The 60948-nt window shown below is 47.2% G+C and overlaps 2 protein-coding genes across 8 annotated transcripts; one reads left to right on the top strand and one right to left on the bottom strand.

Moving 5' to 3' along the window:
* Positions 1-15251: 15251 nt before the first annotated feature.
* Positions 15252-29259, bottom strand: TPRA1 (transmembrane protein adipocyte associated 1). 7 transcript variants are annotated; one of them, XM_039843603.1, is made up of 12 exons: positions 28580-28920; positions 22308-22410; positions 21865-22005; positions 21526-21658; positions 18897-19082; positions 18731-18803; positions 18540-18619; positions 17866-17976; positions 17671-17731; positions 17406-17508; positions 17249-17329; positions 15252-15928 (listed from the first exon to the last, which is right to left on the bottom strand). In XM_039843603.1, exons 3-12 carry the CDS (start codon positions 21987-21989, stop codon positions 15685-15687), a joined length of 1197 nt encoding a protein of 398 aa, XP_039699537.1. In that variant the 5' UTR covers positions 21990-22005; positions 22308-22410; positions 28580-28920; the 3' UTR covers positions 15252-15684. The 7 variants fall into 7 exon arrangements, with proteins under 7 accessions (XP_039699537.1, XP_039699534.1, XP_039699535.1 ...); XM_039843600.1 differs by lacking the exon at positions 22308-22410 and adding an exon at positions 26504-26598; XM_039843601.1 differs by lacking the exons at positions 22308-22410; positions 28580-28920 and adding an exon at positions 29094-29259.
* Positions 29260-43780: 14521 nt separating this feature from the next.
* MCM2 (minichromosome maintenance complex component 2) lies at positions 43781-59550 on the top strand. Its single transcript, XM_039843607.1, has 16 exons — positions 43781-43911; positions 44799-45025; positions 48305-48480; positions 48592-48852; positions 49593-49812; positions 50089-50296; positions 51990-52124; positions 52435-52626; positions 53292-53385; positions 54530-54780; positions 54896-55022; positions 55620-55732; positions 56667-56912; positions 57696-57878; positions 58098-58253; positions 58712-59550. Exons 1-16 carry the CDS (start codon positions 43906-43908, stop codon positions 58820-58822), a joined length of 2706 nt encoding a protein of 901 aa, XP_039699541.1. The 5' UTR covers positions 43781-43905; the 3' UTR covers positions 58823-59550.
* Positions 59551-60948: the final 1398 nt, after the last annotated feature.

Consider the following 60948-nt stretch of genomic DNA (forward strand, 5'->3'; position numbering starts at 1 on the left):
CCTGTGGGCCCTTCTAGAGATATTTTATGTTTATATATGCACAGAACTGTTTTTGTACCGATGATCACACACTATAAACACTGCTCTGCTTTTTTCCCACTTTCTATATTTTGGAGAATATTTCTAACCAGAAGTTATATAGAGCTCTCTCTCTTTGTTACAGGAGCATTGTCACGCCATTAAATGACTGTCCTTTGGTTTCTTACATCAATCCCCTATTGCTGGACATCAGGGTTGTTTCTAACCTTAAGCTTTATAAGCAACATTGCAATCTCAGTCTGCATACAAACTTCATTTTCCCACATAGGAGGGAATATGTGTGTAGAATTCATACATCTTTTCAAAATCAAGTTAATTTCCTGCAAAGCAACACACATGTCCTACAAAAATAGGAAGAGCACCACAATCCTATGACTCAGAAACAAATTCAATTACACCCAGCCCCTATTCCATACTGATTCTAACTTCTATTTTGCCCAAATGGGTTTTTAGCATTCAGACTATTTCAAGTTGCTTTTTTTTTTCACTCAGCAATAAATGAAGCCCATCTTCTCACAAAAGTAAATAGCTTTATGTTTTGTTTTGAGGGCTGACTAGTTCGTCATTGTGTTCTACTACAGAGATTTAACCACTCCCTTACTTTTTGTCATTATAAGCTGCACTGCGGGGAAATTCCTTGAAGACAAGTCTTGGCACACCTTCTGTATTCTGTCCTTAAGGCATCTTCTCAGAAATGGAACTTCTGGGTCAAAGGTCATGTACTTCTGTTTTTGGGCTGCACATTTTTAAACCATTTGAAATGTATCTGTGCATATGTGTTTCTATTGTGTGTCTGTAGGTCTGTGCTCATAGGTTCATGCAGGTACTTGAGCAAATCTGTTGCACAGCTTTGCATAAATGAGTATGAGTGCTTTCTCTCCCCCCCCGCCCCCCATCCATAAAAACCACTCAATGCTGCCTGCTCTCTGCCTACTAGGTGGGGAAATACAGGAATGTCTCCTGTATCTGTACAGTGCTGTGCCCTCTGGATACAGCTGTTGAAGGGTCCGCAGACCTCACCCCCATTCCTGAGCTAAGCCAACTCTCCTCCGCCCAGGATCCTATCAGGGTAGGAAACTCGACCCAGACTGACTTTCTAATATGAGAGAGAAGTCCAAGTCATTGGAATTCTAGGACCTTGTGCCCACATGGATGCAGATGTTGAAAGAAGTCCATTCAGAATTTACAACTGTCTCTTGATTCTGGTTTCATCTGTGCCAGCTATGCTCTTGGGCCAGCCCTTCCGCGTAAAGGCAGAGCCTGCCTGCAACCAGATCCAGGCTTGTAGTTTTTTGCTTTTGACCCTAGCACCTTCTCTTCTTCGTACCTATCCAGAAAAAGTTTGGGATTTCCTCTGATAGGACAAGGTAAGATCACACATTCCCTCCCTGAACCATCACTGCATCCAAGGGACTGTGGTACTCTCGCTGTCCAGCCTGGGCCACAGGCCAGCCCTCCAGAGGTTGGAACCAGACCTCCTGCCCCACTCCACCCAGTTCTGCCAGCTCCCCCTGGAACCCAACCCTGTTCCTTATGTCCCTGTTCACATGTGCTCACCTGGCAGCCAACAATAAAGAGATCAGCAGCCAACTATTCTCACTAGTTGTCTCAGCCCTAGGATAGCCTAAGGTAGCTGCAGTCTCAAAGGAGACTCCCAGAAATCCAAAAGGCTTCCAGGTACACAGGAGAAAAAGAGCTGAGGGGCAGAATCATTATTTCAAGTGAGAGAAGTCAAAGAGAACAAGGCTTGACTTGCTTTTCTTTGCAAAGCAATCAATAATTTGGCAAAATGGGTGACTGGAAAATGTTTGATCATTTTACTGGTACACAGACATCTGTAAGTGTTCCTGCTGCTGTTCCTATTTTCCTGCATGGTCCCTCTTAACCTGAATCTTCAACCTCCTTCGAAGGTCATTTGAGGCTGAGATCTAACCTTCACCACAGGTGATGCTTCCAACCCTAGGTCCTACGAGCATGGATTTCTGTGCTTCGGTGAACTATTCATCCTGTGAAACTTATCCCAGGCTCCCTCTGGCAGCTAGTATCTCTGTCCTCTGGCAGATGTAGGGTAACCCATCTCTGCCTTCTGAGCATCCATCATCTATCAGTGTTCTGGGCTGTGGGCCTGGCCTAGGGCTTCTGATTTCCCTAGCTTCATAGCCCTGCAGTCCATGAAAGAAAAATTTAAAGTGAGGTGGATCACCTAAAGGAACAGAAATGTTTACATTCATTCAATCAGTGCATTTTGAGCATCTGCTGAGAGGCAGGCCTTGTGCTTGATACCCCAAAAGAGATCAAAATAATCAAATATTGCAAATAAATAGTACATTAAAAATGATGGTAAATGAAGGCGAGACAGCATAACACAGCAATTAAGAGCATGGGTATGGAGTCAGACTGGCTGGATTTGAATCCAGTTCCATCACTTACCAGCAGGGTGAGCATGGCCAAGTCACTAAACCTATCTGAGTCTCAGTTTTATCATCTGGAAGGATAATAGCAGCCCCTGCTCTTTTCATCTACTGTGAAGATTAAATAGGCCATTGGAGGTGAAGTACCTCAGAGCGGTACCTGGCCTATGGCAAGAAGTACACACATGTCTGTTCAGCAAACACCTGAGTACAGGTAATAGGGGTGTTTCTTTGGTGGGTCAAGGAAGGCTAGTGTTTGAGCAGAGGCTGGAGGATAAATAGGAATTAACTGTGAGGAGGAGCAGAAACATTCCAAGCAGAAGGAGCCATATGTGAAAAATCCCTGACCAGCTGACATTTCAGGCTCAGCTCACCTGCATGAGAAGAAATGGGAAGGGTGAAAGGGGCAACCTCCAGGAGGTGTGGTGTAAAGGATGACTCTATATAAAGCATGACAAGAATAAGATACAAAGAATTTTTAAAAGGTGTTCAGTATTGGATGTGCATTAAATTTCCAAATAAAGCATTTTAAATATGTAAATGAATCTTGATCTGGCTTCTACAAACATATACAAGGTGTCATGCTTGAGCTGGTTAAATATATGACCTCAACAAGATTTGTTTCATGGACCAGCTCTCTAGGCTCTTCATAGTCAATATGGATGAGACACGCAGGTGGTCTCAAAGGAGAGCTTGAGCTCCACTTTGTGTGGCCTCTGTAGAGTACCCTCTAGTGGCAAGTGGGAAGTCTACAAGGCCATGTCCCAACGCCTGAATTAGTGTTCACGGAGAGGTGCCAAAATAGTGTCCCAATGTAATTCCAAATGAATTTAGTTGAATGATTGTAAAAAATAACTTTGTAACTATAAAATTTTACAACCACACCAATCTAGGACCCTCAATGACTGGTAAGTTAGCACTGGAAAGCTTAGAGTTGGAGGGGCCCAGAGACTGGGGTGCTGGAGGGTAGACAGGGGAGTGTGGCTCCAAGTGAGGCAGATGAGGGAGGCGGGGCCTCTGGTAGCCTTGCTGAGGCCCTAGGGAGCAATTCTAGAAGAGAGCCATGGGAGAGGACAGACTGAGCAACAGAATTAGAACTGATCTGGGAAGATCTCTCTGGCTTTAGTTTGCAAAGAGGATGGAGGCAGAATGGAAATGGCATTCTGGAAGAGACAAGAAATGACATTGGTCTGGAAGAGACAGGATGACAGCAGGGACCAGGCTGCTGGCAGAGGAGAGAGACAAGTAGTAGATTGAGGCTATATTTTGGAAATATAAGATGCAAAGGACTTGGGGCCTAATAGATGTGGGGGAAGTGAGGGAGTGGAAGGTGTTAGGAGGCCCTCCAAGGCCTGTCTTCCAGAGCCGGCGGGCTCCTTTGCGGGTAATAGCAACAGAGCTCTCCTTAGCAAAAAGCCATCTGGAGTTGGGGGAGGGGATGTCATAGGTGAGCATACCTCCCAGGTTTCTAGAGCCAGTCCTGGTTTATTCTTATCGTGTCTGAGTAATTATTCACTGTGCCCCCTTGCATTCTCAAAAGTGTCCCTGTTTTCTTCTGAATTGTAAATTTTAAATAAATAAATAATGAATGAGGAGAAGGAAACGCTCTTCCTTACAGTGGAAGCCAACCTGTAAGTTTGGAAAGAATGAACAATACAATTGGAAAATCATTGTTTGGCAACCAGCTGAACTATAATTGTTTCTGGCAAGAATCAAAAGATACTAACACTAGCAGGTGAAAAGTGAGTGAAGAATAGGGGAGCTTAAAATACCCACCACAAGGCATATTGCTCACAGAGGGAAAAAGAGTGACTCTATGGTGACACCTGGCTGATACTTCCTTCCATCTCAAGTGGTGGGAGTTAATGCTCACAGTAAGACAAGGTGACATCGTGGATCCCAATAGGATGCAGTAAGGAGAGCACAGCATAGCTTCTGTGATGTCTCTCCTGAAAACACATCACCTGTATCTAATCACTGGAAACAGTTACTCTATTAAATAACTGGCATGTAATATTCAAAGGTATCCAAGTCATGAAAGTCAAGGAGAGTGAAGAATGTTCCAGACTGAAGGAGACTCAAGAGACAGGAAAACTCAGGGTAGTGTGTGGTCTTGAACCGGATCCTTTTGCCATAAAGGACATTATCAGGATAATTGGCAAACTGTGAATGAAGCCTGAGGATCAGATGGTGGTGTCTCATCAGTGTGACCTTTTTGATTTGGGGTGGCTACACTGTTTTTGCAGGAGAATGCTTTATTTGAAAAAATACACAAAAAAGTCTACCTGATGCTGAGTAGTATGTTGACCATTACTTTCAGATGATCCAGAGAATGCAAAGTTTTTTGTACTATCTTTGTACTTTCTCTGTATGTCTGAAACCGAGACCAGAGGGTAAGATGACTCATCCAAGGTCACTCATAGAAGCAGGGTCTGACCAGCACCAAGCCCTCTGATTTCTTATCTCTCTCTGCACTCCGCTGACCTTCCCAGCCTGGCAAGGATTTTCTGCTCGGATGCTCCGTTTCCTCAAACTGGGATGGAATCAGATCTATAACACACCTTTAGCAACCCCCAAGGATTTCATGGGGCAGGTTGCAGTTGTTCTGAGATTACTGAAAATTCAAGTAGTGTATCCAAGCAAGATGGTTCCGAGAACACGAGCTGTCTTCTGAGGGCCCAAGCGACAGGGGCGGTCAGCCCAACCAGGGTTTGTTTCCATATGTGATTTGAAATCACTCTTTCATTAGCAACCTAAGAAGTAGACTGGGAGAGAAGAGGAGGGGGAAGGAAAGTGGGGGAGTATAAGGGGGTAGGGAAGGGGAGCCTCCCACCCCTGCTGCTCTCACAGCCCTGATGCATGGAGTCTCCTGCACTCCAGCAATGGGTCTGTCCCTGTCTCTCACTGTCCTATGCTTTTTGGTCTTAGGGCCCCTTTGCATTCTGAAAAATTATTGAGGACTCTAAAGAGATTTTGTGGATGGGAGCTTTGTCTATCAACTTTTACCATATTCTAAATTAAATATTCAAAATATAATTTTAATTAAAATTAAAAGGCATATTCCATTGGCTGTCAGAACTACGATGGCATCATATGTGAGGGCAGGCAATGTTTTATATTATTATGAAAATAGCTTTGACCTCATCACCCACTCAGAGAGTCTCAGAAGCCCCTTGCACCATAGCACAGACCCCAGTGCGAACGCTCTGGTCTATATCATATCCCTGCTCCAGTGATGGCTGTGATCACTTGGAAGGAAACTCTAGCAGCAGCAAATAAAGTTGAAGATGCATAACCTGCAACCCCAGCAGTTCTCTTCCCCAGACACAGGTGAATGAACTCCTCCCCACTCATGAATAAACCAGAAAGTCAGACAGAAGGATGTGCATCAGAAAGTCATCTGCATTCACAGTTTGAAAACAATCTGACTGACAGAATTGACAAGTAAATGATGCTGTTTATATAACAGAATACTGTACAGTAGCTAGAAGTATCAACATAGATAAGTCCCCCAAACAAAAATAAATGAAAAAAGCAAGTTGTGGGGAGAAAAAGGATCGGTATGAACCCACTTGATTAATTTAAAGCCCAAAACACAGTGCTACACATTGTTCACGGGCACACGTCTATTTGCTGAATTGATAAACACAAAATTCAATACAGTGGGATAATGGTTACCTACTGTGGAGGTCAGGAGAGAAAATTAGGAGGGGAGGGTTACATGTGGGGTTTCATCATATCTGTGATGTTAAATTCATAAAGTTGCTTTTAAAATACCTATTTGAATGACTGTGAGAAAATTTGAAACTGACAAGCTGGTGGTATGTTCTACCACCAGTTCATTCATTTACTCTTAATATTTTGGGGGTATGTGTAGTGGAGACTGCCAGCTGCCTAATATCCACTTTCTTTCTCACTGATTTATCGGGGCAGCATGTGTCCAACTCAAAAGAAAAAGAAAAAAAACCCTACATATTCCAGCCTCCCTTGAAGTGTAGTGGCCATAACAATTTTTGGCAAATAAGGTGAAAGTGAGAGTTATTAAATGCAGTTTATGAGAAAGCTCCTCAAACAGAAGGGTAACAACTGATAGCATGGTTTCTTTTCACTCTTCACCCTCATTCCTTTCTCCCTCTTCCTACCTAAAACTAGGTAGGAAAGGACTCTTGGAGCTGTAGCTGCCATTTTGTGACCCCCAAGGCCACCTTGAGGATGGGAACCAAGACTAAGATGGCAGACCATAAAGACAGAGGGAGTTGGGCCTTGATGAGATCATGGAGCCAGCCACCAATCCTGAACTGCTGCCTCCTGAGCTCACTTCATCAAGGAAAAATAATCTCTGTATTTAAGCCATTTGGGTTGGGGTGTGTCCACTCTCAGCAATCACTCCTCAAAGCACACCAGGAGCCCGCCGTTTCTCACCATGGGTGCAGGTGACATGTGCCCTAAGTCCCTTACTTGCTAATCCTGTTCTGCTCTTTGCCTTTCCAGAGTCTACATTTCAAGCTTATTGAGCCTACTCCCTTTTTTTTTCCTTCTCTTCTTGCTAAATAATGAAATTTTAAGATTTCGTCTTGAAAACTCTAACCCTTTCCCGTGCTGGTAAAAGAATTCTCAGCAAGATAAGAAGGAAAATGTTCCCACTCCCCTACAGCTACAAGAACATACAGACACTCTTCAGAATCACAAAGCTGGTTTCAATAAGTGGGAAATTGAGAATGTTTACCAAAAAAGTACATATGGCCTCCTCTTCAGTATGGAGACCGACGTGAAAGTGTAAACTTCTGTTCTATTTTCCGTCCATATAAAAGTGTCCTTAGAAGGGTTATTTGTACAAAGGAGGCTTTGGGCCTGGCTTCTGTGCCCTGTGAAACAGGACCTGCACCCCCCTCAAGGCCATGAGGCCCATGATGGGAGGGTCCTATGTGATCATTTCTTACCCTGAGGATAACATTTAATGTGGTATCTGTTATTTTCTGGGATTTCTGAGTCAAACCATATGAGGCTCACGGCCACTTGCATAAAGGAAAAAAGTTAACAAACTAAGATGTTAGATTCCTTATTTGAATCAAGATTCCAAGAGTCTCATCTCACTGAAATCAACACTGATCCAGCAGTCCTTGCTCAGATGTTTCCCTGCTCAGAATGTCCTCCTACTCCATCTCCGTTCATTTCTCTAACACTGGCTCCACCTTCAAGCCCACCCAGTCTCCATCTTTGAAGAACCCCTGTCTGTGGCAGAGCTGGGTCTCCTCCGTGCCCTCAGCCCCCCAGCATCTCACATAGGTCCCTCTTCACTTAGATTAGCCAGGGCTCCTCTAGTCCCAGTGCACAGGAGCCTGATTCAAACTGGCTTGGACAAAAAATAAACGGCATTAGCTTCTGTTCCTGGAAACCCAGCAGGACTACATTCAGGCACAGATGGATCAAGGCACCAGGGTAATGATTCACACCTGTGCTTTGCTCCCTGTCTTGGCCCTGCTGTACTTTGGGGTGGCTTCGTCCTCAGAGAGGCTCTAACAAGGCAGTAACAGCGGCTCCAGACCGCATTCCACCAGCCCAGCCAACTCTGAAAAAAGAGAAGTCTTGGTCTTGAGGTCCAGAAGCAGCTCGGTGATCCTGATTGGCTTGGTCCAAGTCTCATATGTGTTCCTGAGCCAATCACTGCAGCCCCTCATGGACTAAGCCTGGATCTAGCCATGAGCTGAGGGCAGATGTGGCCCTGTGGATGCAGGAGGGCCAGTATGTGAAAGCTCAAAGTGAGGTGGCACAAAAGAGCACAGCAACATGAAGTTATAATCTGTTTGGTTTCTTGTTTGCTTTCTGTGTCTGGACCACCAAACAGAGCCTGCCACATATTAGATGCTCAGGAAATGTTTTCAGAATGACATGTGTCGGGGAGTACAAGATGCAGCCTGGGAGATGTCAGTTCAATGCTATGCCATTAGAATGTCTCTGATATTTCAAATTCCGATATGTACGATGGCTAGGCAGGAAACAGATGATTGGCGCAGGCCAGGGGACCTGTCAAAACTGGGGAGAAAGATGCCCCGATCTTAGATTATTGCATCTTGTGAAATTTTTTTTTGAGAAGCTGAATATCTAGATGTGAGTGTGTAAAATCTAATATTTAAATTCTGACAACTAACTTTTTTAAAAAAATATAAGCAAGCCCATGGGCTACTTCTGTTTAAGAGGATGACAAGAACCATTATTTTAAATTAGAATGAGAGGGGAAGAGCAAGAGCCTTCTGGAAAGCCACCTTTTGGTGTGGGGGCTGCTTGGATGACTACAAGAGAGTGCAGTCACCCCGCACCACCCCCTCATCAACCCCAATGGCAGACTGCAGCATGAGGGCCCAGCCCAAGACGAGGGCCATCTTCTCAGATGTCTCTCACGTTTTCCACCTGGAATCAGGCCTTTCTTCCCCAGAATGCCCTTCAGCTCTGGCCAGGCAGAACCGATTTTGTGTCTTGGGGCCTCCCAGAGCCCCTTAGGAGAGCTTGACTGGAACAGTCTGAACATTCTTCACAGCAGGCGATTGGGTCTTGATTTGCTGGATGCATTCAGCTGAGTTACCAGCTCCAAACCATATGAGAAATAAAATGCTGGCCACACTCTTACATTTACAATTACATGGGTGTTCCCACCAGCAGCCCCAATGCCCCCCACTTACCAGCCAAGGTCCTTCTTAGAAATGGAGCGCTGCATAGGACGGGCACAGGAGGCTTTGTCAAAGTCTAGGAGGCCTGGTCAGTGCCACATTACAGGTGGGGAAACCGAGGCAGAGAGAGTGAGCAGCGTGCCAAAGTCACGAGTGAGGGAAATACAGAGCTGGGACTGGGAACTGGATTGTCTGCTCCATGCCCACATAGTGTTCATTCTAGACCCTGCTCTGCCAGAAATACCAGGAGGCTCTCTATCCCTTCCCAGGCAATCCTTTGGGAGTTTTTCCTGCACCCCCCAGACTGGCAGTGGCTGTAGGTTTCTCATGTTGGTCCAGTGGCCCAGAGGCACAGCTTGAAGCCCTTTCTATGCAGGAGATATTTCTGTGAGTCTTGGCCATGAGATGAAGTAGTTAAAGGCCTGGGATCAAATCTCACCCTGCCTCGTGTTTGGCCATGGGATCTCTCTATCCCTCAGCTTCCTTATCTGTGAATTAGGCATCTTAACAGCGTGAGACTGTGTAACCCACATGGAAATGTTTAGAATTACTGTAATCACAGACTCCTGGATGACAAAGAACTGTCATTATCCCCTGGGATAACCAACCAAGAGCCTTCAACTCCAACGCAGGGCCCTGACGGATGGCTCTGACTTCCTGTCAGATGTGACATCAGCTCCAATTCACACCCTCCACACCTGCTGCTGCAGGAGGTGGAGTGTGGCAACCTGTGTTTTTCCCTTGGGCCCATCTCCCAGGTCCCCTTCCCATAAAATAATAACTGTACCTCTATGAGCCTCAGAGTCCTCATCTGTAAAATGAGGACCAAGGAATAACATCTGTCTCACAGAGTATTTATCAGGACTGTAGCAGATTTATCTGTGGTGGATAACCCACATGTGTGAATGCAAGTCGCCAGCTCAAAGAAGAGACTGGCCCCCTGAGACCTAGCAATGCTATGAAGCCCAGAAGGGCCTGCCTTGACTTCTCCTGCTGAGGTTAGTGCAGGGACAGAGCCCACATACAAATTCCCAGGACAGAGGGTACTCAGGACCCACATGCTTTAGGTCTCAGTTGATTTTTGCAGTTTTGGAGAGTGTGTCCAGTGTCTGACTCAGTCAGACCACCATTCCACCCCAGACTGCTCACACCGATCTGTTCACTGGCACGTAGATTCAAGCGGGTACTTCTGACACTTCAATTTTCCACAAGCCCACTTCTGATACTGAAGACGCATGTTGCTGGTGGCTACAGCCATCCTTTCCGATGGTTCAGCACCTGCGTCCCTGGGCTAGCTATGCCCCCTTGTGACTGCTTGCCCTGGGGATGCAGAAGAGCAGACTCAGGGAGAAGTGGGAGTTATCTCAAGCAGCCCATCTGCCACAGGCTTGGTGACATGGGCTGGACAGCCTATGTGGCAGGTGCAGGCAACCTAAGCATTGTTGGCGATGGGCCCAAGAAGCTAGTGGCTCTAAGAAGAGCCATTCCCCCATCCCTAGGAGAGAACATGCCTACTCCTCCTGGGCTCAGGGCCTGGGACTGCAAAGTAGAGGCAGCTTGTCAGGGAAGGAACAATGCCTCCTATGTCAGCATTCCAGAAGGAGGGTCAGCACAGGGAACCAGAGACACTCTAATATAGTAGCAATGGATGTCGGTGTTTCCTCAACTTCACAGGCCCCATCTCCAAAAGCAAGCTGATGCCACCACAACATATCAGCTTCTCTCCAAGATCACAGAGGTCCCAACCCCAAAGCAGAAGTGATGTTGCTGGAACCTGGAGGGAGCAGGAAGGCTAGGGTATTTGGGTTACAAGCCTGGCTCTTCTGAGGAAATGAATCCACAAAGGGGTGAGACAACTTTTATGTGAAGCTGACAGAATGATCTATGAGGTCTAAAAATGAGGCCTATGAGATAGAAGATGAGGGGGTGATCCTGTGAACCCAGTGCTGTTCCTCGCTCCCAGCTAAGATCTTGCTTTCCTTATTTGTTGGAAATCCAATTAACTAAGCACCTACTGTATACCAAGTGGCCTATCTCATTTAACTCTTGCATCAGGCAGGATATGCTAGGATATGCTGCAGTAACAAACAACCCCAAATCTTAGCGCTTAAAGGACAAAGATTTACTTCTCATTCTGGCTACATGTTCAATGCAGCTTAGCAGAGGAACTCTTCTCATGGAGGTCCCTAAGGGACAGACTGACAGAGGCTCTGTTTTGACACGGCCCTACCATTACTGTGGCAGGACAGAGTAATGTGCTGGCAATTAAATACTTCTACCTAGAAGTGACACCTTGCACTTCTACTCACATTTCATTAGTCAAAGTATGTCACATAGCTTTATCCCCTTCAAAGGGGGTGAAGTATAATAGCTCTATATGTATATCCAGAAGGAGGGGAAGCAGAATGTATGAGTGTTCCCCAAGGGAACCTTCTTACACAGGTGCTGTGAATCCCAGTCTATAAGCCTGAGGGGTTTCCTAGAAGGCTGCTAATTTCCAGCTGGGCTCTATTCCTCTGAGTAGGCGAAAGATTTAACCTCAGTTATTTTTGAGGGTTTTCTGCCTGGTCCATGGATTTGGCCAAGGTCCCAGGATCTTGCACAGTGTCAGAATGTCAGGGAGAGAAGCTTTAGTGCCATTTGCTATGGACTGAATTGTGTCACCTCAAAATTCACATGTTGTAGCCCTAACCCTCAATACCTCAGAATATGACTGTATTTGGAGATAAAGCCTTTAAGAAATGACTAAGTTAAAATGAAGCCATTAGGGTGAGTTCTAATCCAACCTGACTGGTGCCCCTATAGGAAGAGGAAATTGGGGCACACAGAGAGACACCAGGGGTGGGCATGCACAGAAGAAAGGACACAGTGAGAAGGTGACCGTCTGCAAGCTGAGGAGAGGCCTCAGAAAGAATGAACCCTGCTGACATCTTGATCTTGAACTTTCAGCCTCCAGAACTGTGAGACAATAAATGTCTGTTGTTGAAGTCACCCAGTCTGTAGTACTTTGTTATGGTATCCGAGCAAATTAGTACCCCACTGGTCATGTGTTCATATCTGTTATCACTGAACCTCCAGTGCTCCTGGCCACGGGGACCTGCAGGTCTCAAGAGCTCTGCTTTGTCGATGCCACACAAAGGCTGGGAGACCCTTTATAGCAGCTGAGAAACCTGTGTGCAGAGTCTTCCTCCCTAAATTCATAAGTGTGCCATCTGGAGCCTGGCCTTCACCATACCTGGAGTCCCAGTGCTCAGGGACACACAGACTTCATTCCCAAGGGAATTCTCGCCTGTTTCTTTCCACAAGCCCTTGCTGCTCTCTGTAACCCTAGGCATTTGAAAACAAAGTCAGAAAGTAATCCACCAGCTGTGAGCCTTCCTGGGCAAGGAAGTCCGGGACCAAACTCCTGTGATGTGGAAGGGAAGAGAAGGGTGAAGTTCAAGAAGAAAAAGACAAAAATTGGTTTCTCAAAATATTATCCTCAAGTGAGGGGCATACCATCACCCTCATGTATTTCAGTTAGGATTGGGCTTGCCATAAACAAGATCGTTTCTCTCATGTAAAAGAAGTCTCTTGGTAGCAGCCCAATGCTGGTACGGCAGCAGCATCATCATTAGGGTCAGAGCTTGTTTTGTCTTTCTATTTGACCATTCAGGTATCATCAGGTGACAACCAGTCCTCTGTTACCTTGTGTCATTGATGAGGAAACTGAGGGTCATAGAGAAGACGACTTCCCCAGGGACCACAGCCATGAGCATGAGCACTAGAGAGATAAGACTGGAACTTGGGCCACATATGGTGAACTCCATCACCATATCAAGACTTTCAGAACCCCTCGCATCCTGGCCACTTTTCTACACGATGTCTGTTCCTACCCAGGCACAGCACACAAGATGTGGTCCAAGCAGAACAAACATGAGGAGGGCTCTTCAGAAAGATCAAAAATTTGAACAGTCAGTGAGGCTGTGCTGGTAGAAGTTAAAACTGGTCCAGTCTCTATGAAAGGAGTATTGGTTTAGATTAAGTTCAACTATAAGAGAAAAATCCAAAGTGGTTTAAATGAGATAGATATTTATGTCTCACATACAAAAAGTCATCTGAAGGTAGGAGATCCAGGGCTGTTAGAGATGAGCCACATGTCAGGGACATGGGCTCCTTTTATCTTGTTGCACTGCCCCAAGAGGCTTCCATTCCCAAGACAACCCTATGATTCAATATGGTTGCTACAACTCCAGCCATTGCAACCACAATCTAGTTAAGAGGAAAGAACAGAGCTTACCCTCTCTCTCTGAGGGTGTTGTATGCACACTTACATCCCATTGACTAGAATTTAGTCACATGGCCACATCCACCTGCAAGGAAGGCTATAAAATATCATCTTTATTCCAGGAAGCTCAGTATCCAGCTAAAAATCAGGCATTCTACCACAGGAAAAGGAGAACATATACTAGGGGACAGCTATTATCATCTGCCAGACTATAAGTATAATTAAAATTAATTAAGACTGTGTGTTCCAGCAATTCCACTTGCATGAGTTACCAAAAGCATATTTATAAGAATTTTTATTGCTGCATTGTTTGTTGTTGCAAAATATATTAAAAACAAAAGTACATCCCGAGGGGACTGGTTAGATAAATTGCCATGTATCCATAATGCATGCAGCTGCCAGAATGAATGATCTCCAGATCAATTGTCAACTGGAGAAAACTACGGAGCATTTACAATCCCAAACCAGGGGTAATACACACACACACGCACACATATACTTCCAGAAGGCTATGGAGACCCTGGCTTCACAGTGCTTCTGGGAGCAGGACAAGAAACAATGTCAAAGTCAAAGAGATTCACCTCCTACTGTATACCCCCTTGCAATGCATGACTTTTTTTGGTCATGTAGATTATTTATTTAAAGAAACAAATTTTAAAATCAGAACAAAAAAGCAGGTTTTTAACCTCTTTTCTTCTATTGACACCTCCCTAAGGACTTGGCTGCTTACTCAGTAATCTCACTGTGCCAACCAGGCTGTCGCTGCAACAGCTTAGATTGTGCACACATCAAAGGTTCCCGATAGTGAACCCAGCCCTAGATTTGACCTTCAAACCCCCATCTGGCCCCCAATACTTTCAGGCTTTCCTTTCCTGCCTAACAGGATTCTTCGAAAGCTGTGAGGTCGTAGCAAAGTGTGCCATGTGGAGATTCCCAAGCAGCCCTGGAGTTCCCTCAGCTGGGAGCCCAGCCCACTGGCTGTGCCTTTGCACTTGCCATGCCCATGCCACTGACAGCCCTCTGGGCCCTGGATCCTGGGGAGCCTGGCACGTTGGCCTCACTGTCATGAGCTATGTCAGAGTTGGTGCCTTTGGTGCCATCCTATGAAAAAGGGTGGCAGTGGAGGTGGGCGCAGGCCCGATCCTTAGCACCCCCACTGTCATGGTCTAGACCTTTTCCCCTCTGACAGTGAGGATTATATAACTGGCAACTTCCTTTTTCCTCTGTAAATTGTACACAAAACCAAAATTAGCTACACCGGCAGCAGTATGGACATGTGAACCTCCCTCTTATTTCCATTTTCTCAGTGTTTTACTCTGACTTTCTCCATTTTCAGCTCATCACATCCATTCTAATTACAAATGTCACTCCCTAGCATCCTATCTTCTGAGTGCCTACTGTGTGTCAAGCACTGTTTTAGAGGCCAATGATATGTTATCATTATTGTTCCATTCCCAAATGTCAGCTATTTACACTTACTATACTCCAGTCCTCACAAAAACCCTTGCAACACAGGCTTTCTTATTCCCATTTTACAGATGGTAAAACTAGAGCTGGGGGAGGGGAAGTGGCTAGCTCAAGTCGACAGGGCAGTAGGAGCAGAAAAAGGACAGGACTCGTAAGGCTTACTCCAATCCCACACTCCTCAACAGGGCGAGGAGACAGCCCAGAGAAACCACAGTTTTTTCCACATCTGTCTCCTCCACAACTTCTCTCTACCTCCCAATGGCCAGCAGGGCCTGCGCACTAGCCAGTGTTCCTTGGTTGAGCCCCTAGAGGGACTTGCTAGGACCTTTGAACATCCTAGCCCTTGGGCTCCTAAAAGGAACCAGGCCTCTATTCCTGAAGAACCTCCACAGCAACACCTTCTGCTCTTTTTCCTTTTTATTAAAAAATAAATCAAGAAAATATACACACTTCAGCCCACCTGCCAGAGTGGGCTTTGAGGAGGCCAAAGCACTTGGGCGCGGGGGGGCAGACCAGTCTTGGATACCCAGGCTTTTTCCTTTGGAGAAAGGTGGTGCCCTCAGCCAGCCTAGCCAGGCCTGGCCCTGGGAGATCAAAGTCTGGGCCATGTCACTGAGCAAGGCAAGGACATGCGGAAGGGGAGGTGGCCCCCAGGTAGAGCAAAGGTGGCCAAGGGCAATTGGGGGCCCAGAGAGCAAGACAGGGCCTGCACAGGTCTGCTATACACACAAACTCCCGTGACCTTGTCCTCCTCTGGGAACTCTATATTCCCTGGCCTCTTGTCTGGTCTGCCCTCCACAGGCCCCAGCACACCTTCCAGCCAGGGCAGCCACATTTAGGCATTGAGAGCCTTCCAGCGCTCACTGTCCGTGCTATTGATGCTGCCGGTGTGGCAGGGCATGGAAGCAATATCATCCAGGTAGGCCACCCCGCCAGCTGAGTCGAACTGTGTGCTGGCAGCACCCGCCGCCTCCAGGCCTTCTCGCCGGGCCACAGCGTAGGACTGGGGAAGGTGCATATCTGGTTCTTCAGTCTCGTCCACTTGGCATTTGTAGGAGAAGAGGATCTTGGGCTCCGAGCTGATAGGGAGGACAGAGGGGCAAGGGAGTACCACTGTTTGAGTCTGGAAAGGCCCTCCCTCGCCGGGCAATGAGGCCATAAGACCAGGAGGAAATACGTTAATGGCTGCCTAACACCTGCCCAGAGGTCCCTATTACTTGGTCTGTAGAGTCTAATAGGACTAAAACCCAGCCTCCTCCTCCTCCTCCTGGCTGTGTGAGCTTGGCTGTAGAGCTTCTGTGTCATTTCTCACCCAAAATGCATGCAACAACCCCGACCTCAAAGGCTCTTTGTGGAGGGTAAACAGCCTGAAACAATACCTGGCCAAACGTGCTCAGCAAGCATTGGCCATAACCTCCACCCCTGCAGCTCTTATACTACCCGCTCTTTACTCACCTGATCCTTCAATCCTTAGGATCATTTCTGAGAGAGAAAGCACTGTACTCAATTTACAAACAGGAGCCTGAGAACAAACTGGGATTGGGCTGGGAGAAAGCTAGTCCTTCTCACTCCATCTCTAAAGCCCTCGCTCAGCATTTCCATGTGAGAAGAAGATGCCTCAACCTACCCTCACACCTGGAAGGTGGAGAAGGATGCTGGGGAAAAATGCCCTTGTATCCATCACCTTAGAGGCCTAGGGTCTATCCCTCAATCTCATATGTCTCACCTGTCTCCTTGACACACCTCCGAACACACATGTGTACAAAAGTACACTCCACCTCATGCTCGAATGTACACCAGACTCCCCCCAATCCTGATCCGCGCTCCCCAACTGCCCCCAGCTAGAATACAAGCTGCATGTACATTTGTGTCTACTTTCTTCCTGATTGTGTATGGAGCTACAGCAGTGTGAAAGTATGCTGAAGGAATGGGCTAATCTATTCTTAAATGAAATATAGCAACTGTAGAATGATGTGCATAGCCACTTTCTCTCTTGTGGGGAAAATGTATATGTCTGTGGGTGTTGCATATATTATATGTACGTGTGTGTCTGTTTATACGTGTATATATGTAAATACATGTTATATACATATATGCACGTATATGTGTACATAATGCATGTGTATGTGAGGACGAGTGTGCATATGTGCATGTGTGTATATGTGTACATGTGTATGTAAATATACAAACTCCATCTGCCTCCTCTGTCCTGATGAAACCTGCACCTCCACAGGGAACAGGGAGGCTCAAGACACTGTTCTATGCCACAGAATGCAGACGGCGCGGTTCTTCTGGAAGCCACACGGGGGCGCCCACAGCCCTCCAACCCAGGGCTGTGGGCGGAGCTCCACTAGGAGCCCCAGTCCACCAGCCCAGTGAGCCCCTGTGGAAGAACTCACCCGAAGAAGCCCCGGAGGAAGGCCACGTATATGAGGGGTGCAAAGAAGCTGAAGTAGAGGAACGTGGTGGCATCCACACAGCTGGAAGAAGGGAAGCGGGTCAGAGTGAGCCTCATTGGCAGGTCCTCCCCCTCTCGGCGCCCTCTGCTTCACCTACCAGAGCCCCTCGATGATGTCAGCGCAGAGCAACGCACTCCCTAGCCCCTGCAGCAGGTTGAGCAGCGCCAGGATGCCTGTGTACACGTAGAAGCTCCTCCGCGCTGGAGGGTGAGGGAAATGAGGTCCTGCCCTCTCCTCCACCCCTTGAGCCCCTGGGAGGCCTCCCTCTCGCCTCCCACCCACGCCTCTCCATCTCCAGGCCACAGTGGCCCAAACAGACCCACCACTACCCCCGTGCCCAGCTGTGTCCCAGAGCTGCTCACAAGGCAGGGAGATGCGCTCCTTTAGCGGAGTCTTGGGAAGTATGACCACCAGAGAGTACACCTGCAGATACAGAGTGGGAATGAGAAGGATGCTGGGGAGTACGAGGCCCAGAGCTAGACGTACCAAGGCATCCAGGCTCCGGCTCACCCTGCCACCCCTAGGTACTCAGGCTTGGGGCCCACCCTCTGCCTCACCAGGAAGAAGAAGCAGGAGCTGACCAGCCAGAACTGGCGGCCTCCATGCCCATAGATGTTGAAGTCCTCAGCTGAGAGGTGGGAATCAGGGTAGAGGATCTCCAGCGTCCCCTGCAGGGGCAGACAGGGGAGGATCTCACAGGCTCTTGCCACCTGGAAAGCCCCCTTCCTGGGGCTTTCCGTGATACAGAGCCCTGAAGCTCTCCACCCCACGGGCCCCAGCCCAGGCCTGGCCCTCAGAAGTTCCTGCCTTACCTGCTTTCCAGTCATACCCTGCCCATCTAGCCCCAGCACCCAGAACAGGCCAAGACTGAGGCAAGGGGCAGCTCTTGCCCCAATCTAAGAAAGATCTCTGGAAGCAAGGCTCTCAGTGTGGTCTGCAGACCTGCATCCTCCTACCTGGGCTGCCTGTTAAAATAGTAGGTTCTGGGCATCCTCCCCTCCCCAACCCTGACCTACTGAATGAGACTCTGAGGGGGCCCCAGAACCTACTTTGCTAACAACAAACATCCCAGGTAATTCTTTAGATGCATTTAAAGTTTGAGAACACTATACATGATTAACATTCAAACCCTGATCCAGGACCAGAAGTTGGTGGGTACCTGGCCCTCACTGACTATAGGCCTCCTCTAGGAAGTCCCCGAGGCCACCCTGTCCCACCTCACCAACCTTACCTGGGTTACAGAGTAGGCCAGGGACAGCACCGTAGTGATGGCCAGCACCCGCTTGATGCTCGACTTGCTCTCCAGGTGACCTGGAAGAAATGTGCTGTTCAGTCAGCAGGAGCCAGCCCAGGTGACCATGGTGAGGGCAGGCCCTAGCCAGGGAGGGGCGGGGAGAGCACTGGCCCCAGCAGCAGACGCACCAAAGGCAAGGCCCAGGATAACCACACTCAGCTCGATGGCCAACAGGAAGAAGCGGGTAATCTCCCACAGGATCTGGACACAGAGTGGGCAGAGTGTCAGCCTGGGGCCCCAGTCACCCCTCTCCCCAGCACCCAGCACCCCCCTTGTTGGCAGGCCCAGCCACACCTTATCAGCCACAGTTGCAGCATCTGAGGCGCTGACTGTCATGGACACCACAGCCCGGGCGATGCCCACCAGCGCCACCACGAACACCTGATGGGTGAGAGGAGGTGTGGTGGAGTCAGAGAATGAGGCCTCTGGGAGCTGTAGGAGCAGCAAACCCACATACCATATCTGCAGGTGCTGATTCCTCTAGAACAAAAGAGATCCCAAGCGAAACAAGTCCAGAGGCAGGGAGACCCTCCACTGCCCTGGTCCTCTTCTCCTGGGCCTCAACATCCGAGCTACACTGACAGTCTCAGAATAGTTAGCAGGGTGACATGGTAGAGCCAGACTGCCTGGGTTCACATCCCAGCTCTACTGCTTCCTGCCTCTGTGACCTCAGGCAAGTAACTGCACCTCTATGCCTGTTTCCTCATCTAAGAAATTAAGGTAACAGCAACACCTACTGCATCCAGCGGGTGGGGTCAAATGGATAAATAAATGTAGCAGAAGAATGCCTGACACTCAGTAAGGGCTAGGTTCACATCTGCATTAATCTGGTCATATTAAGGATTTTAATTCTGAGACATGGGGGCTGGGGGAAAGGAGGCCACAAGGAAGAGGCATCACAGATCCCGGGAAAGGTGCCGCACGCACCAGCGGATATTGAAGAAGTCCCTGTGCTTGGCACCTGTGGCTTTTGTTGGCCCACTATCCATCCTTTCCTCTGGAAATATCCTCAGTCCTCTCCCCACCTCCTCCTTCACATGGTTGGAAAGGGCTGGCCTCCCCACTCCTGGCTTCAGGGACTAGCCTGTGACCTAGTGCTGGCCATTCACATATACCATTCTCCTGGTTTGGGAATGGGGTGCGAGACCCAAGGAAGTTGAGTGAAAGGCAAGCCAGGACATCCGGTGCAGTTACTGGGAAAGGAAGTTGAGGGGATGCAAACTCGGAGCTGCTGGGGCTGCCTGAGTGCCATGAGTGCGGAAACTGCTAGAGACAGGGTCATCAGACGCCAAGCTGAGAGAAAGACAGAGACAGAGCCAGACAGCATCACTGAACCCCTGAATCCAGCCGTGCCCAAAGCTCTGGGACTTGTCACTTTCTCAATCAATATATTCTTTCCAGCTTCTGTGGGTTTAAGTTTGGTTTTCTGACACATACAAACAAAAGAGCCCAGATTCATACACACTCCATCCTTTGTGCCAAGAAAGCCATGTCTGAGCCTTGGGGAGGCCAACATCACTCAGCAGGGCAAGCTGCAGAAGCAACAAACTGCTCTGTCCCTACTGTATGCCAAACCCTTGCTAGGCAGGAGCTATGCACACTGTCATTTGGTGCTCACAGGAGCACCTCGAGCTAAAGCAAATCTAACACACATCATGTAGGAGGGAACTGAGGCACAGAGAAGTCAAGCCACTGGCCCAAGGTCATTCGGCACAGCTGGGGTTCAGAGGTGGTCTGCCCAAGTGCATTCTTATCACTGCCTCCTCTCAAGGATGAAATCCCCAAGAAGAGAGCAAGGCCAGTGCTGACTCCCTTGGCCCTGCCTCATGTTCCCGGGCATTGGCCCTGGGTCCCTTTTCCCTGCCAACTCCTTCAGAAAAGGCATCTGCTTGATATACAACGGGTGCTTAATATCTGTTGAATAAATACACAAACAAGTAAATGGTCAGAGAGGCAGTAGGAAAGAGCAGAGAAGAAAGCAGACCTTGGTTTCCACCCCTTCCCACCACTACCTTATGCCGGGGGTTGGGGAGAAATGGCCTCCATGGTTCCCCACAACCTCCTCCGATCTGCCTCTCTGTCTGGTCACTGCTCACTCCTCTGACTGGGGAGTTCTGACCCAGGCCACAAAAGAGAGACCAGGGAGCCACTCAGCTCTCCAGCAGTATTAGCTGAGAGGCATAGAGAGAGGAGGACTCCAATCACTCAGGCCTGAGACCTGAAGGGAGTTGGACAGTCAATATCTGGGGTCTAATCCTGGCTGCCTTCTCAATCACAGCCCTGCTATCTCTCCACAGGTACACCCACCAGGACCACTAAGTAAGGAGAATGCAGGCTCTCCCAATGGGTAGGAAGTATGCTCCAAAGAGGTCTCATAGAATGTGTGCATGGATGGACAAATGGACAGGTGGAGGCTCATTGGTAATTTTTCCCCACCTAGCATCCATTCCTCTTCCCTCCAGTAGTGGTTCCTCAGTTTCCTTCCAGGGACCACCATCCTTCTATGGTCTGATTGAACTGACCCCACCCTCCCAGCTCCAAAGTACTCCTTTCCCTACTAGACACAGTAATTGGCTCAGGGCTGACCCGAGAATCTAAGGTGGGCCAATCAGAAGGCAGATCAGGTCTACACTGGCACCATCAGGAAAGAGGTATGGAGACAGTATGTTAGCTCAAAGCTGCTCTTGGCTACCTTTGACACCATATGGTAAGAACTCATCTGAGGTAAGGCCAGAGGAGAACAGAGATGCAGAGAGACAGAATCCTGATGACACTGGTTAATCCCCTGGATTCAGCAATACCTAAAGAGCTTCTTTATTATTATTATTATTATTATTTTTTATTACAGAGGCAATTAATAATTCTCTTTTTTGCTTAAGCCAGTTGGAGTTGGGTTTTCTGTCACCAATTGGAGTGAACTCACCAGGATGTAGAAGGTGATAAAAATGGGGCTGGAGGTGATGCAGATCTTGGCCCGAGCAAATGGAAGCTTCCAGAGCAGGAAGATGAAGAAGAGCACATTGGGGATGAGCAGCAAGAGGTCCCAGTACCGGACCCTAGCAGATGGGTATAGAAGTCAGCTGACTGGTGAGATTGCACCCCACCTCCATTCTCATTACTTTCTCTCTCTCTCTCTCCTCTCCTCTCTCTCTCTCTCTCTCTCTCTCTCTCTCACACACACACCTTACACACACACACACACACACCAGGAAAATCTGCTCACACATAGCCAGCCAGCCCAGCAAGGCCGTGAATGCCTCACCTAGAGGTGCCGATGTCCTCATAGAGCAGCAGCAGACAGCGATGCGGCACACTGATATTGGGCATCGGGGGTAGGGGCAGTGCCGGGTTCCCATTGGCCCTACTCACCTCCTGCAGGGTGTCCATCCCAGCAGCAGCAGCCCTGGGGGAGTGAGCCACCATGTTAGCAGCACAGGGGCTGTGTGGCCTTGGGCCTCTAGGTCTCAGGTTCCCAGTGGAACACAAGAGGGGCCACCTACAGTGGGCATGCTGCCCACTGCCCACACACACACCAGGCAGGAGGGAAGGTGTGGCACTCCCACACATGTCACAACCCAATCCCTACACAGGAGCCCAGTCCCTCGTCTCAGGCTGTCTCGTGACCCTCAAATAACAAAAGTACTCCCTTCAGTGATTGAGCCTGCCTCCGTGCCAGGCACAGCAATGCAAGCTACTTAGCATCACCTGTTAGTCCCTCCAATCCCGGGGAAATAGGAGAGAAACAAGGTTCATGTCCCAGCCTGCCCTTACTTCCTTTTCTTCTTTGTGCCTCAGTTTCTCACAACCCCTGTAATGAGGGTAACAATAGTATGCACTCTATGAGCACTAGATAAATGACATGAAGCACCTCCAACAGCCCAACACACATGAAGTCCTCAGTGGCTGAGCTTTGGCTCCAACCCTCCACACCCATGTAGAACCTATTTGGAGGCCGAGTGACATGTGGGGTCACAGGCACCAAGTGTCAGAGCAGGGCATCGTGCATACCTCAGATGGCCCTCAAGCCTTTGTCTCCCTCTGCTGCCACCCTGGAAAGGCAGATGCAGATGGAGGGGATTTTGCACTATGCCTAGAAGATACACGGAGGTCTCCAAGTGGAAAGGATGAGGAAAGAGGAGGTGCTGTGGAGGGAGCTGTGCCTGCAATGACAGGGAGCTGCTGGGGGCAGCAGGAGTCAAGGGGGAAGGGCACAGCCAAGCACCCATGTAATGATCTGAGAATGAGAGGTCAGAGTCCAGCCTGGAAGACGAGAATTGGTTGTCTGGGGTCCTGGAGCCACTCTGGACAACCAAGGCAGGCTCATGGGCCGGCCACAGGACTAAAGGCATGCAGCAGTAGAGCTGGGCCCACATTGACAGGGGCAGAGGCTTCCATAGAGAGTTTGGGGAGCCCAGGGAAGGTGAGCCAGGCACGGCCTGGGTACCAGAACATAACAGACACCAATATTTAAAATGACTGAACCAACAGGGTCCTATGACCCACATCTCCACTTCAGGGTATGTTCATAATAGCCCCAGGCTGGGGGCAGCCCAAATGCCTGTCAGCAGAACATACACATGAATGGCGGTGCTCACATGAACAACAGTGGAACATTGTGGACATCATTTTTTAAAAATGGATTACTGCTACAGCAACATTAAAGGGCCTCGCGAGTGCCAAGCACCAAGTGAACATGTGGTCTGACCTTACGCAGAGAGCCAGGTGAGGGTTATCTTTTCAGAGGATGGAGGGTAGAGGGATAGTGGGAGGCATGTCAGCTTCTGGATACTTAATCTGGGTGATGGGTGCACCAGTGTGCTCACTGTGAGCAATTCATTGAGCCACAGACCTATGGTTCCTATACTTGTCATCTGTTTGGGTTACACTTCAGTAAAGTTTTAAAATTGAGATGTTCTTTTATACACCGAGAGCACAGGTCTCCTACTCAGCAAGGAATAGCCCAGGTTGGCAAGAAAGACTTGCAGCAATGCAATGGGAATCCCTGCTTGTCTGTCAACTAACACTATTCCTGAAAAACAGCAGGCCCAAGGCAGAGGTAGAGGGAACCAGGGACATCCTCACAACCAGGAAACTTGAGTGCTGCCTCTGGCTGAAAGGGAAAAAAAGACTCCATAGGAGGAGGGGGTAAGCCAAGACCTGGGGCTCAGGTCCCTCCATCCCTCTCTCCAATAGGCCACTGACTGGCGCCGGGGTCACGTGCCCACGGCTGCAACTTGAGAACATACCAATAGCAAGGAGTATTAAAGAGAACACATGCCTGACACATAGTAGGTCCAAAGAAAGAAGCTGGTTCCTTCCTTGTTCTCTACTAATGGGAAAGGCAGCCAAAGAAATCTACCCTTGCTTCATTCGTGCAATCTTCCACCAGCAGCAGGCAGTGCTGAGCACCTACTTTGAGCCAGGAGTACAGGTGCTGGAATATACCTGCTCCCATGGGACCTTCCTTCTAGAGGAGAGGTCAACAGCCAGCATAGACCTCATATTTAAAAAGCAAACTTCGTAGAGATAAGTGCTGAGATGAAAAGAGCACAGGACAGGAAACACAATAGAAACTGCTGTGCCCCACAACATATACCCTTTCCTGGAGTACTAGAGCCCGTGGATTCTAGTTTGCACGTGGCTTCCCAGAGCAATGGCTATTCTCCCAGCCTCCCCTAGTTATGGCCATATGAATAAGTTTTATCCAGCCAGGCATAAGCAGTGAGGTTTGCCAATTTCAGGTTGTACCTTTCTCCTTTCCAACTGGCTGGAATGCGAATGTGGTGGTAGAAACAGGAGCAGCCATCTTAGACCACGAGACAGAAGCCATGTATTGAGGATAACAGAGCAATTAGAAAGGTGTCTGGATCTCAGACACAGTGGGGCTCCATTCACGTCCTGGACAGCTTGCATGGAGACTGTCATGCAACAGACGGGAATAATCTTCTATCTTGTTATCTCAGCCTTTGTTTTACAGGCTAAGGCTGAGTCCCAGGAAATGCAAAGTGGTGCTGCCTCAGATTGGGCTGTCAGACAAGGTAACATTTGAGCTGAGATCCAAATAACTGAGAAAAAGCCAGCCTTGGAACAATCTAGACAAAAAGCATACCAGAGACAGGACAGCGATGCAAAGACCCTGAGACAAACGGGCTTGACCTGTTCAAAGGGCTAAAAGGCCAGTGTGACTACACGTGAAATCAGAAAGGTTGGCAGAGCCAGGTCAGATGGGGCCTTGTGACCACATGCAATGTGATTTCATTCTAAGTGTACTGAGAAGGATTTTCCAAAGGCAGGTGATGCGGTGCCATTTCCCTGTGGAGAAGCTCGCTTAGCTGCCAAGGACAATGAACTGAAGCAGAGAGACCCAGGAGCTACTGCACACCAGTCCAGGCACAAGAGGACAGTGGCTTAACTAGTGGCAGCAGTGGGATACCTTAGGGAGGTCAGGCCACAAGACCTGCTGGCAGACACACAGAGGGAGGGAAGAAAGCAAAGAAAGCCGATATCGTGGTGTCTGGCCTGAGCCCTGTTTAGCAGCAGTGAGGCCAACACTGTCAGTGGTGTCTCCAGCAGACACGGCCCTCTTCTTCCTTGCTAACGAGCTGCTATTTTGTTTCAGGGACCCCCTCCATGGTGCCCTGCATTCAAGACAGGGTCCTCCCCAGCGCCAGAAGCTGAACCTTAATGAGTGTAAGCGGTGGTTGTGTGGAACAGTACCAGACACCTCAGCAGGGCACACGGTGCTCTAGTTTGACACAGAGGCAAGGTGCTATGGATTTTTTGTGGACAGGGCCCAAGACTGCCAAATGTCCTGCAATGCAGGAGACAGTCCACCAAATGATCATCCTCCCCTTTGCCGACAGTGCCCTGCAGAGCTCTGGTCTGTCAAGAAGGGTGAGCCCTCTCTCCTCTTTATCAGCGGCTGGTTAGGCAAGGACATGTGATGCCACATAGGGAGTCTCCTGAGAAAAGTGTTCTTCCTTGACTGGCAAATACCCCCAAGGACAAAGGCCCCCTTCTATGCGCCTGTATGTAGCTCTCAGATTGAGGTATGATGTCTGAACTGTGGCCACGCTGTATCCATGTGAGGACCATGTGAGGAACAGGCCACCACACTGAGCACAGGGAGCTTACAGCTGGCATGGGCTGTACCACCTCCCTCAAAATTTCTGGTGACCTGAGATAACTTGGAAGTGACTGTGAGTTCAAGGAGAAAGATACCAGTCCCCTCTGCCTCACTCCCCACTTCCTGTGGGGCAAACTTCTGGACTTGGCAGCCCCACACCAGCTCTGGCCTAGGACAGAGTGTCAAACAGCCCTAGTTGGGGCAGGGCTGGGGTATAGTACAAGTACCCAGCAGCCACAAGGTAGCTAAGAGGCCCCTGTGGCAAAGAGAAGCCAGTGGGGATGAATAGGGGCCAGGAGTGGGAAGAGCTGGATACAGTCCAGAGTGTGGGGTGTCTGGAAGGGTTTCTCTTGGCTTTGCCTGTCCAGCACCCCATTTTCCTGAGGGGAAACCTCAGGTCTCCTAGTCTCCATCCAAGAGGTTTAAGTACAGCTGACTCTACCCCTCCACAACTCCAGGGAATGTGCATGCAATCTAAGCCTGGCCAACAAGGATGTACCATTGTCCTAGCCAGTGAGAATCAGCCCTGAGACTTTTGCTATAATTATTAGGAAAGAGATACAATATCTGCTGAGAACAGGAAGCCAGAGCGGAGAGCTGAGAGACAGTTGGAAATAGATCCTGGAGATAGATCCTCATGTGAGCCCCTGGATCCAGCCACACCTAGTTGCCCCCCTGGACTTTTCAGTTATAAAATCCCCAAATTTCCTTTTCTGTTTAGGCTAGTTTGAATCTGATTTCTCTGATTTACCAGAGCTCAGAGACGGGCAGCTACCTGAGAGGTCGGCAACACAGGCTGTTTGTCTCCAGAGTCCAGGCCCCCAATCAGCAATTTTCCAGGTGCCCCTCTCCAGACCTCAGTTTCTCCACCTGCAGATTGAAAAGCTTTGCTTCTCAGATTTGAGTGCTGTCTGGATCCAGCAGGCCTAGGCTGGGGCTGATAGTCCACATTTCTAACATACTCCCAGGTTGTACTACTGCTGCTCTGAGTTAAGTGGCCTTCAGCTACACCAGAACTACCACTCTGTGTCAAAGCTTATAAAATAACTGAAACAATGATAAAAATAAGATAAAGCAACTATGAACACTGTAAGCAGACATAGGGCAGAGTACTTAAACATCACACCAGCCTCTAAGAAAAAGGGAACTACTATTGTACCCACTGTAGAGAGGAAGAAAGGAAAGGCACAAAGGGGTTAAGTCACTGTCCCACATTCTCTTCCCTCCAACCATGAGTAAGCTCCTGGCCTTGGGGCAAAAGCCCCCAGACAGAGAAGGGGTCTCCAGGCTCAGAAAACAGAGATGGTGGGAAGGCTTGCTGAAGGCAAGAGAGGAAGGGCTTGAGCCCAGACAAGAGGAAGGAGTGGAACCCAGATAAGGGGAATGGAGAAGGGGATTGTTAGGCCTTTCAGGACCAGGGAAATTGTCACAGTTTCCTCCACTTGGGAAGGACTCTCCTGACCTCATTAACAGTCCAGAGGCCATCTTCCTACTCACTGCTAGGGCCTCTACCTCCCTCCCTTTGTCTGTGGCCAGACTGTGGGGCCAGATACCAGCTAAGCTCAGGTCACACAGTGCTAGACCTGTCAGAAGCCCCTGGAAAGAGCCTTCCCCTCTCTGGGCCTCAGCTTTCCTATCTCTCATCTGTGCAATAGAATTGACCAAAACTTCCTAGTGGGTGGGAAATCTAGGGAAAACAGAAAGCCCTGAGGAAAGAGGCTATAGTTCTTCACAGCTGCTGTAACTTCCCTCAGTGCTTCCAACACCTAGCATGTTGTTGAGCTTTTAAATCCCCCTATCCTTTAGCCTTGGTGGACACTGTCTTAGAGAGGCCACTCCTAGTAAACTGCCAGCAGCCCCGGCAGGAGACCTAGAGGAAGAGGAGCCCTGGGCCCCTTAACTCTCCTTCAAGGCCCAACCTGATCTGACCCCTGCCTACTAGTCTACCTCATTGCCTTCCACAGCCCAGCCCCTGGCTTTCATTTTATCCTCCTAGCTGCTAAGCTTATGCATATCTCAGGGCCTTTGTGCTTGCTCTTCTTTCAGCATTGTCTCACCATTCTGGCCACATCCTCAGAGCAGCCCTCCTTAACCATCTCTCACAACTAGCCCACCCTGTGTTTTATTGACAGCACTTAGCCTCTGTCTGAAGTGGCCCTAGCTGTGTGTTAATGTTTTTAGTAGCTGTCCGCCTTGGTGCTCATGACCCAATCCCCTAGAACAGTGCCTGGCACAAAATAAGTTCTCAACAAAATGTTATGATGTGATGTGGACAAATGAATCTCCAGCACAGTGCAGCCAAGCCCTTCTGGAGGGTGGAGAAGGTTGGGAGGACTCCAAGCCACAGGGTCAGCAAGCCCTGATCATTCTCCACAGCCCCGGAAGGCCTGTGTATCTATCTGTGTCTGTGTTCACTGCCCGCTCCCAAAGACTTCCCCTGCCCACATCTCCCATGAGACTTTCAGTTACCTCTTCCCTTATTCTAATGAGTCCTCACACTAGGGTCCCTCTTCGCCCTCTGAAACTTCCCCGGGGGTGTCCTCTGAGGCTGTGCCCTGAGCGGGAAGGGATCACTCCCTAGAGGAAGGAGAGGGGACAGGTGGGCCCCAGTCTAGATGTGAGGATTGGGGGATTGGGGTCCCGATCAGCCCCAAGATCCCTCACGGCTGCTGCGGGGAGACCATAGATGCACCCGGGCTCGGCGGGGTGGGGGTGGGGGAGCTCCCCGCCCGGCAGGAGTCAGGGAAGGGCTGTAGATGCAGCGGAGGCCGGGGCCTCTCTGGACTAGAGATGCCGGGCCCGCCGTAGGGCTTCACGCTGTGGCAGGAGCGGGCAGAGGGTCCCCTCTTACCTGAGAGTCCCAGGCCGCGCTCAGGTCCCACTGCCCTAGCCGCCCATCTGCCGCCGCTGGTGCGCGGACCCGGCATAGGCCACGGAACTCCGGCCTTCAGCGCCTAGAGCAGGCGGCCAGGGAGCATTGCGCAACAGCCGCGGGCCGCGGGCTCAGCGGAAATGGGTGTAGGTGGGGAGGCTAGACGAGGTGCCGTCAGCTAGCTAGGCCCACCGGACCCCAGGACACTGTGCGGCGCTTCCCGGTAGCGAAGACCAGGTAAGCGGACGCGTTCTTTTCGTTTAGCCAAAACAGCAAAAAGCACCTACAATCCCTACTAGGGGCACTCAGGCCCGCCCCAGCCCCCAGTAACCTATAGGAATGGAGCTACAGTGAAAAGAGGGTGCGGACGGCAGAAGAAGCCAATCACATGTCCAGAAGGCGGAGCGGCCCGCTGGCTTCTTAAAGTGACAGCACACAGCCACCGAGAGGAAAGAAAGACGCTGCGGGGAACTCAAGCGGTGGCATTTCTCACCCAGAAGGCAGCCTGGATCGTGGACACTGCCACCTCTTGGCCCCCGCGCCTGCCAGCGGTCAGTAGCCGTCAACGGACCAGCTCGTTCCAGCCAGTGCTGCTCCTCTTGGGCCTAGCTGAGCCTGACTGTCAGGGGAGAATCCTCCAGGGACCGTCCCCTCGGCGTGCCGCTCTGGGCGCCCTTCAGCGGCAGTCCAGCCAGGTGACCTCTGATCATCTGGGCGAGGAAAGCAGAGTATGGACGACCCTTTCCCCGGAAGGACGCGTTTCCATCAGCGTGCCACGCTGCCTGAACATCAAAGTGCTCTGGCATTATTGAGAACTATACAGAATCCAGGCACTCATTTTCACAACCCTGTAGGTTGGTTATTACTAGTCTCATTTTACAGAGAAGGAATCTGAAGCTTAAAAATATTAAGTAACTTACCTAAAGCCACACAACTTAGAAGTGACAAAGCCTAGACGCTGCCCTTCCTCTCATTATTTCTAACTTCAGCAATTCTTTAGGCAACTTACTCTGGGAAGCCTTCCCTGATTACCCCATCCTTGCCCGTCTGACATCTATGCTTGACATCTATGCTGTGTTTTCTCCTGGCTCTTCTACTATCCCCTCATGGTCTACCCCTACCCCCATGCCCACCTAAAACTAACTCTTCATTTCCTATCCACCCCCTCCTCATTCAGCATGCTCAAGCCTCATTGCTTCCCTCCCTTAAATACCAAGCTTGTTCCTCCCTGCAGTCCTCTGTATCTGGCTCCTGTTTGGCTGGCTCTTTGTCACATAGCCTCCTCCTTCCTGACATTCTAGCTAAAGTAGCTGTCCAGTCTTTGTTAAATAATGCCCTTTTATTTCCTCTGAGCACTGTCTCACTAACATGATTGTATTCATTTACTTGCTTCCTAGTCAGTCATCAGCCTCTCCCCACAAGAATATCAGTGTCATGAAAACAGAACTGTGCATGTCACATTCCCTGCAACGTCCTGAGGCTGACTCAGTGCCTGTTGCCAATTGTAAACACCCATAGTAAACCCAAGATACACACCCCATGATAACAAAGTTGCTTCACAGTTGGGCTGGAATGATATTGGTCTCTGTTCTTCACCTAGCTCCTGTTCTAAAACAGTGGGAAGTTATGATGTCACCACTTTGTGCCCATTTGGGACTCGGCTTATCTGGGACTGTCCCATGCTGGCAGTAGGACAGCATGCAGTTTCCGTATCAGCCAGCAGAGTCTGTGCTCCATGCGGATGCCTGCCTTCATGTATGGACTGTAGGGAGTCAAGGTCAGCAATTAGAGTTTCTGCCAGGAAGTTATACACATACCCCAACTTACATTTAATTGGCAAAAGCAAGTCCTAAGCCACTTCTAACCTCCAGGGGCAGGAAACTTCTCTCCTACAATGTGCTAGAGGTAGAGAACTGTAGTATCTGTGACCAGACCAAATGACTACCTTGCATCTTTACTTTTATGCTTTTTGAGACAGTACAGACTTCTTGAGAGGAAAAAATGTTTGATATTACTATTGCAATGCACAATTCTATATTCTATACTCTGAATTTTGGGCCCCATTTGTAGGTTTCTGTGGGATTTTATTTGTGGAATAAATGAGAATTTGTATTTCACTCCCTTCCTTCAGGGCGGGCAGTGGCTTCTTCACTGCAGTATCCCACACACACAGAACAGAGTGAAGCATCAGCAAATTTCAATAAATAAGAGTGTAATAAATATCTGACTCCCAAGTTCTGTTCCTTGCCCTACACCCGCCTCAGGAACAGTCATCTTCTCTAGCCCACGGCTGACAGAAGGTGACTCTGCTGTAGAACTAACTGGTTCACTGTTAGCAATGGAGGTCCCAAAATAATAGAGACAAGATGGTCGTGCTCAGCTGTCAAGAGCTAAGTAGGTGCAGTCATCACAGAACCATTGAAGTCAGAGTAGTAGCCAGAAGGCTGAATAGATCACTGGGATGAACATACTCAGCAGTCAACAAAATGTCCACATTGGTTCCTTGGTTTGAGTGGTGAGAGTTTTCATAAAGATGAAGGTCAAGCGAAAGTCCCTGAAACTTTCTTCCCCTCACCCACCCACCTCAACCAAGATAATAAATAAAAAACAATATCATATGCCAGGGAAAATGACAGAGATTAGTCACCCTTGAAGACCTAAAGCATGTGGAAAGGGTTGAGCTCCATCACATCCCTATTTAATTCATCAGTCTGGCCTTGAAAAAATACAGATTGGTAGTGAACTGTTGCAAACTCAACCCCAATTGCAGGTCCTGGGCTGGTGTCATTGCTAGTGTCATCAACATGGCCTCAGGTGGATGACCTTTGATCTAACTATCCCTTTTAGGAACCGTTTAGATTCACAAGGAGGGACAACAGTTTACATTATGGTCTTGCCCCAGGCCCATGGTCACTCTCCCACCCTTTGTCTTCATATCTTCATATAATCTGAAGGGCCATGGCCATCTGGACATTTTGCAGAATACTGCATTGGTTTATTGTATCAATGATATCCCGCTGATCTGGCTGGCTGAACAAGTAGATGAAGACCTGAAGAGGCAATTTTATTCACAAGGACGGAAGATAAACCCTGTAAAGACTTGAGGGCTTGCCACATCAGTTAAATTTGTAGGGGTCTAGTTGTCTGGGGCATACCATGACATCACTTCCAAAGTAAAGGACAAATGATTGCACTTTGCCCACCCCATCACAGGAAAGGAAACACAATGCCAGAACCTACTCTTTGGGTTCTGGAGGAGATATATTCCACACCTGGCAATGCTGCTCTTGCCCATACATCTCAGGGTGATATTAAAGGCTTCCAGCTTAGAGTGAGGCTCACAGCAGGAAAGGGCTATTCCATAGGCCACAGGACTCACAGATCCTATGCTATTAGTGGCATACGTGGTAGGAGAAGATGCTGTGGAAATTTATTGCAAGACCTAGTGGGTGTCAACTTTGACTGAGAACTACAAGGGAAACAAAAGCTTTATTTGGGATTTTTTTTAGGAATTTCAAATCGGGGAGGCACAGATTTGGGTAGAATCCCAACTGTATTCCTAGGGAGAAAGAAAAGGATTGAGTTTATAAAGACAGAAAAAGAGGGGCTTCCAAAGGAGTTATACAAGTTGCTTTGAAAGAGCTGTGATTGGGGCTGGCAAAGCAGACTTATACTATGCTATAAATGATTAATTGCTTTTGTCTATTCCTAGATGAAATTTTTATTTTTTTAATAGAAGATTCAGTGATGCATAGCCAGTTCTAGGAACTGTATCAGAAAGTAGCCATTTGGTTTAGCCCAGTTCAGCTGCACGTGGAGAGGCCAACTTCCTAGAGGCCTCCATTTTAGATTGCTCTCTTGACAATACCAACTTTATTTTGCTGTTTCCTTTCACATTTCCCCTTTTTGATCAAGATCTTTCCTAAGAAAGCATTGATGATCAACCATTGGGAAGTATCGTTGATCTGTCATTGGAAAAGCAACATCAATCCCTCTTCCCCAGGAAGGCTCATTGCTGGTATGTCATGTCCCATGTAAAGGGAAAGTAGTCTCCTGTGTGTACAGTAAGAGTGCTTATGTACACATTTGAGCAATAGGAGGCTCGTTGGAAGCAGAGCTAAGAGGTGGTCTCAGTTGGATTTATTGATTGTAACATCTTTAGGTCTTGGGCTACTATTATTCTGGTAGTGGCCATTAGTCATTCTTAAATGCACCTGGTAAAACACCTAGTTAAAGTAGTGATCAATATAATTACAAAAACCAATATGATTAAGGCCTATAATATAAAACAAAACCAGCTCTCTATTCCAGCCAACTAAATAAGTATGCCCAATCCCAATTTATAGGGTAATGTTCAGTCTTTTCAAGGGATTTTAATGTTTTGTTTCGGAACTTCAAGCCATTGAATCACTTTGCCTGATTTGTTAATACAGAAACAACATTCCTTTCCTGGTAAGGCAAAGTACCACCTTGCTAGGTGGCTAACACATCCAGACCGTATGGTTTTGTACTGCTACCTCAGCCAGACTGTCAGTCATTCCTTGTAGTTCTTCAAGAGTAGTTGCAATAATATTCCATGATTGTGCTATAAGAATAGAAAGATTTCTGATAGACTTTTCTAATTGAGCTACTCCATACCAAAAAAAGAAAACTCTAGTGAAGACATGCCCAAAGCCTTATTGATTATTATGGGGTCTTGGTTGGGGAGAGTACTGAAAAGACCATGCCCAAAATCCCAATTCTGTTTGGTTCATTTTGGTCAGTCTATAGACAAGAGTACCTAAACCAGGGATAATGGCAGAGGAAAGGAGAGTCTTTCCAGTGACATCAGATACTAACATAACAATACCATATCTGCCTTGCTCATCAAGTTGGCAGGGTGATATATATTTGGGTCCCACACAAGGAGAAACACCTGGTGCCCTCAAATGAGAGTGTGCAATTAACCCCAGACTGTAAAGGGAGTATTAAGCCTATTTTTGAGGCAGGGATTTCATGTCCTCCATATGTTGGTTGATTATAATAGTTGTCAACACAGAAGGCATTAAAGTCATCATTTATGATTTATGAGTGTGATTAAAAGAGCAGCTGAGGTTTCTATATATTTGAGTTAAGATTGAAGTATCAGCATGGGTTTGAATGTTCTAAGTTTTGGGGCTAGGATTCCCTAAAAGATAGATTTTACCTATTTTCCATCAAATGCCAAATTTTTTATCTAGTCCCCTAGTAGTATTTGGGAGCAAAAGGACATCTACCTTCCAAGATTGTGTGGCATTATATACTGATTTCCCCACATTAGAGAGACATTGTAAGAATAATAAGGCCCATAATAAGGTGTGAACTCATGGTCGTCCGAATCATACGAGAGTGTAGTTACATTTTTAAATGGACAAAACTCAAGATTCTTCCTGAATCACTTGTATTATCAAACATACAAGTTATCAGTAAGAGTCCAGATTATATTTATGGGTATTCCCTTGTGGTTTGGAGGGGACCATATGGATGAATCTGGCTACAGGAAGGTCATGTATTCCATTTTTTGAGGTTTGAGAACAGAGTAGGAATTTATATCCAGAGTTATGTCCAGTTAGGTTTCATAAGCTTTCAACGCTTAAGGGCCAAGCCACTAATTCCAGTCATCCTAAGTAAGTTAGCTCGGGTGCATATCTGACGGTTAAATCGGTGCTGTCAGATAATCGTTGGACAACAGCAACAAAAGGGTGTTGAAAGGCAAATAGGGTATTCATTGTAGTAAGCAGACATAAAAATCTGAATATGTAAGTCTTGAAATTAGACTAAAGAGCTAAGAAAGGAAGAATGTTTTTTCACGAGTTTTGATTAGGCAAAAATTATGTTATGATAGCAATACAATCAATAAATGAAATAAAGGTAGTTAAAGGAAAGACTAAGTATGAGAGCTGCTGTGTGGAATCATGTATAATTGGCCTGGTCTGGGGTTTGGCAAGAGTCATCACGTGCCTACATCACGTGCCACCTGCTTTGATTCCAGAATGAGAATTCTAGTGGCAGTCTTGGGTTGTTCACAGATTTTTAGCTTAAAATCTCCAAAAGGCTGAGATGACCACTCAGGTGTGTGTACTTTTTAAATGAGAAACATGAATCCATGAGCCAATATCCTTAAGTTTAGCAGCACAAGGGGTAGTTAGCAATACCTGACATAGCCCTTTCCATTGGAGCTGAAGGCCATCTTTATGGAGGTGGCCTTTACACTAGACAAAATCTCCCAGTCGGAGGTTACAACATTGTAGATCTTCACCTCCCAGGAGCGCACTATAGAAAGATTACTCCATGAGTGGTGAGTTAGTCTTAAGTACCCTAAAGAGTTCTTTACAGAAAATCTGGAGGTCTCCTTTCAGCAGTGCAGATTCATATATTCCTTGAATGAACCTCATGAGTCTGCCAGTAATTTCAAAAGGAGATAGTCTATGTTTGTCAAGAGGAGTAGATCTTGGGTTGAACAATACCAAGGGAAGAGCCTTAGGCCAAGGCAGATGAAAAGACCCCACAAGTTTTGCCAATTCAATTTTGATTACCCTGTCAGTCCATTCTATAAGACTGGAGATCTGGAGATGATCAGCACAATGTAAATGTTGCAAAATCAGCCACATCTTACAGATAGATTGTATAATTTGTCTTGTGAAATGAGCTTCCCAGTCACTATGAAGCTCTGTGGGGATTCCCCAAGTGGGGAAGATCTTCTCAAGGAGTATTTTACTTAGTGCTATGGCTGTGCTTCTGTGGCATGAAAATGCTTTCAGCCAATGAGAACACGTACAAATCATCACTAACTTGTACTCGAAACACTGACAAGGAGGCAACTGAAAAAGTCATTTGCCAAACCTCAAAGGGGTCTAAAGGCAAAGGAAAATGCCCTATTGAAGTGTGGATGGGTTTTCCAGGGTTATGCTTTGGGCAGATTTGGCATTTTGGGTATACCTAGGGAGCTATCTTTAGAGAAGACTTCCAGTCGTATTGTTTTCCCCAAGAAAACCTTTTTTTTTTTTCAGTGTTCCAGTGAGTTAAGTCATATACATATTGTAATATATGATATTGTATGCAATCAAAGAGGAGGGATCAGTCATTTGGACCTACCCATAAATATCTTCTAAGGTCAAATTTACAGCCTTGCTCTAACTACTACTTTCTATTTTGTCAAACATCTAAATGCTTCCATAACGTTATCTTTCAAAAATCTTGAATTGCTTCAGCTGGTAGCACAGGTTCTTCCATTAAGGGCTGAGATTGTTTTAATGCTGCTTATTTAGTAGTAGTGTCAGCCAAATGATTACCTTTACTTTCCTCCATGTTTGCCATTGAATGTCCAGGCAAAAGATTGCTAAAATTTAGGTAATTAGATAGCCTCCTAAGAGTTCTAAAACTTATGAACTGCTTTTATCTTTTGTCTGGAAGAAATCAAGAATCCTCTTTGTTTCCAGAGTATACCAAAGTCATGGGCAACACCAAAGATGTACCTGTTGTTAGTATAAATGCCAACTGTTTTACCTTTTGCTAAATTGCGAGCTAAAATTAATACATAGAACTCCACTTGTTGAGCAAAACTTGCCTGGGGCATCAGACTGGCCTCAATGGTTTCATTTAGAGACAATTGCTTAGCCCGCTTGATAGTGGCCTGTTTCATATTTTAGGTAAGAACTATCAGTAAGCCAAACAAATTCAGCATTTTCAAGAGGTGTTTCCTGTTAATCATTCAAGGAGTTAGTAGTTGGTCTGCTAATGTCAGGCAGTCATAAGGAGTTTCTTCAGAGGGCAGAGGAAGGAGAGTAGCAGGATTCAGAGTCATATGGAACTGATGCCAGAGAGCTCAACAGGGTGGGAGTCTAAAGAGGGACCCAGACTCCAGAGCTCTGGTGACCAGGTTCTTGTCTTATGCCTCGAGAAATAATTCAAGGGCTGGACAAACAGCAAGCAAGAAAGCACAAGTTTTATTAAAGCGAAAGTACACACTTAAAAGTGCGGGTAGCTCAGAAGAGTCTGCCCCAAGATGTCTGAATTACAGACTTTTGTTTTCTTGGGGGTGAGGGGTGTCCCAAAGCTATCCGGCCTGCCTCCCACTCTTCGCTGGTTTTCCATGCCACCTGGAGGGGAGGAATTGGCCCAAGTTCATCTATGTTGTCTTCTGACCTTGGCTTGTTTCTAATGCTGGAGTCCCATGCTTGAAATCAAAACAAGGAGAAGACTGGATAAAGAACTGAGGAAAAATTCCAGAGCCACATCCTGGAGGGATGGGGGAACTTCTCTAGGGTAACTATCCTGCCTCAGAGCAAGAGTCACATTAGATGTAGACAATAAAAGAACTTCATAGGAGGTTAGTCAGCTAGCAGAGGAGTGCTGAGTTTGTTGAGAGTTAAGTAGGGTTTCCACTGAATGAGGCACATGAGGAGTCACTGGAGAGCCCTTTATTACCTCTTCTACATGTTGTAATAGATTGGCAGTGGCCACAATGGGTCTCATACAGCGAGGAAGACTTTTGGCCACTGGATCTAATTGTTGACTGTAGTATCCAATGGGCCCATGTTGGCTTCCATGTCTTTGGGTCAAGAAACCTAAGGCATTTCTCTCTCTTTCATGGGCAAAAAGAAAAAAAGGCAATAGATATTTAGGATGTCCTAAAGCAGGTAGAAAATAAAGGTTGCTTTTTATTTTACTGAAGGCCTTCTGGGATCCCTTTACTGAAGTCCATGTGAGAGGCTCTGTCTGGTCAGCTTTGAGAATGGAGTAAAAGGTTGAGCCATGACTGAAAAAATAGGAATCCAATTTCCACACTATCCAGCCAAACCTAGGAATCCCTGAAAAAGTTAAAATGCCCTGGATCCTATCAGAATCCAAGGGGAGGCTAAATGTCTTAATCAGTAATTAAATGTCCCCGATTATTAATTTGAATCTTACAGTCCTCCAGTTTCCCTGTAGCTACCTTATGTCTCTTTTTTGCTAGTTCTTGAAGGAGGTGAAGGCTATCTTCCAGGGATGCTTCCTTAGAGGGTGAGTAGAGGAGGAGGTCATCCACATATTGTAAAAGGGTAGACTGGTAAGGGAATTATATATGGGCAATATCTGCCTTTAAATTTTGAGAAATGTTAAGTCAGACTTTCAATGTGGCCCTCAGGCATTACTGATGTCCTTCCCATTGAAAGCAAATAAGAACTGGCTTTCAGGATGACCAGGGATGCTTAAGAAAGCACTACAGAAGTCTATAACTGAAAAGAATTTACTTGCCTGTGGTATGGCTGAGAGTAGGTATGAGGGTTAGGCATGACTGGGTGCCAAGGCATGACTATACTATTTATAGCTTTTAGAGCTTCAACAAATCTCCACCACCTCCTACAAGGTTTTTTAACAGGGAGGATAGGAGTATTGCAAGGGCTTGTGCAAGGAACGATGAGGCCTTTTTTGAGATATTCCTCAATAATAGGTTTTATTCCTTGAATGGCCTCTGCATTTAATGAATATTGATGGATGTTAGGCAGAAGTTTATTTTTGTTAATTTGAATTTTTATCTCTGTTGCAGAATAAATGCAACCAATGTCAGTGGCATTTTTCAACCAAAGTTCATTTGGAATAGAATCTAAGAGGGTTTGAGTCAGTTAAAGAGATTGAAAAAAAAAACTGGAATACTATGATCTAGTTCTTTTGAGGGTCAATAGTCAGAAGCTCAAGATGTAAGAATATTTCCCCCTTTTGAGAGAAGAAAATATATGGGCTTTGTGAGCTTCAAGAAAGTCTTCCCCTAGAGAGAAATACAGAGGGAACCAAAAGAAATGAGTGGGTTCCTTGAATAGGCCCAAAATAAAAGAATCAGAAGGGATTTGGAGATAGTGATGGGTTGGTCGGAAATCTCCACCATTCATATGGTTTCAGTACTCCACAGAAGGGAAATGGAGAGGCTGGTGGGGTTAAGAACTGATAAGGTAGCTCTGGTATCTATGAGGGCCTTAGTTACCTCATTGCTAATAGAACAATTTTTCCTAAAGAATTAGGAGCATAGGGACAATCCCCTTTTGATCCTCAGAGCAGCCCTATTGCTGAGAAAATTTAGGTTGGAATCCTTAAGAAGGATTTGCCAATTTTATGGGCTGTTGGCCTTGTAATTGCCTTTTGTGCTTTAAATAATCTTTTTTCCCAATGTCTAGGCTTTTTACAATTACCAACCCCTTTGAATGGTGGTTTGCCTTGGGAACCTTGGATGGTGGATTTAGCCATCAATTGCTGTACTTATAGGCTTATTACTTGAGTTGCTTGAATTTTGGCATTTAGGGCTTGTGTAGCTTTCTTTTTAGTAACTTCCTAGATAGCTCAGAGAGCTGCTCAGCATAATGTACTAAATCATGGGTGTGCGTGGTGGTCCAAATAAGTTGTAATATTTTTACCTGTTGTATAAGTTTGTCTTGTATACCCTCAACAAAAGCTAGATTAAAAAGCTTTGAGGCATCATCATTGACTTCATCCATGCCAGAATACTGCTTAAAAACTTTTTCAAATCTATCATAATTATCAAAAAGTTTAATCTGGTTTTCGAACATATTTTTGAATTTTCTTCCAAAAAATAGCTCAAGGGAAAGCCTCAGGTGTCTTTTCATGAAGCCCTTTAGCCAGCTTTGAGGCTTTGTTCATGGCTTCTCATTCTCAAGGGTCAAGTCTCCCACCTTGTTTGGCTGTTCTCTGGCATGACCTTCTCCTATGAACTGATAGAGGTCAGAGGGCCTTGGGTCATGTTTGGATAGTGAGCAGAAATCTCTAGCAAACCCAATGGAGGTCCTCTTTGGAATTAGATTAGGGAATTCTTGAGCTCAGCTTTAGTCAATGGGGTATAAGAAAAAAAAAGGGGTTGTCATCTTGGCCTAGGCCCATCTGACAGTTTAACATTAAATGGGGTGGTAAGAGCAGGGTAGTCTAAGGGAGCCTCAAGTTCATTGTTATAAAAAAGGAGTTTAGTAAGTAAAGAGTAAAGAGGGGGAAAACAGGCAGGCAGCAAAGGAATGCAAGGTGCAGATAAAGAGATGTCAGATGAACATTTAGAAGTTTCCTCAAGTTTAGTGAGTTTCTGAGGCAACCTGGAATTTGCTTTGGTTAATTTAGAATTTGTCTTGGAGGGAAGCAACCTTTGAATTACTTATATGTGTGGAGGCCTCAAAACACAAATTAAAATATGCATTCCATTTCAGTTTGCTTAGTTTTGTAGTCTTTTTCCAACTGACTGTACAGATAGATTAACTTGGGGATTTCAAAAGAGCCCCAATGTGGCCAGTTTAATTGTAAATCCTCCTGGGTGATTATGATCCAGAGAGGTAGAAATTTACAAGATGGGGGCCTGTAATGTTTTGTACATAAATCAAGTAGGAGTTCCAGAAGGTGGCTGTGCACCAGCCTCTCAGAAAGCATCTTCCCATTTTTCAAAAGTAATTACCAAATGGGTGCCGTAGTCCCTCAGACAGAAAGCTAGGAACAGAAGACATCCAGATAGAGCCTGAAAGTCAACCGAGGCAGGAGGTTCAGGTCTAGGAGGACTTACCACAAGGATCCTGGACCAGGATAGTGTAATGGACTCTTGTAAGTACCTCACTTGAATCCATAGAGGCGTCAGAGGAGGAAGCAATTCACTCTGGATCCTACTTCTGAGACCATGTAATATCAATCAGTTTTGACTGGAACTGGAACTACAAAAGCTTTATTTGGGGGTCCTTTTTTTTTTGTAGACTTGCAAATCCTGGAGACACAGATTTGGGTAGAAACCCAACTGTGTTCTGAAGGGGAAAGAAAGAGACAGTTTATAAAGACAAAAAAGGGGGGCTTCTAAAGAGATTACACAAGCTGCTTTGAAAAAGCTGTGTGTGACTGGGTGCTGGCAAGGAGACTTACACTATGCTATACATAATTAATTGCTTATGTCCATTGCTAGGTGAAAATATTATTTTTTAATAGAGTTCAATGATGTAGAGCCTTTTCTAGGAACTATATCAGGATGTAGCCATTTGGTTTAGCCCAGTTCAACAGTTCAGTTTCAAATGGATGGGGTATATTAGCTCACCTTCATGGAGGACTCCTGGCTCCATTTTAGGTTGCTTTCTACAATACCAACTCCATTTTGCTGTTTTTCTTTCATATGGGGAAACCACAGTGTAGACCCCTAAGGTTCTAGAGCAAGGCCAAGACATCTACAGCAGAAAACTATATACAAATTCAAAATACAACTCTACCAGGCTATACTGGACCCTGGTAGAGATGACTAGGGGACTCAAGTGACTGTGAGGGAAGAGCTGCTCCTGAAAAACTGAGTTCTATCATCAGGCCCACGAAGTCATAAGCTCAGGTGGGCTCAGCAGCCATCCAGTTAAGACTGTTAAGTGATCCATTGTAGATCTACATCATCTATCACTGTTGCACCAGTGCCTCTCCCTTGTTCACACCTACAGCTGACTGGGGAGTCTCTCATGACCAGCTGACAAATAAGGGAAAAGGCTAAGCTTTATCAGAAATGAGCTGCATCATTTATCAGATACAATGCCTTGGGGGCGGGGAGAGGGAGGGAAGGGAGAGCCATTCTGAGACCTTGAGGATGAAAGCCACAGGCTGAAGCTAGTGAAACCAGAAGTTGAGAAGGAGACTTGTCCTTGATCATGTTAGTGTTAGATGCCCACTGATGTGAGAAAAATAAAACCCCAAGGTGATGTGCATCCAGAGTGAGTCCAACATGGTTATTGGCTGGAGTCCTTGGTTCCTCACTCTGTAGGCTGGCCACAGGGCTGCCTGTGTGTCCTCAGGACATGGCAGCCAGCTTCTCTTAGAGTGAGTTATCTGATGAAGAAGGAGAGAGGAAAGCAAAGCAACAGAGCTTTTTATAATTTAGTCTCTGAAGGACATCTAATCATTTGTCACATGCTGCTGGTCATGCAGACCAACTCTGGTATAATGTGGCAGATCACATAAAGGTGCGAATACCAGAAGTAGGGATCATTGCAGGCCATAATAGAGGCTGCCCCCACCCTTTTCCACCTTGCCATTTCTTCTCCCTCCTCCTATTAGCATTTAAACATGCCCAAGTGTCTCTCATCTCAAAAAAAAGCCCCACATCCCACTCCAGTTTTGTACTGCCCATGTCCCACAGCCCAACTTCTCCAAATAATTGTCCAAATTCACCCTTCTTACCTCCCGGCACCCCACTCCTCAACACACTTCAATGTGGTGTCTGACACTGATTATGGCATGAACTGGCTCTTACCAGGGCCACTCATTGGCTCCTGGTCCTTGCCAAACTTGACCTCTTGGCAGCTTGTCACCTGCTGTTCCCATCTACCACCTTGTCTCCCCTGGCTGGCAGCCTCCAAGTAGCCTCCAGTGATCTCCTCTCCTTGACAGTGGGCTGAACCTAGTGACTTACTTCTAACAAACAGGATATGGCAAAAGTGATGGAATATCACTTCCAGGACATGGCCTCTGTTGTGTATGGGCTCTCTCACCCTCTTGTTCACTTGCTCTGAACAAAGCCAGCTGCCAATTTGTGAGATGCCCTATAGAGAGGCTCACATGGCAAACTGAGGAGGCCCCCACCCAAGAGCCAGTATGAAACCCAAGTTCTCATCCTATATTCTAGGAGGAACTTAATCTTGCCACATGAGGGAGCTTGAAAGCAGGGCCTGCCTGAGCTGAGCCTTCAGATTAGACCAGGGCTCTGGCCAGCACCACCAGTGCAGGCTGTGAGAGCCCTTGAGGCAGAGGATCCAGCTAAGCTGAGCCCACATCCAGACCCACAGCTACTGAGATAATACATGGTAATTGTTTTTACCTGCTAGATTTCCAGATAATTTGTTACGCTGAAATAGATAATGTAATCCCACCCATCATCTCTTCTCTGGCTTCTCCTTTAGTGGCTCCCAATATCACAACTCCTGTCCAGTATCCTTGGTGCCTCTTAACTGTAAAAGTTTCCCGGGACCCAGGCCTGGGCCTTCTCTCCTCACTGCACTATCTGGTTATACAACCACTGCTAAGGCCATCTACGGCTACAACCCAAACTCCCTCTTGAGCCCCAGACCATAATATCAAATGGCCTCTGGATATCTCTACTCGAGGCCCATGTCCAACACAGCCAGAAACAAATTCGTCTTTTCCCCAAAACTTGTCTTCCTCCTGCATTCTGCATCTCAGAAATGATGCCATCATCCATCTCGTCTCCTAAGCAGAATCCTGGTATTATCCTGGATGCCTCCCTTTTGTTATCCATCTCCTAAATTTCTCCTGGATATTTTAAGCCCTCATCATCCCTCCTGCCCTATGTCCTGGGTCCCACTCAGAGATGCTTATTCACTGCACAAAAATATCAAGAGGATTGTGATCCAGCCCTCCCCACCCCCCGGCTCACCAAGGGACCTGCCTTAGCTGGAGCCACATGTAACTGGAGGAAAAACCGCAACAACACCTTCAACCTGGTTCAATCCACCTCCGAGGGACAGCCTAAGGGATTTTCCTAAAACTCACATTGGTTATCCTCTCACTTGCTCAAAATCCTTCTGTGGCTCTCCATCGCCCTCAGAATAAAGCTCCAACTCCCTAGAAAGACTTGGAGAACTTTTGTGACCTAGGCTCTGCAACCTCAAGTCTTGTCCCTTCCTGGGCATCGCAAGCTGTGTAACCGGAACTGTGGCACTGCTTGCAGATCATCACTGTGCCATGCTCACTACATCTTTATAAACGTCGTTCTTCCCATCTAGAACATCCCTGCATTTTGCTCCCCTTGGTGAGGCTAACTCCTACTATAACATCAGAAGCGGCTTCCTACAATCCTGGAGTGTTTTCTGTGCTTGGAGTAATCAGCCTGAGAGCTTTTGGAGAAGCCGAAACTGACTATCCACTCAGAAAGTAAGAAGATCTCAGAAAACAAGGCTCTGAACCTCAGTTGCCTCATCTATAAAGCGGCCAAACCGTGACCAAGGTCAGGCAGTCAGCAGGTGGAGCTTGTCTTAAGTACCCGCACCAGCAGCTTCAGCTCCCAAACCTCTAGTGACGACAGCGCTGCGTATGCGGCCGCGTACGCCTTCGCGGCCAGGGGCAAGGGCCTCCAACCTCCTGAGCAGGGCGATTCCGGGCGTTGTGGGCGGGGTCTTCAGCCATCCTGGACGCGTCCGCCCCCCGCGCGCCAGAGTGACGCAAGTAGGTGCTGACGTCATGACGCCATGTTCCGTCAGACGCTTCCCCGGCTCGGGCAGGTCACGTGAGCCACTTTTCGCGCGAAAACTGGTTGTGGGAGTAGTCGAGTGGAGCGCGGCGCTGAAATGGCGGTGAGTGTGCGCGTGCTGGGCGCGCTGTTGGTCCCCGCGGCCCGCACATCTTCACGGCCTGGGGCGTGGACGGTGCGGGGCGCGTGCCCCAGCAGCAAGGGCAGCGCGGGGTAGGGGGATGCTACGCGCCTCTCGTCCTCTCTCTTGTCTGCTCTCCTGCGCCTGCCCGAGATCGTTCTTCCAGTTGGAGTTGGGCCCCTGGGCTTTGGCTGGGAACTGATTTCTCTCGGGGTCTGCAAAGCCAGAGGGCCCCACACCAATCAAGTCCTGATAATGCCGCCTCCCACACCCCAGCCTGAAATTAGACTCCCGAAGCGAACCCAGCCCGCCTGGCCACCGTCATTTATTCACTCTTCACAAGCTTGTCGGACGCCCTCTCTGTGCTTGGCGCTGGGTGTACACAAGACAGGGTCCTGCATCTTTGTGCAGTCCTTATTGTAATTTTTTTTTTCTTTAGTCTTTTTGTCTCGTTTACTGTCTGACCCCTCCACCAGCCTGTAAGCATCAGATCATTTATGTTTTGGTTGCCCTTGTATAGAGGTGTCTGGCACAGTATGGGTGCTCACATGGGTGGGAATGCATGCTACCGAGAGGAATAGACTATAAACAGATACATAAACAAATGAGATATCCTAGTTATTTGTCATGGAGAAAACAGGGTATTGTGAATGACCAGATATTCGAGGAAGTGATATTTGAGCTGGTTCATGTGTGTTGAGAAACCCCTGGCTCAGCTCAGAGAGCATTCCATGTAGGGGGAACAGCAAGTGCAAAGTCTTGAGGCTGCAAGGGGATTGGTGTGGTGGAGGGCAGAGAGGGTAACTGGTAGGGAAGACCACCTTATAGGAAACTAAGTCAGCCCTCACTTTCTTGATCTTCCCTTGCAGGAATCATCTGAGTCTTTCACCATGGCCTCCAGCCCAGCCCGGCGTCGGCGAAGCAATGATCCTCTCACCTCCAGCCCTGGACGAAGCTCTCGGCGCACAGATGCCCTGACCTCTAGCCCTGGCCGTGACCTTCCTCCCTTTGAGGATGAATCTGAGGGGCTGCTAGGCACAGAGGGGCCCCTGGAGGAAGAGGATGGAGAGGAACTTATCGGAGATGGCATGGAGAGGTACTTTCATTCAGGGCCCTGAACTCGGCAGATCGTTTTGCAAAGAGCCCATTGTGTGTCAGCAGCCTTGCTTTGGGTTCTGGGAAGCAGGCAAATTAGAGCATCGTGACTTTGAGAGAATCTTGGTTCAGGTATGCGGGGAGATAGACAGGTTCATGGGGCCACAGTGGAGGTCCATGTAACTTGCTATATCTAAGACTATACTCTAAGGCCTGGATAAGCCCCAACTCCATAAGATGTGCACCCTAGGGGATGCAAGGGGTCTCTAACCTGGTGGGTCACATCAGGGCTGCCAACCAGGGGGGACGGGAAGCAGGCAGCCGAGTTTTTCTGCAGCTTCAAAAAAACAATGGACATGGCTGATTAACTGCGATTTAGATTCAATTCAGCAAATAGTTATTGTGCCTAATCTGTACCAGGCCTTCTATTAGATATTTTCACACTTATTAGTAAATTTATAAACATGTATTAAAAGTTATTGAGGCTTAACGCTAAGACAGTAGAGTAAGCTCTGCAAGGAAGCAAAGTTAGATTTCTACTGCAGCCTTACCCCATATTTACAACCAGGATTTGGTAGATGCATCAGTAGAATTGTGTGTATGCCTAGGAGCCTCATGAAGAGTCTCCTTTGGGCCTTTCTTTTCTGGGACTTGGGGTTCCAAACTTGGTGTGTGTAAACAGGACTGTACAGGCCATCTCACATTCCACAGGGAGTGCCCTTTGTGAGTCATCTCATGAACTGTCAAGGGCACTCTGGACCATTTGGATCTTTGCTTTAAGCACTGTCACCCTGGACGATCATACTGGGTGTGCAGCACATGCCATACTGTAGAGGGAATAAGGAGTCTTGGGACAAATCAGCCCTAGATGGGTCCTTGTGCAGTGTGGAATTATTCTTATCCTCTACTCCCTGTTTCCATCTCCTTCTTCCTTTCAGAGAATGAGAGGAGAGGCCCTTTGCAGGGACCTCTGGATAGTTATCTGAGGCTACCTCTGGTAGCTGGGCCCAGTTAGACTTTGTTTTTGTGGATTTGTAAGAAACATGTTTGCTGATCTATAATTTATATATTATAAAATTCACTCTTCGTAAGAATACAATTCATTGCTTTTTAGTTAATCTTCTGAGTTTGGCAACCATCACTACACTTTAGTTTTAGAACATTTCCTTGTTGGGAACGTTCATCCCAGTAAAACCCCTTGTGCCTGTTTACAGTTAGTCCTGGTTCCTATCCTACTCCTAAGCAGCCATTAATCTAACTTTCTGTCTCTTCAGATTTGCCAGTTCTGACCATTTCACACAAATGGAATCATAATACATGACCTTTTATGACAGGCTTTTTTGCATTAGTGTGGTTTTCAAGGCCCATCTGTGTTTTAGCATGTGTCAGTACTTCATTCCTTTTTGTTGCTGAATAATGTTCCATTGTATGGCTAGACTACATTTTATTCATAATCAGTTGATATACATTGGGTCCTTTGCACTTTTGTGCACTTATGAATAATATTGCTATGAAGTTTTGATGTGAACATGTGTTTTTAATTCTCTTCAGCAACTATCAAGGGATGAAATTGCTGGGTTATAGCTATGATTACTCTTTTGAAGAACTGCTAGACTGTTTTCCAAAGCCGCTGTACTATTTTACATTCCCACAAGTGGTATATGAAGGTTCCCATTTCTCCACATTCTTGCCAACACCTGTTATTTTCTGTTTTTTGATAATAGCCATCCTAATGGATGTGAGGTGGTATCTCATTAGGGTTTTAATTTACCTTTTTCTGATGATTAATGATGTGGAGCACCTTTTAACATGCTTGTTGGACATTTACATATCTTTGGGAAAAGGTCTGTTTGGGTCATTTACTTGTTTATTATTGAGTTGTAAGAGTCTTTTAAAATTTATTCTGGATACAAGTTCTTCATCTGATACGTGATTTGCAAATGTTTTCTCAATCTACAGCTCATCTTTTTCATTTTATAAATTGTATGTTTTGAGGCAGAAAAGTTTTTAATTTCGATGAAGTCCAATTTACCAATTTTTTAATGGACCAATTAGAATTTCACTGAGGACATTTCATGTGTCTTAAAATTTTTTTGAGGAGTCAGATACCTTTTCCCTGAGAATTTAAGAATTCAGAAATGGATCAGTCCAGGAATTTACCTGGCCTTGGGTACTGTTTCTGGCATCAGCACAATGGGATTACTTGTTCTGAGAATGTAGTTTGACAGTTTACTGCAAAAAACAAACAAAAAAACCCAAATGGTAGTAGTTCCCTGATCACCACTTACCTGAAAAAAAGAAAATTCTAAGAGGATTATCTTGGAGAGGTAGTGTGGTATCAGGGAACAAGCTTGAGATTTGTGGTTAGGCTGCATTTTGACACCTAGCTCTACTGAGTGACCATTGGCAAAAGACATATCATCCCCTAATGCTAATTTTCCTCATCTTTTAGATGGAGCAATGGTGTCCACCTCCAGGAATTGCAGAGAAGAGAGAGCAGGGCTTTGCTCTCAGGAGTTCCTTATTAAGGCACTTCGCCTTTAAATCACTGATAGATGACACTGTGGAAAATGAGTCCCTGGGGCGGGGGAGTCTTAGAGGAGCTGAGAGGCTTGAGCTAGTGGGTGGGCATTTTAGAGAGGCTGATTTGGCTGATGTGAATGAAAGACCTCAGGACTTGAAAGGGTTTGGCATTGTCAGAGAGAGAGAGAATTTCTACCCCATGGGGGACCTGGGGTTTGCTCTCTGAAAGGCCTTTCTGTGTGAAGGTTTCGTGGTTCCTCCAATCCTTATTGGGTGCTTAAAGCTGAATGGTGAGCCCTTCCCCCCTTCTTTTTATTGGAGAAAAATACATATACATAAAATTTCCCATCTTAACTATCTTTAAGTGTCCAGTTCAGTGATATTAAGTACACTCAGATTGTGCGACCATCACCACCATCTCCAGAATTTTTTTTATCTTGCCTAACTGAATTATACATTATATATCTTTGTATGACTTGCCTACTTCACTGAGCACAGTGTCCTCAAAGTTCATCCATGTTGTAGCATGCATCAGACTTTGCTTCTTTTTCGAGACAATACTAGTCCATTGTATGGGTAGACCACACCTGGTTTATCCATTGGAGATCCTTTTGAGCCTTCTCTCTTTTTGGCCTGGTGACTCTTCAGGCTTGCCCAGGCCAGGGCTCCTAAGCCTTCTGAACCAGGCCAAGTTCCTGGGTTGTGTTTGGGTCATTTTGTTTTTGTTTTTTAATGCTAACATTTGGGGGTCTCTCAGGGACTACCGAGCCATCCCAGAGCTGGACACCTACGAGGCTGATGGACTGGCTCTGGATGATGAGGATGTAGAGGAGCTGACAGCCAGTCAGAGAGATGCAGCGGAGCGGGCCATGCGGCAGCGTGACCGTGAGGCTGGCCGGGGCCTGGGCCGCATGCGCCGTGGGCTTCTGTATGGTATGTTGAGATGTCTGCACCCCCGAGGGCTGGTCCTGCTTACAGTGCCTAGGGGAACTGGGAAGGAGTGCTCAGGAAGACTTAACTCGAAGACATTCCTTTCGCCCTCAGACAGCGATGAGGAGGATGAAGAGCGCCCTGCTCGGAAGCGCCGCCAGGTGGAGCGGGCCACAGAGGACGGTGAGGAGGATGAGGAGATGATCGAGAGTATTGAGAATCTGGAGGACCTGAAGGGCCACTCCGTGCGCGAGTGGGTGAGCATGGCAGGGCCCCGGCTGGAGATACACCACCGCTTTAAGAACTTCTTGCGCACCCATGTGGACGGCCATGGCCACAATGTCTTCAAGGAGCGCATCAGTGACATGTGTAAAGGTGAGGCTTCTGTACTCCCAGCCTCTGTTTACTATAGTTCACCTTACAAAACTCTTCCTGCAGAAAGTTATTGCTTTGGCCCTGTAAGGGCACATTTAATAGAGACATGAAGTACAAGGAGCATTAAATTACTTGCCTGTTGCTTGACAGGAGCTAGCACCTGGCACCCATGATGTCCATCTTTCAGAAAAATACAAAAAGTATTGTGAGTCTATACTAGGATGCTCCAGCCAACTGTCCATGGAGTGTTTTCTAACATGCTTAAAATTTGGCAGATTTTACCTAAAGATCTGATTACTATTTTGATCAGAAAGCAACGGCATATTTCTCGTGACAGGAATTAATTTTAAAAGGAGGCATGCAAATCTTGGTTTCCTGTTGTCCCCTCTACTCTATTTGTCTTAAATTTGACACAGTTTATTCATAGGTTTCTTTCCTGGCTCTTGCAGGCATTTCTAGTTGCAACCCTGCTATACTAGGTACTCTCCATGTATTATTTTACTTAATCTCCCTAGCGACTTCGTACTCTGTGTGACATTTCCATTTTATAGATTGGGAAGTTGAGGCTCAGGATATGTCTCTAAATCTAAGTCACATAGCTAAAGCAAGGTGGCCTTAGAAATGAGAGCTAAGCTTTCCTGCTTGAAGTCAAGGATCTGGGTGAGCAGGCTCCCTCCTCGCACAGTGAGATGGGAATTGCCTTCTCCGACTCAGCGCTCAGTCTCTGTTACCGCCTCTAGAGAACCGGGAGAGCCTGGTGGTGAACTATGAGGACCTGGCAGCCAGGGAGCATGTCCTGGCATACTTCCTGCCAGAGGCACCAGCAGAGCTGCTACAGATCTTTGACGAGGCTGCCCTGGAGGTCGTGCTGGCCATGTACCCCAAGTACGACCGCATTGCCAGCCGCATCCATGTGCGCATCTCCCACCTGCCTCTGGTAGAGGAGCTGCGCTCACTGAGGTGAGCTGAGGGCAGGGCGGGGGCCGAGGTCTGGTCCTCTGTACTGTAGTTCAGGCACCATTCAAGAGGGTGGTGTGGGTAGATGGCTGTAGCTAAGGAGAGCCCTCACTTGTGAGTTCTGGCTTGCACAGGGGTGGGGTGCAATGGATCTGGTGGCACTGGGCCCCGAATTTTTGGGATCTTATGTTGGAATGCCTTCACATGGAACTCCTCTCTGGAGGGTGTGGGTCAAGCATTGGGGCTCCAGACCTCTGATATGCCCTCTCATTTCCACAGGCAGCTGCACCTGAACCAGCTGATTCGTACCAGTGGAGTGGTGACCAGCTGCACAGGCGTTCTGCCCCAGCTCAGCATGGTCAAGTACAATTGTAACAAGTGCAGCTTTGTACTAGGGCCCTTCTGTCAGTCCCAGAACCAAGAAGTGAAGCCCGGCTCCTGCCCTGAGTGCCAGTCAGCTGGCCCTTTTGAAGTCAACATGGAAGAGGTGAGCAAGCACACAGCACTGGCTGCTGGCTGTCATTCATATCTCAGGGGTCCCCAGTACTCAGGGCCTGCCTGATCTCTTAGGCAGTTTGGAAATCAGCATGGGCAGCCGAGGGAAGCAAGAAGGTATCGTATATTGGCCACACCCGGGGGCAAACCAGATCTCTCGGCCAACATGTTCAGTTTGGCCCATTTTTAAAAATTCGAGTCAGTATTTAAAAATAAGATGATTTGTTTAAAACATCCAAGTTTTTGGCTTCTCTTGAAAAATAAGATCTGGTTAAACTGCACCCTTAGTAGGGCAACTGCTTTCTAGTCTCTTATTCCATGGGGCACCTGCAGTCCCATCGAGACTTCCTCTTGACATATCTGGTACCTGCCTCTCTGGACCTTTGGTTGGGAGCCCCAGGATCGTAACCACGTAGACACTATTGTGCCCTATTCAAGAGACGCTGCCAAAAGCCTCTGGGCCTTAAGACCCCAGGCAGGTAACATATGCCTTTGTACTGGAACAACTTCATCTGTAAAGTTGAGGTCATCATGGTACTTGCAGTGCATGCCTAGACATCCTTTGTGCCTAGTGGCCCTGAGTATTAGCTGCTGACCTCTACTGCTCTATGCTTCTGAGGAGTGCCCTATCCAGAGCCACCTTGCCAGAAAAAGCCTGGGAGGTTGTGCTTATGATCCCACTGCTAAAAACCTGCTTAAAAGTTTAAGTGTGCCTTGCCTGGTGAGAGACACCTGCAAAACTGGACTTCAGCTGAGCCCATGCCTCTGCCCAGGTTTCCTTGCCCTGTCTACCTTCCCTCCTTTACAGATTCCACTTTCACAAATGTCTCTTGCACCAGAGCAGAGTTTGGGGCTCTGCTTCTAGGGAACTTGAGACAGTAATTAGTAGAGGATTAATAATTATAGCTGACATTTCTGGAGTACTTGGCAGGTGCCAGGTGAAACATTTAGTTTCATCATACTCTATATGGCAGGTACTGTTACCCTGTTTTACCAGTGAAGAAACTGGCTGGGTTTACCCAGCCAGGAAGTGACTCAGAATTAGAAGTCAGGCATTTTGACCCAGAGTATATGTTTTTAACTGCTATATTATGTGGTCTCTTTTCTAGATAAATAAGACATTAAATTGCATGGCACAGTGGTGGCATACGATACTTGACAGTCAGCTCAAACTAATATAATTTGCCATTTCTCAAGCATCGATTTAAGTGTTTTGTATGTATTACTTGATTTAAGCCTCACTGGAATGTTGCTGTTGGCAGTATTAGCATTCCAGAGAATTAGTATTGCAGAGAAGGCGCAGAGAGATTCGCTTGCCTAAGATCACACAGTGTAAGCCACAGAGCAGGATCTGAAACTAGGCAGCCTAGCCTCAGCATTTATACACATAAGGGCTCAGCTTTGCGGCATGTTAACAGATGCTTGACTGTCCAGCAGTAAGGAGGTATCCAGAAGGGTGGTGGCAGGAGTGGTGGCAGGAGTGGGGACTGTCCACTGATATGCTGGTCACAGTGGGCTCACTCCCTGTCATCTTCGGCTCTCTGTTTCCTAGTCATTAGATGGGAATAACAACACTACTTGCTCTCTCTGTCACGGGGCCGCAGTCAAGGTCAGGCAACATAATTCAGTGCTTGAAGTCTGCCACACAAGGACAGGCCCTGTGACTGTTTGTTTGTCCCTTGCAGACCATCTATCAAAACTACCAGCGCATCCGCATTCAGGAGAGTCCTGGCAAAGTGGCGGCCGGCCGGTTGCCCCGTTCCAAGGATGCTATTCTCCTCGCTGATCTGGTGGACAGCTGCAAACCAGGAGATGAGATAGTATGTGACCAGGAGTAGGCTGGGAGGGAACTGAGTTGCTTAAGGAAGTTCGAGCATTTGTGGCGGGGCAGGGAGGGATTGATGACAGCCGAGAAGTCGGCTGAGATGAGTCGCTCCTTGTACTGGACTGGCCAGCTGGAACTCTGGATTGAGGACTAATTGTGCTTTGGTTTTGCTGAGTTTCTCTTGTCTGTAGCATGGAGGACTTGGAAGAGAAATAATTGGATGAAACCAGGTGTGGAGGTGAGCCCAGCTCCCACTTTGACCCTGGGGCTGGTCCCTCTGACCACATGGTCTCCCCATTCCCCAGGAACTGACCGGCATCTACCACAACAACTACGATGGCTCCCTCAACACTGCCAATGGCTTCCCCGTCTTTGCCACGGTCATCTTAGCCAACCATGTGTCCAAGAAGGACAACAAGGTTGCCATGGGAGAACTGACTGATGAAGATGTAAAGATGATTGCCAGCCTCTCAAAGGACCAGCAGATCGGGGAGAAGGCAGGTGGAGGTCCTGTGGGGCTGCTGCACTCTGCGATATGATACTCTCAAGATCCATTTATGTCACAAATGGCAATATTTCATCTTCTCATGGCTGAGTAGTATTCCATTGTATATATGTACCACATCTTTATTCACTCATCCATTGAAAGAACTTGGTTTGTTTCTATGCCTCACTCTCTGTATTTATCATATTTCTCCATCACAACCCAGTCAGGAGCCAGCACTTATATAAATGTCTCATTTAGAGCTCACAGACTCCTGTGAATTGGGTAGTATTATCTTTTCCATTTGAGGAAACTGAGACTCAGGCCACAGAGCTCTTGTGAAGGGTCTTCCTGCTGTCCAAGCCTGTGTCTTGTCTCCTTTCTGTTCTTGGTCTGCAACCTTGGGGTAGTCCTTTCTGAACTGGGAGAACATAAAGGAGTCAGACCGAAGTTCTTTTAAGCTCTAAAGTTCTGTGATTCTCAGAGCCAACTAATGACAAGCCCCAAGGTAGAGGGTAGGGCTTAATGCCAGGGCCTGGTGGAGTGGGTACTTTAGGGCTGGAGACATCCTAATCCCCTGAGACCGGATGGAGCACGTGGGTGATCTGTGCATGTCAAGTTGGCAAGGACTTGAGAGCAGAGATCTTGTTCTCATGGTTCTCTCCCTCCTTCCCTCAGATTTTTGCCAGTATTGCTCCTTCCATCTACGGGCATGAAGACATCAAGAGAGGCCTGGCACTGGCTCTTTTTGGAGGAGAGCCCAAAAACCCAGGTGAGCAGCCTCTTATAGCAGGGGTCCCCAACCCTTGGGCCATGGACCTGTACTGGTCTATGGCCTATTAGGAGCTTGGCCACACAGCAGGAGGTGAGTGGCAGGCAAGCAAAGCTTCATCTGGATTTGCAGCCGCTCCCCAGTGCTAGCATCACCACTTCAGCTCCACCTCAGATCATCAGGCATTAGATTCTCATAGGAGCACCAGTCCCTGGTGCCAGAAAGGTTGAGGACCATTGTGGAGTTCGTAGGAGCCAGGTTCTAGGTGTCAGACAAGGTGGGACTCTGTATTTAAAGCCCTGGTGCTAGAGGAGCAAGCATGTGTTAAGAGGAGGCCAGACTGTGCGGCTTAGTCATCATAGGGGGAACATAGCCTGTGCGCCTGGCAATTTGAGCATCAGGGTGTCCCTAGCTCCATTACTGTCTTCCTTTGTGATTTTAGCAAATTCACCTTTGCTTCTCTTTTATTTAAAAAACTTTTATCTTTTAAGTTAAGTTTTAACTATAAAAGTAATACTTGAACATGTATTTACATTATATTCTTTTAAATTGTTAGATGTCACAGAAAGGCCAAAGTCACTGTTGACCATTCTATCTAATCCTAGTCCCCTTCCCGTAGGTTACTCCTCTCATCAATGTGCTGTATGTACTCCCAGACTGTTGGCCATTCATAGATTTATATGCATACTTAGAAAACACAGGGTTTCATAAGACACGTATGTTTCTATTTACAGTTTCCTATATGTGTGCCTAAGTGACTATGCATAATATACTTAGCTTACTTTTTCTCAGTAACACATCTTGTCATCTTTTGATATTAGTGCATACATAGCAAGTTCATTTTTTTAAGTTACTGTATCATGGTCCATAGAGCATAGTATGTTTCGTTACCCTTCTAGTTGGAGAACATTTAAATTGCTTCCAGTTTTTTCCATTTACAAAGAACATCTTTACACATACTTATACACTCATTTTTCTGACTTTAGTGCTCAGAAGTGGGATTTCTGGTCCTAGGGTATTGCATCCTTGTCTGGAGAGAATATTCCTTCGCCATTCATAATAGTCTGAGAAATTGGAGATAAGCCCTATACCCCTGACCTCCCTTTCGTCCCCACTCCTCTGTTCCCATCCTTGCCTCCTCCAGGGGGCAAGCACAAGGTGCGAGGTGACATCAACGTGCTCTTATGTGGAGATCCAGGCACAGCCAAGTCTCAGTTCCTCAAATACATTGAGAAAGTGTCTAGCCGTGCCATCTTCACCACTGGCCAGGGAGCTTCAGCTGTGGGCCTCACGGCATATGTCCAACGGCACCCTGTCAGCCGGGAGTGGACCTTAGAAGCTGGGGCCCTGGTTCTGGCTGATCGAGGAGTATGTCTTATCGATGAATTTGACAAGGTGGGTCCACTCATGCATGTGGTGTGATTCAGGGTTTGTTGGCTTAGCCCTCAGTTGGTGGGGAACAAGGGTTACTGGGATGTATTGGGGAGAATCAAGCATTTGACTCTTACAGATGAATGACCAGGACAGAACTAGCATCCACGAGGCCATGGAGCAGCAGAGTATCTCCATCTCAAAGGCTGGCATTGTCACCTCCTTGCAGGCTCGCTGTACTGTCATTGCTGCTGCCAACCCCATAGGTATACTGGGCACGATAGCCAGTGGGGCTCGGGGCTTGCTAAAGTGGACAAGACTCAGACCCTGTCTTCAGGAATCAGGAACCCACAGCACCTCTCATCCACTCACAACTCTGAGTTAGGAATTAAGCAACAAAAAGCACTTTTCCTGTGTGTTCTGCCAGAGCGGGAAGTAGAACCCCTGGGTTTTTGTTGAGCCATATTCTCAGAACCACCTGTGACCATTCTTTTCAAAAGACCGGGAAGAGGAATCTAGTGTGTTGACTGAGTGGGGTTGGAGTTGGTTGTCGGTCCTAGCTAGCAAGTGCTTAGAGATCCCAGGTACCCTCACCTATCTAGTTGGCTGTTTCTGTTGGGAGACAGGTATCTTCTGTCTCAGGGCTGTTTCGGGCTGTTGCTTGGGGAAAAGTCCCTTTTCTGTGTCTTATCTGGAATACCTGACAGACAGCAGGCACTGAAAGTCCATCTTCTTCTAGTTCCTTTGCCAGAGTCCTTCCCCTTCTGTCACTGAAACAACTGGGATTAGAAAACTTTTTGTAGTTAGAAGGAAGAGGATCTGGGGGAGGATGAGCCCTGATGGAGAGTGCTTTTGTGTTACAGGGGGCCGCTATGACCCATCACTGACCTTCTCAGAAAACGTGGACCTCACAGAGCCCATCATTTCCCGCTTTGACATTTTATGTGTGGTGAGGGACACAGTGGACCCAGTACAGGTACACAACCCTGTGTCTTAGGTTCCATGCAGTAAGTTCTGGGGACCTCGAGTGAGACTTAGAGCCTCTCTTGTGCCAGGCATGGAGAAATGGGCATCACATGCACCATGGTGTTTTTCATTCTTTCTCGTGTTCAGAAATCATCCTTGATATCTCTCTCCTTCACTGCCCCCTCTTCCCAGCCACCCACCCACACAGTCAACATCATCCATACTCTGCCACCAGTCCTGTTGGTCCGAACTCCTGAGTCCACCTGCTTCTTATTGCTTCTCTGCTACAACTAGAGACCCAACTTTTCTTGCTCTGACTGAAGTACTGCGGTGTCTCGTGGTTTGTCTCCTGGCTTCCACTCTCACTCCCATTAGACTGCCAGTTAGAAGCCATCCCGAGCCCATCTTTTGAAAGCATGTTGGGTCATGCCTTTCCTAGCAACTTTCCCTGTAATTCTGAAAGTCAACCATCTTTGCTGTGGCTGCTGGCCCTGTGAGATCATCTCTGCGCTTGTGCCTTCTCCTTGCTCCCCTCACTTCACACCTTAAAGATGCCGGGGCTTTGAACTTGTTCTTTTCCATTCCTGGAATACTGTTTTCCTGGATTGTGAGATGACAAGAGGCACTCCGGCAGCCTTAGCTAGAGGAGTCTCCTCAGGTCCTCACCCATTGCCCTATTTCTCTTCTTAGCATGTGTTACTTTCAATAGTTAATTTTAAAAACTGTGCACCTCCCCTCACTAGAAGGTAAGCTCTGAGAGGGCTCAGTCACGCTTACCGGTCGACCCTAGCACCTGGAGCTGCTGGGCACATAATAGGCTTAGGATATAAGTGTTGAGAACATCCTTCTCGAGCACATCAGCTTGCACTTCTTCTAGCTAGCTGACTTCTCAAGCCAAGCCACAAGACTTCCTCTCCTACTTGCCCTCTTCCATCTTGTCTTAGGATGAGATGCTGGCCCGTTTTGTGGTTGGCAGCCACATCAGACACCACCCCAGCAACAAGGAGGAGGAGGGGCTGGGCGGCGCCCCAGAGCCTACCATGCCCAACACATATGGCGTGGAGCCTCTGCCGCAGGAGGTCCTGAAGAAGTATATCATCTATGCCAAGGAGAAGGTCCACCCAAAGCTCAACCAGATGGACCAGGACAAGGTGGCCAAGATGTACAGTGATCTGAGGAAAGAATCCATGGTATGGGCCCAGGGACCTGGAGGGCTGGGCAGGGCGAGAGGCAGGCGGCAGCTTTCTCATCCACGAAGTCAGTTAATACAAAAAGTGATAAAGCAGAAAGGCCTTAAAAAAGAAACAACATACCTATCGTAAGTCTTTTGTTTTAGACAGCACTTAAATGTGCCTGCGTTTGTTTCTGTGGGTATAGGGCCAAGGTCTTTTGATGGCCACTGATTAAGTTCCATATTGACTTCGCGTAAATTTCATCCACATGAACACAGTGCTCTGAACTAGTTTCGGTTTTGCAGTGAAGTGAGGATTTAAAGGCAGCTTGCAAGCAATTGGAATGCAGAATCCTTGTAGACTGGCCTCTCACCCACCTAAGCAAGACAGCAACTTTCCCCATTTTTTTTAACCTTTTAACTTCAAGTCTTAGAGCATTCAACTTAGTTTTCATAGAAACAACAGCTTTATTTTCTGTTTCTCACTTACTGGATTATATAGTACTTAGTACATGACAGGAACAAGGATAGCTGGCCACCAGTATAACAGACTCTGGGATGCATATAAGTCAACTGGTGGGAGCAGAATGTGTAGGTATAATAGTGTCAGGCCATAGCATAGGCATCCACTGGGCACTACCATACTTTAAGAAGGAATGGAAAATGTGAACTCACCTGGTGGCTCTGTTGAGCACTTCTGCCATAGGATGGTTAGATGAGTTGGGGCTGCTAGCAGTGCCATTGTCCATTTTCCTTGCCTTTCTTTCTTGCCTGAGAAAACTGATGCTGTCCTCCTATCCAGGCAACAGGCAGCATCCCTATCACAGTGCGGCACATCGAGTCCATGATCCGCATGGCAGAGGCCCACGCGCGCATCCACTTACGGGACTACGTGATAGAGGATGATGTCAACATGGCCATCCGTGTGATGCTGGAGAGCTTCATCGACACACAGAAATTCAGCGTCATGCGCAGCATGCGGAAGGTGGGTGTGAGCTAAGGCGGGGCCACAGGAGCCACACCTGGGCATCTGAAGCACTGGCCAAGATGCTAGGCTTTGCCGTGCTGCCTGGCTGCAGAAGCTCCCTCATCTGCCTTCCTCACCTGTGGTGAAGAGTGTGGCAGGAGTGGATCTGATCATCCTGTAGTGACTCTGAGAGTCCCAGTAGGGAGAAATGGTTACTTTTGCTCTTTTCTCATGCAGACCTTTGCCCGCTACCTTTCATTCCGTCGTGATAACAATGAGCTATTACTCTTCATACTGAAGCAGTTAGTGGCAGAGCAGGTGATGTATCAACGTAATCGCTTTGGAGCCCAGCAGGACATTATTGAAGTGCCTGAGAAGGACTTGGTGGACAAGGTATGGGCACAGATGGGAGGTCGGGGGGAGGGCAGTGTTGGCTCCCTGGAGAGCTGTTAGTCATCTTTGGTCCTTGCTGTGTCAGTGCGTGTGTGGGCCTTGGATGAAGAGCTATTTATTGTTTATAACGTGCTGAGTACTATTCCATGCACTTACAATCTTGATAGCAGCCAAAAAAACATAAGTCCTTTTACTATCATCCCATCCTACAGAGGAGACAGCACAGGGCAAATGAATAACTCAGCTGAGCTCAAAGGGAGTTGACAGCTGAGATAGCAGGCCTATGTCTAGTTTCAGACCCTGACACAGCCAGCCTCTGCCCTGGTTGACTTTCCCTATAATGGCACTGAGAGCCCTGCCTGGCCTGGGCCTTAGATAGTGCAGTGAACCTAAGACTGTGTGGACTTGGGCTTTCTGGAGCCCATTCCCACAACTCACTTGATCTTTCCTCCTTCTAGGCTCGTCAGATCAACATCCACAACCTCTCTGCCTTTTATGACAGTGAGCTCTTTCAGATGAACAAGTTCAGCCATGACCTGAAGCGGAAGATGATCCTCCAGCAGTTCTGAGCCTCCATAGCAGCTCTCTTGATTCTGGCTGGGAAATCAGTTCTGGTGCTCACTTCGCTCTGCTTCAGGGACACAAAATCAAACTGCTGGGGGATACAGTGTGATGGGGGTCAGTGCTGGCAGCTGAACTCTCTGGCTTCCCCCAGTTTCCTGGGCTCAGGCTGTGGCTGGGAATGGTGGAATTTATTTCTTAGGCTCCATTTCTGCTTCTCTCACCATCTTGAGTGGGCATGTTTTGCCAGTGTTTCTTTTTCAACTGCTTGGTAATCCACCATTTCAAGGAAGTTTGCCTCCACTTTGTCCTAGGTCGAGTCCTAGGTATTCAGAATACCCACAGTGTTCTAGGTGACTGAGCATATAAGGGTGTTAGGCGAACTATTACCTTCTTGGAGTGAGTTCTGTGTCCTGCCTGCTTCAGCTACTTTGGCTGAAGAACACGTTTAAGGTATTGGTAGTGTTTTTCTAAACTCTGTATGCAGATTTTTCTAGCTTTCTATAAGTAGAGAAATGATGTGGGCAGAAGAGAGCACAACCCTCCTATGCTCTGTAATGACACAGTTTGGTTTCCTGCAGGAGGAAGGGTTGGAGGGGTTGATCTAGTAATTAGGACTACCCCTCACCATTTCTTTGTTCATCTGTTTTCTCCTACCTAACCATTTCTCCATTCTCTCGTTTTTACATTGTTTCTGTGGTTTAAGTTTTTAATAAAATTAAATAAAATCTAAATACTGGTATTGTTGGTCTCAATTCTGTCTTAATATAACCCAGGCTTTCCTAGATGTCTTCATGAGGAAGACTAGGAAAGAGTAGGTGTGGCTGAAGCATGCAGCAACAAGAAGTGATGGCAGAGTTGGGTGGAACATACCATGCCGGGCTTGCAGGCTGAAAGGAAAGCTTTTTCTTCTACTTAGAGAACACTTGTGACGTATGGGTATTCCACACCAGACAATTTTCTCGGGTCACAGACCAGGTGCCCTACAGTTTAACTCAGGTCTGACAGTAACTACCCGGAGTCAGCACAGACTAAAAGTTAAGGGCTCAGACCCACACGACTACCCCCACTTCAGATAAGTCACAAATAATCACCCACAACATCAGATTTGGTTACAAATTACAGGTTCCCATCCACTCCATCCTCAGGTTTGATAACTATAAAGGCTCACAGAACCCAGGGAAACAGTTCACTTACTGATTTATTTGGTATGAAGAGATACATAGGGTGAGGTCTGGAAGACGCCCTAGCATAGTACCTGTCCCCAGGGAATTTGGGATGCACCACCCTCTCCAGAAATGGATGTGTTCTTGTTCACCAGTCTGGAAGCTCTCCAACACCCTTCAGTTGGGGCTTTTTTATGGAGGTTTCATTAGGTAGACATGGTGATTAAATCATTGGCCATTAGGGGTGAAGCTCAACCTCCAACCTCTCCCTCCGCAGAGGTCAGGGGCTGGGGCTCAAAGTTCTAACCTGATCAATCATGGGATTGCTTTCCCTGGCAACCAAGCTCCATTTTTAGGGGCTTTCCAAAAGTCACCTCCTTAATATAAACTCAGCTGTAGTTGAGAGTCATTATGGGTAACAAAAAAACAAAAAACATCGCCTTTACTTCATGAGCTGTTTGTAGAGCTGGTTCAGAAAACATCGTAAAACCCAAATATTACAACAAAAGATGCCTCTATGGCTCTTATCTCTTAGGAAATTACAAGGGTGTTCTGGCCAGAAACCAGAGATGAACAAAATATACATTTCTTATCAATAGCACACAGGCGTAATAAGGCCTCGAGTCTGACTAGTAGGCAGCCTTAAGGGTTGTAAGCAAGAAAGTAACGTGGTCCAATGTATTTTTAGGGCGATCCCATCTGGTCATTGTAAATTGTACTGAAGGGAGAAAATAGGAAGAGTTGAGTGGAAGCCTGTGGTATAGCCTAGAGATGGTGGTGGTCTGGACTTGGGTGATGGGGAAAGTGGACATTTTAGATATATTCTGCAGGTAGATTAGTCAAGATTTAGTGATGAATAAGAAATGGGAGTGGTAGAAAAGAAATTATGTATGAAGACCAGATTTCTAGCTTGAGAAATAGACTGAGATTTAGTGGGAAGAACCAGGAGCTTCATTTCAGACATGTTG

The sequence above is a fragment of the Pteropus medius genome, unplaced genomic scaffold (genome assembly GCF_902729225.1).
Source record: "Pteropus medius unplaced genomic scaffold, Ma_sr-lr_union100, whole genome shotgun sequence".
Lineage (NCBI taxonomy): Eukaryota > Metazoa > Chordata > Mammalia > Chiroptera > Pteropodidae > Pteropus > Pteropus medius.

What these genes read in the sequence shown, in the direction of transcription:
- TPRA1 (XM_039843601.1), bottom strand. Translation starts at nt 21,989, where the DNA reads ATGGACACCCTGCAGGAGGTGAGTAGGGCCAATGGGAACCCGGCACTG. An exon ending in CTGCAACTGTGGCTGATAAG is followed by an intron (nt 18,804 to 18,896) that starts GTGTGGCTGGGC and finishes CTCTGTGTCCAG; the next exon opens with ATCCTGTGGGAGATTACCCG. An exon ending in GGAGCGCATCTCCCTGCCTT is followed by an intron (nt 17,509 to 17,670) that starts GTGAGCAGCTCT and finishes CTCACCCTCCAG; the next exon opens with CGCGGAGGAGCTTCTACGTG.
- MCM2 (XM_039843607.1), top strand. An exon ending in GCGCCGTGGGCTTCTGTATG is followed by an intron (nt 48,481 to 48,591) that starts GTATGTTGAGAT and finishes TTTCGCCCTCAG; the next exon opens with ACAGCGATGAGGAGGATGAA. An exon ending in TTGAAGTCAACATGGAAGAG is followed by an intron (nt 50,297 to 51,989) that starts GTGAGCAAGCAC and finishes TGTCCCTTGCAG; the next exon opens with ACCATCTATCAAAACTACCA.